At 41.3% G+C, this 56,446-nt stretch overlaps 1 protein-coding gene across 2 annotated transcripts; it reads left to right on the top strand.

The window, feature by feature from the left end:
* The first annotated feature begins 18,896 nt into the window (after positions 1-18,896).
* On the top strand, positions 18,897-34,053 carry LOC306990972 (globoside alpha-1,3-N-acetylgalactosaminyltransferase 1-like). 2 transcript variants are annotated; one of them, XM_079598343.1, is made up of 7 exons: positions 18,897-19,053; positions 24,244-24,279; positions 24,837-24,863; positions 28,850-28,903; positions 29,961-29,990; positions 30,105-30,242; positions 32,956-34,053. In XM_079598343.1, the coding sequence occupies exons 1-7, from the start codon at positions 18,992-18,994 to the stop codon at positions 33,644-33,646; spliced, it is 1,038 nt and encodes a 345-aa protein (XP_079454469.1). In that variant the 5' UTR covers positions 18,897-18,991; the 3' UTR covers positions 33,647-34,053. The 2 variants fall into 2 exon arrangements, with proteins under 2 accessions (XP_079454469.1, XP_079454470.1); XM_079598344.1 differs by lacking the exon at positions 28,850-28,903 and having other exon boundaries at positions 18,960-19,053.
* The last annotated feature ends 22,393 nt before the right edge of the window (positions 34,054-56,446 follow it).

Genomic DNA, 56,446 nt, shown 5'->3' with positions numbered 1-56,446 from the left:
GGGGTAATCTTGGTGATAGTGACTAGACAGGCAGAATGACAGTCCGAACCCCATTGGAGTATTTCACCGGTCTTCCAGTGGAGATGGGGTTGATGTTGTATTAACCACGGGCGTCCCAGGATGATTTCGGCTGTAGACTCCTCCAGCACCATAAAAGAGATCTCCTCAGTGTGTAAGCATCCAATCTGCAGAGTTAACATGGGAGAACTGTAACGGATTCGACCCCTTCCTAGCGGTTTACCTTGGATGGTATGAATAGCGAGATCGTACTCAAGTCGTTTCTTTTTCAGATTCATCTTCTGGAGACATTGGGAGGAGATGAAGTTTCCCGCGGAACCGGAGTCAATGAGGGCTTGTACTGGGAAACAGAATTTAGGGGTTATTAGATGGACTTGAGTTTTGATAAGATGTTCAACGCTAGGAGGATGGTAGATTGAGCTTACCGCAAGGCGCGGAGGTCGAATGGGGCAGCTGTTGAGTAGATGTTTGTCAGAAGCACAATATAGACAGAGATGGGCTTGTATTCTTCGTTGTCGTTCAGAACGGGTTAGTCGAGAAGAATCAATTTCCATAGGAATAGGTGCTGGAGGAGTAAGATGAGAAGGTTGGGACGCCGGGGGCGAAGGATGTGCAGTGGGTATATTGACGTCACAAGCAGTTAGTAGTTGAGAGACTCTGATAGTTTTCTGAATGAGCGCTTCTATGCCCATGACGTCATCGTAAACCACGACCAGCTGACGGATCTTCGGAGTTAATCCTTGACGATATGCAGTAATTAAAGCGGGTTCGTTCCACCCACTAGCAGCAGCGAGGGTTCTGAATCGAAGGGAATATTCAGTCACCGAAGAACGGCCTTGTTTTAGATGGAACAGCTGATCGTGGATAGAGAGGGAAGCCATGGACTGTCCAAACACATCCCTAAAGTGTTGAATAAAATCCTTGCAAACATGAATGGTCGGAGAATTGGAATTCCAAAGAGATTGAGCCCACTGGAGGGCGGAACCGGTGAGTAATGAGATGATGAAAGCCACGCGGGCGGCGTCATTATGGAATTGTTGTTCATTCATAGTGAAATATAACGATACCTGGAGGAGGAACCCACTGCAATCCTCCGCCTCGCCGGAGTAAGGCGCTGGTTTGGCCATGGGACTGGAAGAGGCAGTGAACGAAGCAGCGGGTGAATGCGGAAGTGGATCCGGGGATGGACTGGTTGAAGCAGACGCTGATGCGGTGGGCACTGGGTGAGGAACAGCGTCTCGTGTATCCGATTGCATGTTGTTGGTCTGATCTTCTGTCAGGGTTTGAAACACGGAGAGAGATGACGTAAGTTGTAAACACACTTTTATTGAACAATGCAGTTGCGGACACACAGTGGAATGGTAAGTGAGACAGTCTATGGCAAATATGGAGAGTCTTAGCTGAATGATTGATTCCGTGATGTGTATACAGGTGCGGATCCAGGAGAGGGAGTTGAAGAGAAGGAGCCTTGGGGACTGGACTGAGACGAGACGATGGGATCCGAGGAGGAATGCAGGTAAGCTCGGGTAAGTAGCGGGTTAGCATAGGAGAGTGTTCACGGTGGGTCTGTGGTCAGGAAATGACGAGATCAGACAACGGAGGTGAGGTGAATGCTGGGTTAAAAAGGGAACTGGTGATGAGTCACAGGTGATGGGAATCAGTAATCAGGGGACTGTGAACGGGTGATTGAAGGAGTGGGAGGAGTCAGTGATGATCTGGGAGGTAATGGAGAGTGATGTGAAGGAGGAATCCTGACACTATGCTTCTCAATTTTTTTTCAATAATAATTTTATTTTTAGCCAATAACCCCCTGACCGACCCCAATCATTTGAGATAGAAATAACTGATGTGCCATCATTATGAGATTTATTAAACAAATGAAAAACATTTGCAATAAACATTTGCAATAATAAACAATGTATCATTACCGATAACTGATCGTGCAGTTTAATTACCCCTTGACTGGCCCCAAACATGTTTGATAAAAGAAACAGGCTACAGTGTGTATATATATATTCTCTGTTACATTTTAGCTCAAAAACAATTGTAATAAAAGATAGGATCATAAGATGCGCAATATATCGGGAAACATGATTTTTACCACTTTACCAAAGCCTTTCTTTAAAGTGAATTTCGTTTTGTATAAATTTTATCTTAATTTTAATAAATGTTTAATCAACCAATTGCATGTATTTAATAAATAAAAATTATTTCACTTGCATTATGTTGTTCACTTGCATTATGTTGTTAACTGGAGCGCATCTCATCATAAATGAATGAAACTCAGCGTAGGCCTATGCCTCATACATTATCATTAAATATCTTTGCTGCATCCTTTCTAGAACAGACAAGGGCTTTCTCGCGGCTCGCATCAGCAGAGCATTGTATCGTCCATACACCGCAATACAATCAGCGAATGGTGGGCGGGTGCGGCTTTGAAAATTGAATGTCAAAAAACTTTGGTGCGGATGATGAGTTTTGTGATGCGGTTGCGGATGAAATAATACCCCATCTCTATCGCCTCTCTATCGATAACAACATTGAACACTACACAAATAGTAATTACATTTTTTTAATTTAGGTGATTAATTTTCCATAGTGACATAGGAACCGGCACCTTTTTTAGGTGCCGGATCCAATAAAAAAGGTTCCGGATCCAACATCGGAGGTGCCGGAACATGTTCCGGCTCAAATTAAGCCCTGCCTACAATACAGTAGGCTACATTCCGTAACCGTGATTCCCACAATGCATTGCGACGTGACGAAACGATCCCGAGCACTTATAGAAAGCGTTGTGCTTTTGTAAAATAAAATAAAACAATCAGGCGCGTTTTCATGATCTCCGTGAAATGGAGCGCGAGAACTGAAACTAAATATAGCCAATGTAGACTAAAGCTTGAAATGTCCACTTTAAAACAAACAAATTCGAATCGAAAGCAAATACCGTCATATGTAATGCGTATGAATGGAGCATTTCTCTCTAAAAGCGCATCTGCTTAACAGCGGAGATGGAGATGTTTTTAGCCGACTTAGAAAACAGTTTATTAATAATATTAACGGCTCTTCTCATTCAGCACTGCGGGAAAAATATCAATTCCAGGTTCAAATTTGGCCTTAGATAACCAGTCAAATCAACATGTTTTCCATATTAATTTGTGAAAATATCTGTAAATAATCTGTAATAATAGTGGGTAAATATGTAGCCTACTTACTCTTTCTGATTTCTGAATGTGTTGCTAAGCGCACTCCGAGTTGCAGGCGTAAGTAGTGATGAAGCTCCATTCCTTTTAAAAAAGTTGAAGAATATTATTGTATCGTGCCATCTTCCCAACGCGCAGGTGACTGAATGATGAAACTTAAAGCATTTGCTTGGGGGCGTTTACCTGCTAGCATAGATGGCTTAACACATTATCTTGTGAATAGCGCGCTCCGTGAGTAGGCGTGAACGAATTAAAGTCAATGAGCTCGTAATGAGCTCGACTGGAATCGCTCTCTTTTCATACAGATTACACTAGCTGAGAATATTTGTTTTTTATAAATTACTTCATTTGAAAGATGCGATCTCAAGCTTTATGCCCGTGGGTATGTTTGCCTGTTTGACTGAATTTTCGCGGAGTTACAGATCATTTTCTCACGCGTTTCAAATTGGAGTTCATTGACAGAGAGAGTGCAGAACTCACATCATGTTCATTTTTCTTTATTTGGCAAAAAGCAAAACACATTATTTGTATTGTGAGTATACAGAAAAAAAATAGAAACTGAACAGGATCGATTGATGTATAACACGAAAATGAAAGATCAAAATTAACAGAGCATTTTGAGTTTATTTTGCATTGCTAAAAAAAAACACGAGCAAAATGCGCCGGCGCGTTTTTTTTGGTCCCCAGAGGGTTAATTTGTTAATTACCACAATGAGCCTAATATGCATTAATACATTATTAATTACAGCATAAGTAGTGTGTCAATTACTACAATTACTAGATGAGTTAAAAATGATGTGCCTCAACAAGTCACAACATAATGATTGTTAGCTAATGATTAATTTATCATTAATTACCATAACTAGAGTTTATAAAAGCTGTTTATTAAACACTGGTTTCCAAAAACATTGTAGTAATTGACACACTACTAATGCTGTAATTAATAATGTATTAATGCATATTAGTTTACCTGTATTATCTGGAAATATAAGGCTTTGGCTCATTGTGGTAATTAACAAATTAATTAACATTATTAGTTAATAAAATAAGGTATTATGGAATTAATACACACTTGCACGTTTAATTAATAACAATTCATATATGAACTAATATATTAACCAAACAGACTCTTCATTAGTTGCAAATGAGGCAATCATTAATGAATAGCTTAGATAATCATTAGTAATACATTAATTCAGTATTATCTGTGCATTAGTTAATGCTTATTAGTGCACCCTTATTGTAAAGTGTTACCGCGGTGCCTTATGAAGAGGAATGACAGCGACATTGAACTGGTGAAATCCATGGTGTTGACTTGTTGTGCTCTGCACAATCTTTGTGAAAGGAATGGAGAGGATTACCAGCACGAATGGGATACACCTGTTGCTGCAGAGCCTGTGGTGCCACTGGCACAGGGTGCAGAGGAGGAGGGCAGGGATGTACGTGAGGTATTTGCGTGTCGTTGACATCCTCCAGCGTCAATAAAATGACATCGGAGGAATCGTGTGAGACGGCCATTGAACACATGACAAGACACATGAGGTAATGAAAAAGTAAGTTACTTTCATTTGAAAAATCAAACAAATGCTTCTGTACAATGTGCTGTACAACAACAGAAGAAAATGTGTAAACAAGTGCAAACAACAAGTAAAGAGTGCAAACAAAAAGTAAAGAGTGCAAACAAAAAGTAAAGAGTGCAAACAAAAAGTAAAGAGTGCAAACAAAAAGTAAAGAGTGCAAACAAAAAGTAAACGAGTGCAAACAAAAAGTAAACGAGTGTAAAGTGCTGTGTGCAAAAGCACTAGTGGCTGGATCATGGCACAGGGTCGCGGCGATTACTCAACGCCTGCACCAGCTGACTGACTGTGCCGAGGAAGGCCTGATTGAAGCTTGCAGACTGCTCCATGTGTTGCCGAGTTATTTCAGCCTCATGCCACCTTGCCTCACGGGCATCCTCCAGCATCATTTCGAAGCGCCAGTCACGACGATCCTCTCATCAGCGATCCTCTCATCAGCGGCCTGCATCTCAACCAGGGCCGCAGCAACATCCTGTTGCCCCCTTTTCCTCTTTGCCTGGAATGCAAAAGAGGCAGGAATGTTGGTTGTTTAGCGAGGCATTTTTATCCTTGTGATTTGAGCCAACCAATATAAGGGGGAGACAACTACAGTACTACAATACAATGTCCAGATTATACTGTATTATCACATCGCAAGGATACAAATGCCTCGCTAAAATGGTAGGCTATTACACAATCTAAATAGCGTTTGAAATCATTTTTACAAAATTAAACACTTACCGCCCCCAAAATATAGTCATAAACTAGGATAATATACTATTTAAATGATTTGTGCGAATACCGCGGTTTAATGCATATCAAGTGTTGTATCGCGGGTAAAATGACAAAGTGGGGAGACAAAGGCAAATATTTTCTCTCAATCCATGATATTTTCATTAAAGATTATGAGGGGGTGAATTGTTCGCAACAAGTTTCGTAAAAAACATTTAGAAAGTAAGGCTTTAAGTCAACTTCTACCAAATATTAAGATGTTAAAGTTCAGTTATAGACCTTTAGCACATTCAAAATATATTGAGTTTAAATTAAAACGTGATATAAATATTGCATAACACACGCCATCGCCGAATGTCTAATAACTTCAATAGTTATTAAGCACCGGCTGATTCAAGTTTTTCTTCAAACAAAAGTAATTTTCTGATAAATCATCTTACACGGACGCACTGTGTTTTGTTGTACGCGCAGATTATGAGGGTCGCTTACAGAAATATGTTTTCTTGTCTTTATTTCGTGGCATTTTTTATTTAATAATACATAATTTAATAATATAAATATTTTCTTTAGCTGTAGATTAGGCGGTGCAGGCAACACCTACGATCGATGTGAGATAGACGTACGCACGACATTTCTAGCAGCTGACGACATTCTAGGAATACATAGTTGTTTTTCAAAGTGATAAGAATAATATGTTAAAAATTGGTAAACAATTTAAAAACGGTGTTTCAGAAGATATGCAAACAAAATCAAAAATGTCCAAAATGTTACATGCTAATATTTGGTCTTGTTTCAGAGTCGGTATGCTCGTGTGAGCTTTGATGAGGCCAAGATCACTAACACTATAGTTCAATAACCATGTTTAATATAACCAAGAATCCAACTCTAATGCGACTGAGCTCGTTTCACATATAACTGTTGATATGATAGTTAGGTAATTTATCTAACAATTGAAATGTACGAAAACATTTCAGCATTCTGCCGATGAGGTCAAAAACTGCTCGCCACATGTTTTTCATAAAAAGAAGAAAAAATATTAAGATATAAAACACAACATCTGTTTTCTGGTTCAGGCCTAAAAGACCGATGCCTACCACTTATCAACTGTAATTCATTAGCTTAACTGTTGTTTAGTGACAATGCACATCTTTAAGTGTGATAGTTAGCCGAGTTTGAAGTGTAATAGTTTTATTGGTAACAGCAATATACTCGTCTTTTATGTCGATGTTTCGTAGACATAGCAGAAAGATGTTCTAAGAGAAATATGATTTGTTTAGTCTCTAAACACTCTCATGTAGAAGGACCGTTATTTAATTCTCTTTATGCTATATTTTTTTCATAAATTCCTATACGTTTGACCACTCTCGGCTATTTTTTGCAAACTGTACAAAAACAAAAAGAAACCAGATGTAAACGGCGTACTAATCGACTAGTATATAAAATGTCAATTACAAGCATTCAAAACTGATCACAAGTGGCTTTTCTGTATTTGTTTTAAATGGCTCATGTTGTATTTAATTTTGTGCAATTTTATCTGCAGGTTTCAGCGGATTGGGGATCTTTGTTCAAAAGCATCAAGCTTTTAATGAATATGCATCTCTCAGCGCAATAGTCAGATGTGATTCTGTTGTAATAGTTTAAAGGGCACCTATTATGGAATTTTGAAATTTACCTTTCATGTAGTGTGTAACATAGATCTAAGTGAACAAAAACATCCTGCAAAGTTTGAAATATGAAAGTGCACCGTATATAAAGTTATAGTCTTTCAAAAGTAAGAGTCGACTCTGAGTCATTTTTATGAATCGTTAGAAGACCGAAGCTTTTTCTCTGACTAGATGACGTCAACTTGTCAAGTTATTTGAATACGATACGCCCACTTATTGCGCTCCAGAGGGAAACATCATGGCGACGAGACGCTGTGTTCTGAACTTTTTTAATCTGCCCAAGGAGGAGCATTTGAAGACTAAGGCCACATTTACACATAGCCGGGTATTTAGAGAAACGAATATTTCTCCCCCTCCGTTTTCAATAATAACATCGTGCACACAACCCGCATAAATACGCCGTCGAGCGCCTTTATAACTATGCTAAACCTATGGGCGGCAGTGTAGGGAGAAGGATAAAGCCATGCAAGCCAATCAGAATCCTCAGAATCAACAAGAGAGAACCTAAAACCCCCTTTCTCCCAGTTGACACGACAACATATAACCGGCGTTTTCAGAAATCTCCACTTTGGCCGGAGTTTTTAGAAATAATCGTTTTCTGGGATAAAAAACTGCGTTTTCGTGTAAATGACAGGCCAAAACGCAGAGAAATATCTGCGTTTTCCCATCGTGTAAACGGGGCCTAAGTGGCTACAAGTCATATACAACTATACCACAGAAGTATAGTCCGAGCCTTGTGCTTTGTTTGCGCCATTTTGAAGACGATTGCTTTTTAAATGCAATCAAACTTGGATTCGCTGATATTGAAGGAAGGTTCAGTTCCAAGTGTATTTGCATCAGCTTCCTCCTCCGTATCACAACCTGTAAGTGTTATTAATAATTGTTGCTTTTATGTTTTATGTAGCATGCTTAATAATTATTTTGTTTGTTGTGTAAGCACCGTTTAGCTTCTAGGTCTTCAATGACAATTGTATTGAGATATGTGAAGTGTTTGTCGTTGTTTTCGGAGTTGTCTTAAAGAATAAGTAATACCTCGTAGTAACGTAACTGCATTTTTTTTTTTTTTGTAAAAATGTTATGTTTATGCATTGGGCTAACGCAAACAAAGACTGATTGTGCTTTTACAATATGAACTCTGGGCTATGCTCGCTAACATAACATTAAATTCTTTATCTTATTTTTAATTTTTTACTACAAACTACAAAAGCAGTGGACTATATTAGCATATAGTTCACTATATAGCAGTGGACATTATTATAACTCAATGTAATTGAGAAAAGCATTATTGTACTCCGTTTTAAACAATAAGTATTATCTCTGTAAACACTGCTGGGTCATCTGACCAATCAACGCAGATTAGCGTCGCGCAAAGGAGGGGTTTGGAAAATGAGTCGTTGAACGAATCATTTGGGAGTCGGTGAGCAAATCAGGTAAAAATAAATGCATATTATACGACAACAAAAGTGTTTTTTGTCATTGCATGCATGTAAAACTGTTGTTGGGGACTCCCAGAACAACATTAGGAACATTTTAAATGTCATAATAGGTGCCCTTTAAGTGTAAAAGAGCACGTGCTTCCTTTTCGTGTTAATATACTTTGCGTGATTCCACATCGTAGATAGAGGGAAGGTTGCGCTCAACAAAATATAAATGCAGTCAAACAGAAAGACTATCGCTTAAAATCTTACAGTTTTTCTCAAATGCTAAAACACAAAAGCCAATCCTCTAAACCAAATGACCAGTTGTCTAAACACATTTACTAAATCTAGCCATCATTTTCCAATTTCATAAACACACATTTCACATGAAGACACAATTCACAAAACACAATCCTCCGCTCTCATAAATCTTAACACATTTTTCCTTGCTAAAACACAAGTTGCAAAAGAACTCTGCTCATATTCTCAAATGAAAGCTCATGTGATGCAAAATGCTTGCCACAGTCAGCAATATTTGAACACATTGAACACACCTGGCGTCATTCATTACACACAACGACTCGAAATTGAAGACACTTGTTGCTAATGCTGTGACCACATGTATAAAAGCAAGTTCAGAGTGCACAGTTTGCTGAAGATTCCAAACAAACATAATGGATGAAGGCAGAGTCAGGGGAAGAGGAATTTGAGTCAGAGGAGGGAGAAGAGCTGGCCATGGAAGAAGAGGAGCAGGCCAACAAGGGAGAGGAGAAGGCCAACAAGGGAGAGGAAAAGGTCCAGGAGGGAGAGGAGGAGGCCAACAAGGTAGAGGAAAAGGTCCAGGAGGGAGAGGAGGAGGCCAACAAGGGAGAGGAAAAGGTCCAGGAGGGAGAGGAGAAGGCCAACAAGGGAGAGGAGAAGGTCCAGGAGGGAGAGCAAGACAACCTCGCACCATCATTACGGGCGAGATGCGAGCAACAGTCATTGACCATGTCATTGTCCATGGCATGACAATGGCTGAAGCAGGACTAAGAGTCCGTCCAAACCTGAGTAGGTACACCGTGGCCACCATTATCAGGGCATTTAGACAACACAACAGGTATTGTACTCTATTGCTTTCTTTGTCATAATACAATTTTACAAGCCTGTGAAAAAGTCTATTGGTTTCAAATCAGTTGTTACTGTATTGTAAAACATGTCAATTGACAACACATGTTTCTTTCTTTAGAGTTGAAAGAATGCCACATAGAGGTGGGAGGGTTGCCATATTTACAGCGGCACAAGAAACCCTCATTGTGGATATGGTTCGTGAGAACAACTAATATTACTCTTTGTGCGGCCATGGGTTTGGAGGGGCTTGTCCACCGGCGTGCTGTCCTTGGGTCTTACAACACCCAATATCTCCTTACTTTCCTAGAGGAGCTAAAAGACATCCTCCTGGACCGCCAACAACACCATCCTGGGCCCGCACATTACATTTGTGATAATTTGGGACAATGTACGCTTCCACAGAACAAACCAAATCAGAGAGTGGTTCACCACCAACAGTAACCACTTTTTAAACGTCTGTCTGCCACCCTACTCCCCTTTCCTGAACCCTAGAGGAGTTCTTCTCATCGTGGAGATGGAAGGTTTATGACAGACAACCATACACTAGAGAGAACATCCTAAGGGCAATGGAGCTGGCCTGTGTTGACATCCCAGTGGAGGCCTTCCAAGGATGGATTCGCCATTCCAGGGCGTTTTTCCCGCGGTGCCTGGCAAGAGACAATATAGCCTGCGATGTGGATGAGGTGATGTGGCCCGATGCAGCTCAGCGACATGATGCCGCACAGTGATTGTGGGAAACTTCACACCCTGATCATGTTTTCAAGAGTACTGTTGTGTGCAATAGATTCTGTTTTTGCATTGAGTGTTACAGTAGTGTACATGCAGAATTTACTATAGATTTGTACTCTTCATATGAAACTCACAAATCTAAATGCCTAATCCTCTGCAGAGATCGTCTCAGGTTATGTATGTAACCCTGGTTCCCTGAGAGGGAACGAGACACTGCATCGAGACGCGGTGGGAACGCCTTGCGTGATTGCGTCGTGAAGCACATGTAAAATCAGTCCAATGGAAAAAGGGAGACGTCATAGGCGGGTGACGTCATCGACCAGGAAGCTATTAAGCACTCCCGAGATCATAACACATTAGCTTTGAAAAAGCCTGAAGCAAGATGATCACAGGCATGCTGGGAGTATGGCAAAGCAACGCAGCGTCTCGTTCCCTCTCAGGGAACCAGGGTTGAATTAAGACGAGTAAAATGTAATATTCGCTCAATTCAATTCAATTCAATTCAAATTTATTTGTATAGCGCTTTTCACAATGCATATCGTTTCAAAGCAGCTTTACAGAAAAAGCATTTCATAAATGTACATACAAAAATACAGTTAGTTAATCATAAATTTAGGGCATAACATATCGCCGGTGTTGGGTCGTCTCCGCACAGGCTTCGAGTCGTCTCTTCACAGGCGTTGGGGCATCAGAAATCTCCATGAGAGGCTGGATACATAACTGGAGCTGACGAAGTCTATTTGAACAACAAAAAAGGGCAGATTGGAAATAATTAGCGTAGCTGCTGTTCATAATATGAATGAATTTGATCTGATTTAACTGTAGTATATAAGGTATGACATGCATTATGTGAATGCTTGGCTAAAGAGATGCGTCTTTAATCTAGTTTTAAACTGGGAGAGCGAGTCTGAGCCTCGGACAATATCAGGAATTCCAGAGTTTAGGAGCTAGATGTGAAAACGCCCTCCCTCCTTTAGTGGACTTAGTTATCCTAGGTACGACCAGAAGCCTCGAATTTAGCGATCTTAAAGAGCGCGATGGATTGTAGGGCGATAGAAGATCCCTTAAATACACAGGAGCTAAACCATTTAGGGCTTTATAGGTCAGTAGCAATACTTTGTAATTGATACGGAACTTTATAGGTAACCAGTGTAGAGATGATAAAATTGGTGTTATATGATCATATTTTCTTGACCTAGTAAGAACTCTGGCAGCTGCATTTTGGACTAACTGTAGCTTGTTTACTGAGGATGCAGGACAACCAGCTAATAAAGCATTACAGTAATCTAGTCTCGAGGTCATGAATGCATGAACTAACTTTTCTGCATCAGAAACTGATAACATATTACGTAGCTTAGCAATGTTTCTAAGGTGGAAAAAGGCTGTTCTTGTGACATTTGAAATATGATTTTCAAAAGACAAGTTGTGGTCTAGTATAACACCCAGATCTTTTCCTGTAGAGGATAAAGTAACAGGACGTCCTTCTAGATTAAGGTTGTATTGTAAGAGGTTTTGTGGGCAGTTTTTTGGACCAATAAGTAATACCTCTGTTTTATCTGAATTTAATAGAAGAAAATTACTCGTCCTCCAATATTTTATATCTTTAACACACTCTGTCATTTTAGATAATTTAGTGTTATCATCTGGTCGTGATGAAATATATAATTGAGTGTCATCAGCATAACAGTGGAAACTTATTCCATGTTTTCTTATAATATTACCAAGTGGCAGCATATAAATTGAGAATAGCAGAGGGCCTAATACAGATCCTTGCGGCATTCCATAATTTACTGATGTTATCTTTGATTTTTCCCCATTTAAATGGACAAATTGGTAACGGTCTGATAGGTACGATCTAAACCAGCTTAATGCCTGTCCCTGAACACCAGTGTAATTTTGAAGTCGATCTAAGAGTATTTTATGATCTATAGTGTCGAACGCAGCACTAAGATCGAGTAAAACTAGTATTGAGATACAGCCTTGGTCAGAAGCTAAAAGTAAACCATTTGTAATTTTAACGAGTGCAGTTTCTGTGCTGTGGTGCGGCCTGAATCCTGACTGAAATTTTTCATAGATATTGTTTTCTTGCAAGAAAGAGCACAATTGAGCGGACACAACTTTTTCTAGTATTTTAGACATAAATGGAAGATTTGAAATGGGTCTGTAATTTGCTAGGTTATTTGGATCTAATTGTGGTTTCTTAATAAGAGGTTTTATAACTGCCAGCTTGAACGTTTTTGGAACGTGACCTAAAGATAGAGACGAGTTAATAATATTGAGAAGAGGCTCTTCCACTACAGGTAACACTTCTTTCAGTAGTTTAGTGGGTATTGGATCTAATAAACATGTTGTTGGTTTAGATGCAGTGATAAGTTTATTTAGCTCTTCCTGTCCTATAGTTGTAAAGCGCAAGACAAACTTTACTTGTAGACCACAGAAGCACATCGCGTCTCTGAAAATATGTGGTGATTTTCTAAATGATACAACTTAATCTAAATAAGAGAAATGTAGAGTCCTGGGATTTCTTAAAAACATTGTGACAAACTTTGACAGCATGTTTCATGTCGCATGGACAAAAGTGCTGATTTAATATTTTGTATAAATCTAAAACGCCAAAGCACATAGTTTTTGCTTTAAAACATTTTTGGTCCCACTTTATATTACTTTATATTAGTTACTATGTACTTACATTGAAATTAATAATTTGATACAATGGACTTATTGTGTACATACATGTTTTTACATTGTACTTATATTTTTAAAATACCTGCATGTAATTACAGCTGTAATTAATGTATGTAATTACATTTGTAATTACACTGTTGACCTGTCCCTTATACCTTAACCCACCCTTAAACGTAACCATACCACCACACCTGTCCCTAACCTTACCCGTATCACACCGCAACAGCAGCAAAAGTGTTTTACAATAAAACATGAACACAATAAGTACATTGTACTTAATCCACTTAAAGCCACTTAATATAAAGTGGGACCACATTTTTTATTTTATTTTTGAACATACGTTGTTTTGTAAAAAATGATACCTTATATATATATAAATATATCATACAGATACATATATCATACAGAAGTATTGTAAGAAGATAAATAGAAGATACGATTTTAATAAAACTTTAAAGATTTGATCTAATTAAATTGAAGAACTAATTTAAACTTTTAAGATTATGCTTTTACAGTTTTTACCAACTGCTTACACACAAAATCTTTTCATGTCACACGATTTTTGAAACCTCTCACTCAAAATGCAAACCTACACACCAAATCTCCAAAACCATAAGCTATTTCTCAGCCTTTGACTCAGTTTTCAATTGCATAAAACACTTTTTTCAAAACACTACACACAATTCTCGACCTAAAACACAAAAATCTAATGGGAAGTGACTTGCTTTCCTTTTCCAAACACAACCAATCAAAATGCTACACTTATTCACCAGGCCACACACACACTCCTCACATGAGCATACACTACAGTAATTGCTGATCACACAATCACTGCTTTACTGTAGTATACATTAGGCCTATGAATACAGTAGGTCACAGGTCAGATTACCTCGACCTACCTCTCGTCAAATTCATTGACCGTACGATGTGGGTGTGTGGTTCCTCACTCACTGTGGGAGATATCCAGCCAGATCTTCGCGCCCAACCTGATCCTCACCTCAACAGCCCAGTCAAACTGCCCAGTCATGATCCATTGTCTCCTGAGCTTTTGATGCATCAAGATTCCGAGACGTAACGTATACTCACCTGTGAAACTCTAACCTCTGTGTCATTGTTCTGCTGTCTTCAGAAATCCGGTTCAATTCCATGGTACCTGTGATGACTTGTTATCAACAAATCTGAAGTTAACATGCTTACCTGCAATCTGCCCTGCACTGCGTGATCTTCACAGTGATTACTCACCTTGCACCCTTGTCAACTTAAATAAAGCTGTGTTTGGATTCACTTACCTCTGTCTCTGTGCCTGAATCCTGACATAAATAGATTATATGAATGTATTAAAACTTTCAAGATTTAATTTAAACAATCTTTTCATTTTAAAAGATCATATTTAAACTTTTACGATTATGCTTTGAAATAAATTTAGTACGAACAAAACTTTGGCTCTGGAAAGGAGTTAGCAGACTAGCATTACATGATGCTCAGAGGCTCATCTGCTCTGTCACCCTATATCCTGAAGCTAACATTATTGTCAAGTAACGTATTTCTCTGAAGATGTGCTGGTGATCGGAAGGACATTATGAGCAGCCTATCAATGGGGGTCGGTCTGAGGCATCACAGATTCTAAAATGTCTTCATTGTTGCTCTCTCTCTAAAGTTGGCCTGTGGTGATTTTCTCACAGATACTATTTAAGGAATTATTGAACATTTCACACAATGTGTGAGATGACTTGTGAGACCCAAACATTTCAAAGTTCTTTGCATGCAACCTGATAAATAATCAATTAATTTTTCCATAGACTATCGATATAGAATATTTGTTTTTATTAGTTCATTGAATTTAATTTAAACAATCTTTTTATTTTTAAAATATCTAATTTAAACTTTTTATACTTATACAATAAATTAGAATTAGAAAATCTCTTTTATCATTTCCACAGTGCCCAGAAACCCCGAATGCGGAGGGCTTGGAGGGTGCTGTGACACACACTTCCTATATAACTCTTCTTGACTTCAAACGATCAAAAAACATTCATCAAATATAATAGGAATACCTAAGACAAATAATAGCAACACACACACACACACACACACACACACACACACACACACACACACACACACACAAACTCCCTTTCATGGCAAAACTCCCTTTCATGGCAAAGATTCTAGAGAAAGTGGTAGCAGAGCAGCTTACTACTTTCTTAGAGATAAATGATATTTTTGACAAACATCAGTCATGTTTTCATAAAAAACATTCTACGGAAACTGCACTGGTGAAAGTTTCAAGTGATATTTTGATGTCAGCTGATTCTGGGAAGCATACAGTGTTAGTTTTATTGGACCTTACATCTGCATTTGACACTATTGATCACAATATTATGCTTAATAAACTTCAGGATCTATTAGGGATATCTGGATCAGCTTTGAAATGGTTTTCATCTTACCTTACTGGTAGAAGTTTTAGTGTTTTTATAAATCAGATCATGTCAGATACTGCAGGTTTATCGAGTGGTGTTCCTCGGGGTTCTGTCCTGGGACCGATTCTTTTCCTTCTGTATATTCTCCCTCTAGGACAGATAATCAGCCAGTTTCAGAATGTCTCTCATCACTTGTATGCAGATGACATTCAGTTATACTGTTCTTTTAAGCCTACTGAGTTATATAAACTGTCATCTTTAATCAACTGTCTGAATAGGATCAAGCAGTGGCTAAATGATAACTTTTTAATGCTGAACTCAGCCAAGACTGAAACTTTAATCATTGCCCCTGAGCAGAGCATCCCTCAGATAAAACAGCATATCGGTGCCTTAGGTTCGTCTGTTCAGCCGAGTCTTAGGAGCTTAGGTGTTGTTTTTGATGTGGCCATGTCTCTGGAGAAACACTCGAAACAACTTATTAAAAGTTGTTTCTTTCAATTAAGGAACATTTCTAAGATAAGAGCCTTGGTGTCAAAAGCCGAGTTGGAGATGATCATTCATGCTTTTATCTCGTCTCGTATAGACTATTGTAACAGTCTTTTTATTTGCCTTAATAAGAAGGATCTTTGTCGTCTCCAGACTGTCCAGAATTCTGCTATTAGGCTTTTAACCCACACGAGTAAAAGGGCACATATTACTCCTGTTTTAGCTTCACTTCATTGGCTACCAGTGAAATTTAGAATGCACTTCAAAATTTTGGTTCTAACTTTTAGAGCCCTACAAGGACAGGCACCACCATACATCTCTGACCTGATACAGCTGCGTACGTCCTCACGTAGTCTGAGATCAACAGGCCAGAGACTTTTAGTTGCCCCCCTTACACATTTTAAAACTAGAGGGGACCGTTCATTTCAAGTTGTGGCACCTAGGTTGTGGAACGCTTTGCCTCCTTCCATACGCTGCTTGGATTGTGTGGAAAATGTTAAAACCCAGTTGAAAACTCTTCTTTTTAAAGAGGCTTTTAACTAGACTGTAGGGTTAGGCTGGTCTAATGTGTACGTCTGTTTATTTTGATTATGTGCTGTAATGTATTTATAAGAATTGTGAATTCTTCCCTTTGTTGTGAAGCACTTTGTGATTTTTATCTGTGAAATGTGCTATACAAATAAATTGTACTTACTTTTTTACTTACTTACACACACACACACACACAGTGAGAGACAGGACATAGGCTAACTAACTAGCTATAATTTAACCCCACCTGTCAAACGGACTGCAAAAATGTCCAGCATCAGTGTTTTTTAAAACAAATGACTGTCACAAACTAGAGGTCTGCTACCCGACCCGAGCCCCACGGGTCCCCGAAAAATGTGCGGGTTTCGGGTCGGGTTCGGGTTAATGTTTAATGAACAGCCTCGAGTTCGGGTCGGGTTCGGGTTTAACTAAGAAAAACTAAATGGGCTATATATAGTTTGCGTGCCGTGTGCTTTGCCTGCTTGCTGTGTTGTGGTGACCGGCACGCGAGAGAGAGAAAGTAGGCTATATACGTGCGCAGCCGCAGATGTGCAATATGTGCATACAGACTCTCTCTCTCAAATATAATGATATATATATATATATATATATATATATATATATATATGCGCAAAACAGTTTTGTGATATAAATTATATGATAAAAAAATAAATAAAAAAAAATGTTTGTGTATATATATATATATATATATATATATATATATATATATATATATATATATATAGCCTATATATATATACACACATTTTTTTTTTCATTTACGTAACCACTGGGCTCTTTACTGGTTGAAACGACAAGATCATAATGCTTCCAGATTGCAGCTTTTCCTGCATCATTTGGAACTGTCATAAGTTCTCCCTCAGTAATATTTTGCTTAATCAGACTCACGGCTATTTTAGTCACAATACAGACAGACAGACAGCAGACGACAACAAGCAAACCGTGAGTCTGATTAAGCAAAATATTACTGAGGGAAAACTTATGACAGTTCCAAATGATGCAGGAAAAGCTGCAATCTGGAAGCATTATGATCTTGTCGTTTCAACCAGTAAAGAGCCCAGTGGTTACGTGCAGTGTAGATACTTGCAAAGCTGTCTTGGCGTATGACAGCAAAAAGACAGGTACATCTTCAAGTTTTTTCTCTTACTGCTGTGCTGATAGGGCCGCTGCGCATACATGTATTTGTTTAATATGTCAAGCAATCATTAAATACAACATAGCATATTGCAAAAATGGTATTTGCTGTGAGAAACAGAATGGACCTCGGGTTCGGGCTTAATATGTAAATGTAGCCTAATTGTACGGGCCGGGTTCGGGCTTCAGTTTAAAGCCCGTGCAGACCTCTATCACAAACACAGAAAATATAACCCCCTGTGTACCAGAGATAATGATTGTTTGCCGACACACATACACACACACACACACACACACACACACACACACACACACACACACACACACACACACACACACACACACACACACACACACAGGGGAGCAGCTGTGACACAGACTTTTTTCGTCTCACATTACACAGGAAACCACAATGTCAAGTCAAGTGAAGAGCCTGCTAAACCTGTGAAGCATACTCACTTCTTTCTCCATTTCGGGTCCTGCTGAAAAGAACGTTGAAGCTACTACAGCAATTGTTTTAGAGATGTTTTAAAGTTAAATAAAGAGATTTTTATACTTGCCTTTTGTTGTCCCGCCTGCTGTGTCCTGTGGTGCAGCTCCTCACGGTGGTGTGCAAGTCAGGGGTGACGGCCGGTCATTTAAGTGCCCACCCTGACCTGTGACAGTAACGTGAGTTGTAATTCGTTACTTCCACCTCTAAAGATATGCTTTAATTCAATGTCACAGTCAACACCCATGCTGTCAGCTTTAATAAAAACTTCAATGCTGATCTAACATACTTTAAACCTTGAGATGTCAATCTCAACCAAAATTATGGTCTGGATACACCTTGCTATCTAGGCATTTAGTTTTGAAGTTATATTTTATGACTAAATCATCAAAAGACACTGTGATCCTTCCTCGAACAGATCGTATATAAATGGTGCAGAATTCACACATTTTTATTTTGTTTACTACATCTAATGAGTTAAGAATCCATAATGACTATTTATTTCACATTAAGCTATATATGCTTAAGTAGTAAAATAGAGTTTTAATGGTCCTGTCCCTGTAAAGACTTTGAGGATTATAATGTTAGCATCGACTAATGGCTTTGAGATTGTCAGAGAGTGTTTGCTATTATGAGCATTAGTGTTGAGCATTATTTACCAGTGTGTCAATTTGACTTTGAAATCACTAAGGCAACACACTCCTCCTTCCTTGTTCTAAATCTCTCTGGGTGTATTCCTCCCGCTTAACCTCCAGTTTAGTCTATAACTTCATGTCATTGGGGACACAAGTAATCCAATAATGGCACACCATCAGAATATTGTTTTCATGACTTTTGTAGTCTTTGGGATTGTACTGAGTGGGTATGTAATTACTCTGTATCACTATTCGTTGGTTTGACTTTCTATTTGGTTTGTGAATTGATGTGATAATACCTCAGTATTAATGTAAACTCTTAATTAAGTGTCTAGAGTCATTTTTGTTGGTAACTTCGCCACTGCTTGACATGTGACCAGGAGGATTATATATGTTTGTTTTAAGAAATGCATAACATAAATACTAACATGATGGACTTAAAAATGCAAATTCAAAATGTTTGAGCAACACAAATACATTAGTATCACTATAATTTGTAGATTATACATATTTTTTTATCTTACACATTTATATATATTTTTTAAATAGATTGCAACTGGGCTAAACAGAGGTAACTGTTCACATATTATAGATAACAAACAATTTTCCAAAAATCTGCAAACAGATTTAAGGGCATTCCCAGAGACAATGAAAGAATGTTCCGATACTGTAGTTGCATTTAGGACATTGCAGAGATACTGTAGTATTTATTTTGCTATATTTATTTGGAGACATATAAGCTCTATACACAATATTAAATTACATTTCTTTGAATCTGTTGTAGACTGAAATATTCAAGGGTCTGATAATATCTTCCCAGACATTTTCGTCAATGTCACATTATAAGTTCTTACATGGCTTCTGCAACAAAATCAGATTGTCTGCTTTGTGATGGCTAATCATAGAGTAAAATTCAGAGCTATTCAGGGTAAGACTAGCATGTGTAATCTGAACGAAATGTCTTATCTGCGCTGCAAGTATTTAAAGAAATCCTTTTTGGGCTAGTAACTCATCAATTGATATAAAAACACAATATAAATATCCTGTATATTCCCACATCAGTCTAGCTAACAAACTGAAAGAGCCCATACTAGTATGGTGAAACTGGGTTTACATGCAAACCATTGTGTTTAAGGAGCCTTTATCAATAGGCTACATCAGGCTATTTCCCGCAAGTGACGTCAAAACATAATAATTTGCGTATCTGACTCAGAGGATTCAATTTGATATGTTTGTTGGGATGTTAACCCTCAGTACGCATTCTGTTCTAATCATGATTTTTTTTTTTTTTTCAAATACGTTTTTATTACATGAAATAACTTCGATCATACAAATCAAAAGAGATTGTTGGGGGGTACTTAGTGAAACGTTGCCTATTTAATTGCACATTTCTTTTAGAAAGTGATAGATTTATATACTTCGGAACTCATGCAAACCAAAAATAAGTAGATCCCCATCATGTAATCCCTATCATTACCTATCATTTTGTCATGGGTGGTTGAAGCAGACGAGAAAGTAGGATCCATTTGCAGGATCCCTTTATTACACAAACTACACAAACGTAAAATCAGACTCAGGAAACAGAACAACCAGCAAACAAACATTAAGCATTGACAAAAACTGAACTAGATACACAGGCTTAAATATATATTTTCTGAATTATGTTCATTGTTAGATCATCAGATGATTCAACAATAGGGAGAGGAAGAGGTAGAGGACAGAGAGGCAGTGGATCAGTGGGATCTAGGCGAGGAGGTGGACGACAAGGAAGAGGAGGAGAGCGAGAGCGAGAGTCAGGGAGTCAGAGAGAGTTTGTTTTTGAAAAAGGAGAGCTATATAAAATTAGCCACATTAGCGACATTAACTTTTGTTTTCTGTAATCTACGGTCACGTTTCCTTTAACATTCTATTTTTGACTTTTTTGGCGATGATGTTTTCTTCTCCTGTGGCTTGGCATATGTATGGTCCATAATAACAATGCAATCCAGACTTTTAAACTTGCCGGAGCAGTTTCAAGCGCCTCTCACTGCTCTGCACCTGCGCTTCTGCTGGTTTCAGTGACGTCACATGACTGGCTGGCTCTGAACGAAAACGCGCTGTGGAAACGCGTTGGCTTAGTACTTTTTGTCCCTCTCTGCTATTATAGTTTTGCAAGATGGCGGAACTACATGGAAGCCTCCGTGGACCTACCCGTCCCATGTATATAAAGATAATAAATTCTTCATTTATAAGGATAAGTCAGATAATTGGCCGAGGTATTTGTACACCATTGAGGGCATATTTATGAATACAAATATTGATTTAAATAAGAAAATACCTAAAAAGATACTTATTGTCCCTTTAAAGGGTAACTAAACTCTAAACCAACTTTTTGTAGTTAATGATCTGTAAGAATGGGGTCTTTATTAGTGTTGTTCATTGATTCGAGTAACTTTTTTGACATTTGGGTATAAAGTGTTTTAATTCTAGTTAATAGGTAGTAATTAGCATAATTGTTAGTGTAGTAGGCTATTGTTAGAAGCATAGTTAGTTAGTAGCATAGTATTGTATCAGTTAGGATAGCTTCAAGTTAGCATAGATTTATCTGTATTTAGTACAGTGGTCAGGATGGTGTGTAGTGTTGCTGGTTGCGACAGCACTGCTGGACTGCATAACTTTCCACCAGACTTGGAAATTAGGCGCTAGTGTTTGCATGCACTTGTGTGCCAAACGCTGCTCTTCCTGCATGGACTCCACCACCGCTGGCGCGTTTTGCTGGATATTTTTTTCACATAGCGGCAAAATATACTTAACGTAGGTTAATAGTAATAATAATCCACTCAGATACTGGCCCCACTCTCTCTTGCGCGGCTGCTTCGCTAGCATCGTCGAAAGCCGATCGCGATGCGGGAGTTAATGGAATGTTAATGAGTTAATGCGATGCGACACCGCAGTTTGAGCCAGCGGCAATATGGCTCTGGCTCTGTGTTCGCAAACAATTCCTCGACTTCAGGTGAAGGTGGGGGAGAAAAGTCCTCGACTTCAAATGACCGTTCTGTTGCAAAGCTACTTGCGTCACTCCAGTCACTCTCCATCTTAACGAGTCTGACAGCAGCTGTCAATCACTCTGTCACTGCGGTATGTAATAACTTTTTTACATATGGTGTTTGGGTCTGAAATTAATGGCCCAGTTGAGAGGCAATTTTCATGTTATAGATTGGAAGTGTGTGAGAAAGTTTACTTTATCATTTGTGATTTTTATTTTTATTTTTTATTTTTGCATTACTACTACAATAATTCGCTCTAAATACAGATCATATGTTGTTAGGGAGCTCATGTAGAGCGCTGAGCACTTCACCAATTAGATGTTTTCTAGCATGCTGAAACATTAGAAAGACTGCAAAACTCCCAGGGCCCTATCTTGCACCCAGCGCAATTGACTTTATACACCGACACACGTATCAATCCTTTTTTGCACGCGACGCACAGCGGACTTTTCCCTCCACAGACGCACGTCGGTAAATTAGGGAATGAACTTGCACTCCCGGGGGGGCGGTGCAGCAAAGATGAGGCGTGTTCCGGCGCAAACGTTCCCTGCTGCTATTTTGTAGTAGCAGAAAACAATTCCGCCACTGACCAGAAAAAATCTAGTCTAACAGCCCTACGCTGACATCTTGGGATTTCAGTCTGAGCAGTAGTGATCTTGGGACCAGACCTGTGCAGTAGTGAGCAGGAAGTAAAGCCGTGAAATCAACAGCCCGCCCTCACTCTCGCAGAATGCCTTCTCCCTGCACAATGCACAATGTCTGCTCCGTTCCTCCTTTCTGCTCCAATTTTGATGTCTGTTGATTGCAGTACGACAAGAGGCTTGTTCAAATAAAGTAAATACAATCTCCTCAGTCCTCCGAAGATCCCGTTTGAGTTCCTCCGAGAAAGTTTGTTGGTGCTCCAGTGACTACTTCGCTCAGAGAATCAATCACAGCTGTCAATCATGACGTTACACCACCGTTTTTACAGCATCACGTAACTAACTAAAAACTTATTTTAAAAACAGACGCTTGAACTTACATAAGCGTGATAAAAACGACAGCAAATGACAGAAACCACCTTTGGAAAAAAGATATTTGAAGTGTAATTTAATTGTTTAGTTGGTCTCACGTCCCGTTGAATAACGGGGAGGCGGGGTTTATGACCTATATTAGGACCAGTCACCCGGGGGGCAATCGAGACGCTTTGGCTTCACTTTTCAGGGCTTGTGCGGCACGCTTGGTCCATACTTTAGACAGACTGCCAGTCTCTGTTCAGGATCGATTGGTTTGGTCTTCTTTTTAATATGTGGCTCCAGTATCGCTAGCAAAGCATTAAACTAAGCCACTGACATTCTGAGGTAAAATGTAAAGGGTTAGTTCACCCAAAAATTTATATGCTGTCAGTAATTACTCACCCTCATGTTGTTCCAACCCCGTAAGACTTGCACAATCTGCGCAATCTCAAGATTGGATGGACCCAATATTTCCTCTTTCTTTTTCTCTTTTTAGAGGAGAGAGGGCAACAAAATCGTCCTCACTGCTTGAAGAATCCATTTTGTATATTTTATTTTTTACATTGTAAATTTTGACACATTTTTAGGCTGACTAATACGGAAAAACGCATACAAAAATTTCGGGCTCAGTGTGCAAGGACCTTTACCGGAACTTATCTGAGAGGCTGTTCCTTGAGAGGCGGGAACGAGACATTGCGTATCCTCACTATTTTTCATATTTTATCAATTTGGGTTTGTCCATTAGTTGATAAGAGTTACATTAAAATAAGTAATGCTGAAGGTGTTGAAATCTTTATCCATCTTTAAGAAAACACTAAAAAAGGAACTTTTACGCTTATATCTATAACCTTTCCAGTAGCTTACCTAGACTACAGTTTGATCCTAAAAGCATTGTCCTGATTCACTTTTTGTGTGTCTTATGTTGTATTGTGTATTTTCGTATGATATTATTGTTGTGTGATTGGTGTTTAGTTTAAGTATTTGTTGTAATGTATTATTCTAATACGTCCTCAGGCTCTTTATTATAAGCTTTGGAGTTTGGATAGCTTCTCTGGGAAACCCCTGATTCACACATGACCATATGTGCCATCTGGTCTGTGCCATTTGTCTTGATTTTATGTGTGGGTGAACTAATAAATGGACACAACAGTAGCTCCTGAAAATGAACCCCACAGTCTTTCTGTTGGTCCGCTGGGTATTTATAGGGACAGATTCAACCCTTTTAAACTTTTCTATACAATAATGTATGTTTACTACAGTATAGATCACTGCAAAACCTAATCAAACTACTGTGACAGTATTATGTGTATCTGTGTATTAAATCGGATAATTCAGTTGAAAAAATATAATCTGCTTCACTTTATCATTCATGATCTGTTATTGTGTTTCCTCACAGACTTATTTATTTGGTCTACACCTCCACCTCACACAGGTAAGTGTTTTTCAACTGTGTGTGATAACTGCTCCCATCAGAACATTGTGAGCAAATGGCTCTAAAACATAACCAGTTATTCTAGAAATGAACGGGATAGCCTACTCTGCATCATATTGGTTACATTACTCATTATTTAATTAATTTCTATAAATCCTACGTACACCAAGCAGTTCGTACACCATTCACAATATAATAAAACGATCACTGACACGGATCAGTAGCCTAGTTAGCATGCCAGATTTGTTTGTGCTGTATTTATTGATTGTCAACATATAGCCTACTTAAACTTTAAACATATGTTTACAAGTACTTAGAATGGCAGTCAATCATTTTAATCAAAATAAATGTTCTTTTGGACGTTACGCTTGCCGTTTTTATTCTTTTCCCAATAATCCTCATGAGAGACCACTTACATTTTAGCCTCACAGTAAGAAAAGGCTGAAAAAATAATAATAATAACAATGTAAGAGTAATCCCTTATTCCTGAATTATAGGGTAATGTATTGTGACCATGCAGTATTTCAGCATTATAACCTATATATAATCTGTTTCAGATATAAACAGCCAAGATTCTGCCATAAGTAAGTAGGCGACTACCATTCTTAATACACTCACTGAAACACATGCTCAAATCATACACTTACACATACAAAAGCGCATTCAGAAGCATGTGTTTATATGCACGTGGGGTAACACTTTGCAATACAGGTGCACTGATATACATTAATTCATGCTTAACTAATGCACAGATAATCATGTGTTAATGAACTAAACCATTAATTAATGATTATCAGCAACTAATAAAGATTCCATATGGTTAATAGTAATACATGAAAGTAAGTAATATATGAAATGTTATTAATTAAATATGTCATAGTGTATTCATTTCTTAATAACATATTGTATTAACTAATAGAGCAAATTAATGCGTTAATTACCACAATTGGTCAAAGCAATGTACTTCAACTTCCAGTTGTCTGCTTTAATGAATCATTAACTAATTATTTGCAAATGTACCATTATGTTATGACTTTACTTGTTGAGGCACATGACTATTAACTAATTGTTAAGTAATTTGCCATTTATGGGTTTTGACAGTTGCACATGCAGTGCATGTAATGTCAAAGAATGTGTTTGAAGGATGGGTAAGTTGGGCTGCACACAAATATCAGCACACCAGAATCTGAACTCCTGGCCTCTGTTTAAACTGGACGAGACCAGCTGTCTGCACTGGACATGACAGACCATTGCTGCTACTAACACTTGTTTACGGATGTGAGAGGACGCTAGCACTCTTTATTTGCTGCTTCTCCGTCTGCTATTGCTTCTTGTGTTCCTGTTTGCCGCAAGTTTGTTTACTTCCACCACGGACCATCCATTCCATCCATCTGTGCACCTGCACGCTATGTCGCACCTCTCCCACACCATCAGAACGCTTCCCCCACTGGATCACATAGAGCTGAGCGTACCATCAGGCTGCACAGAAAACCTGGACTGGACTACAGTGCTATTCGCACTTCACATCTATTCTCTAATAATTTGCAAATCCACTCACTGTCCCCCCTTAACTGCATTTACAACCTCAGATCTTTCCAGCCTGCCCCCCTCTCACCATACCAACTTTGCCCTCCTCAACACCCGATCGCTTAACAATAAAGCCCCTGCCCTCCAACTAATCCTCGACAACACGCTGTATTTCCTTCTGAAAAATGTCCTTTTTCGCTGATAAAATCAACATCATTTATCAATCTCTATCCCCTGCATCCGACCTCCCAGTTTCTACTCCAGCACCTATCACGGCCATTTATTGGCCTCTTCTCCCCATCCCTCCTGACCTCCCTCCCCCTCCTCCACACTGCCTCCGCTCCCAGACTCGGTCACCCTTCCTGAAATATCTAAACTCATCAGCTCTTCCAAACCCACTACCTGCTCACTTGACCCCCCCCCCCCCCTCTCCACTCCTGAAGTCCTGCCTCCCCGTCCTTTGCCCCTACATCACTAACCTCTTCAACTCCTCACTGTCCCTTGGAACTGTCCCCTCTGCTTTCAAAACTGCTGCTGTCACCCCAATCCTTAAAAAAACCTGGTCTAGATCACTCTTCCTTCAAAAACTACTGCCCAATATCCAACCTCCCCTTTCTGTCTAAAACCCTGGAATGTATAGTCGCCTCACAATTACAAACCCATCTTCATGCCAATTACCAATTTGAACCTCTCCGATCTGGTTTTTAATCCCCCTCAACAGCACAGAAACCGCTCTCTTCAAGACCTCCTCACCTCCGCTGACACCGGTTCCCTTAACATCCTTATCCCTCTCGACCTGAGTGCAGCCTTCGATACTGTGAGCCATAACATCCTGCTCACCAGACTCAAATACCTTGTTATCGAAGGTGCTGCACTCAGCTGGCTCCTTTCCTACCTTTCCAACAGATCCCACTTCATCTCTCTTCATAACCACACTTCTCCCACATTCACCCAAGGTGTTCCCCAGGGCTCCGTACTCGGCCCCCTCCTCTTCATCACCTACATCCTCCCCCTTGGTCAGATACTCCGCCACTTCAACTTGAACTTCCACTGTTATGCCGATGACACCCAGATCTACCTAAGCTCCAAATCCCCCCACAATCCTCCCCTCTCCCACATCAACTCCTGTCTGTCAGCTATTAAAACCTGGATGCAACACAACTTCCTTAAACTCAACAGCAATAAAACAGAATTCCTCCTCATAGGCTCCAAATCCACACTCAGCAAAACCAATAACCCCACTCTCACCATCGGCGGCACCATTGTCTCCCTATCTCCCCAGGACCGCAACGTCGGCGTGATCTTTGATTCAACCCTCTCCCTTGAGCGCCACATCCGTCATGTCATTAAAACTTCCTTCTTTCTTAAAAAAAGACTTGCAATGCATGACAGTTAAAATCTTTTTTATTTATTTATACCAAATATTTACACACTTGTTAACTACATCGTTAAATATATGTAAAGGAACTCCTAATGTGGTTTTAATACTTGATAAAAAATCATGTTAGTTGATAATCAGTAAGTTATCACGGGCTATGGGCACCGCCATTATTTGTTTACAAATCGGACTCGAAGCCTGCTGTATTTACAACATGCAACATCATCCATGTCTCCCGAAATATGTGACACTAAGTGCGTGTCAAACTGGGAGCTGAACAGAGTAAGCTTTAGAGTTATCTACACAATGTGTGTTTGACTCTAATTAAATATTACATAATGTGCAATAGCAAACTGTATTTAGTTTTTACTAGTATTTTTGTTATTGTGTAATGTATGAAAGCTGTTAAGGTGTGGATCTTTAACTAGGTGACAACCGCTACAGATTGTTCAGGCAGAACAATAAAACACTTGGTCCATGTCCACAATAAAGTTATTTACTGTTGTCTTTCGATTCATACATCAGTATGGGTGTGGTTCTATAAATTAACAATAATAACAGTAATGAAAATAGATACAATGAGGCAGAAACAGTAGGCTAATATTAACTGAACAATATAAAAGTAATGCAATAGCATAAAAATAAGGACATATTTATACAAGTCCAGCAGCTGTAAATTTCCTCAGATTTGTACACATATTCACGTTAAATAAACTATCAGATAAAATAGAATTAAATATACTATTTATTCACATACTATTCAAAAAGTAACATTCAAAGTCTAATTCAGCGTGTTTTATGCTGAAATGAATGTACGATCGAGCTTACGTGTTAAATCCGCTAGAAATTGGACCAGATCAGCTCGGAGATCAATACAAAACTGCCGCAGAATTTAGCAACATAGTTATATGTCTGGGCATGAACACTTTTTATTGACATTCAGTTCTCCCGATCTAAACCAATGAAATTGCAGCAATGATAGTCAGGTGATTCAGAGATAATACGTGTATTCTAAAGTGCAACAAATTAAATGTCCAGCAGAGGGCACCAGCGTCAGTAAAGCTTAGCCTTTTGTACAGTAATGTAATTTAAAGTTTATGAAACCTAAAATAAACATTAAAATACACTAATCGCTTGTGATAAATGAGCGCTGAGCGCGTTCGTCTCTGCGCGAGTCAAATCGCGAAAGCAGATTTGAATTTTGAATTTAGCAGTTGGTCACGTAACTCACGTAACGTTCTAATCACACCGGTGTGATCGTACGCTCAAAGGATTAAGACATTTTATCTTTAAAAAATGTGTAGTCTGAGTAGTTTTTGAGAAGCTTTGTACTTTTACTTAAGTGCTTTTTTGACACCAGTACTTTTACTTGTAATTGAGTATTATTTTAGCAGTGTAACAGTACTAATTTTCAGTACTCTTTCCACCACTGGATTTGGACCATAGAGGTTTAATGAGGTAGGTTACATGTTAGTTGTAATGTGTTAGTAGCTAAATCACACGTGTTCTTCTATCTGATAGATGCATGCATTATTGCAATTGCTAATGATGTATACTGTGCAGTAAGCCTGCACACAAATGCATCCACATGCTAATACAAACACACAAACACAACAGAAGTTCTACAGAACACAATAATTCACTGCTGTATCTCTGATTTCTTAGAATAGCAAAAGAAGACCAGGAACATTCTCTGTTGCACTTGCAATCACCATATGGGTGAGTATCACTTCCTTCAACAGTTTTGCTCTAATTTATTGTGACTTGTGTGTTGGAAACAGGATTTTATTCAAAGTCCAGGAAATGATATTAAAGCTGCAGTGTGTGGATGATGGAGGTGGAGATTTAGCTTAGCACTTGGTATGGCGGATCCCGAAAGTTTAAAGCGACAATCACCAGTGACAACTGGAGATTCACCAGTTGTAAAACCCAAAGACTTCGGACTTCAGAGTGGCTACAGAAAAAATATATTTTCCACGTTTTGATGTGATATAAGCAATCGTTAGATTTAATCAGCATGATATAGCTACTGCAATGCTTTCCCCCACCCCCCGAATTTGGTCAGAACAAAAGTGAATGTTACTTACTTGTTCAGATGACATTTTCCGATGAAAATTCTAATGTTGACACTTTCAAAAAGTATACTCTGAGATTGCTGATGACAGTAGTACAGTATCCACAGCGACGCGGCAGCGACAGGTTCTCCTCAATACATTGTGTTCATCCGCGCTGTTTCATGACGATTTACTACTCACGCACAGTTAATAATTTCGCGAATAACTGCAATTGCAGATTTCGAACAGAGATGGCGACAAAGAGGAAAAACGACGGACTGCAGCTTTAAACATTACACTCACACATTTCTGTCTTGCATGTAATGGCAGTCACTGAACTTTATTTTGCAGAAGTTTTGTTCATGTGGTGGCTTCCTTTAACTACCGTTTTAAAACCGCAACATCAAAACAAGATTACAAAGGAAATGCCCACAGTCAAAAGTACAAAATGAGGGATATGGGAGTTGGAATTTGCACTGCACTACCTATTTCCACCACTAGCTGTCATTCTTACAGACTGCACCCAACAATAATAAAGTCAATTAAGAGCTTCAGATGTTAAGATCCATGTTCAGCCCACTGTAAGACACATCATCAACAACAGACATTTGAAAAGTCAAAACACAATCTAAAATAATGAGGAATAACAAGCTTTGCGTGTAGGAGCTAATTACAAGACATCACAACTGTTCACAACTGATTTTTTTTTTTTTTTTGTACAGGCTTTCATACAAACAGCCCAGTGTAGTGGGGTAAGAACATAAACAGTTCTTTTTTTATACATATATTTTTCTTTTATACTAATATGCATTTGGATTTGTATTTCCTGCATAGGCTATGTGTGTGAATTTCTTTCTTTGAAACAGCCCAGATGGTAAAGGTGTTCCAGTGGCACCATGGTTGGCCCCAGTTGTATGGGAAGGAACTTTTGATCCCACATTGATTGATTCAATCTACAAACAACAAAACATCACCATAGCAACTACAGTCTTCGCTCTTGGAAAGTGAGTTCATCACTTGTTCATCTCTCCTATCCCTAAATAATGTCCCTCTCAGCAATGCTGTTCGGTAACCAGACGTTTTTTCTGTAATCTGGCCAAACTTATACCTTTTTAAAGGCAAAGTGCCACACGGGCTAATTAACAAAGTACTGGCTTTGACTAATGCTATGACTAATGCCGAGTTCACACTACACGATTTTCAAAGTAGTCGGGTCACTGTTCGTTTCACTGTTCTTTTCGGTGCACACTGCACAATGGATCGGCCACAGGAGGTTTCACACTAGCCTGGCTCCGCCCTCCTATGTACTTCCGCTCAATTTTAATTTTCCTTCAGTACTAGGTCTGGGATTGTGGTATATTCTTGGGTTTTCTCCGATACATTTTTTGCAGGTCCAATCAGTGAACAGAGGGAGTGGCTGAGAACGATGACGTTGAGGTCGTGCGCTAGTTTGAGTCGTCATACGCTGTGACCAAACGTTAGCGATTGTAATAACAATTCATATATGAACTAATATATTAACCAGACACTCTTCATTAGTTGCTAATGAGGCAATCATTAATGAATAGCTTAGATAATCATTAGTAATACATTAATTCAGCATTGTCTGTGCATTAGTTAAGCATGAATTAATGCTTATTAGTGCACCCTTTTTGTAAAGTGTTACTGATATAATTGTAAATATCTATTAAAATACTGATATGTAGTCTATAACTCCTCCCCGAACATCCCGCTGTCCTGTATCTTGCTCTCTCATTGGCTGTAGGTCATCGCCGATGTAGTTTTCAGTCAGAACACATTCACGCAGCAGGAGTTTAAAGGTGCTGTATGGAGTTTTCAGCGGCATCTAGCGGTGATGTTTCAGATTGCAACCAATACGTTTACAAGCGAGTGCTCGTGCGCGTGCTATCTTTTGTTTTTTATTATTATGTGTGGTTTGTGTTGTAGTCTGTGTTGTGCTAGTCGTTTCCTAGTATTAGCAGACTCCATGTCATAAAGTTGCAGTGTCGTCGCTGTTGAGTGCAAAGTCAGTAGACGAGGCGAGAGGCGAGACGCTCGCGAGCGCATAGAGGTCTCAGTCACGGCACTGGATTTCGCGGCAAATCCGACCCGGAGACTTCACATAGAAATAGGAATACTTGCTTTCAGAGGTAATAGCAAAACCCGCCAAGTGGATCATTTTATTGTGAGATTACAACCCCTTCACACACAGGTAATAAAAAATGGATTCATTTTAGTAGAAAAACTCCATACAGCACCTTTAAATCACAGACAGGTCCAGATATTTACCATGCCAAATATCTCACGGGCGTCGGCGACTCGTCAGCGATTCTCTTAGATCGCGTCTAATTCACACTGCATGATTGTCACTCACGTGAACGAGCACCGATTTACCTATGATTTCGGGCATTTGTCGACGATCTCACAAAACCTGTCGGCAAACGAAAATCAGGCCTAAAATCGTTCATTGTGAACCCGGCATAAGACACTCTTCTCAGCTCCTCAAATTCATAAAACATTAGCCTTTATATAAAATGATGTTTTATCAACAAAGTTCGGGAGGGGCACGGTGTTTCCTGTTTCTTGTTTTTCTGTTGACATATGTTCTGTCACCTGTTCTTCACCCAGTGCTCATTGATTGTTCTCACCTGTGTTTTGTTAACCTGATTATTCCTTGTGTATTTAGCCCTCTTGTTTCCAGTGTTCAGTTGCAGGTCTTTTTATTACATGGATGTTTTGTCTTTGTATTCTTTTATTATTATTGTTATTAGCTGCAATTGAACCCTGTAAGGGTATTCCAGAAAGCAGTTTATGCAGCTTTTCTGGGTAAGTATATGGATAAAAAAATAAATGGATAACCTTAACTTTCAGATCTAAAAACTGAGGTAACTCAGGGTGTGTAACTACATGTAGCTATATAGCAACTTTTTGTCTTTATGCTTCAGAGGTATTCAGCACATGAGTGCTTTATTGATGAGGCTCTGGGCATGACATTATATTATATTATTATACATAAAGCAATGTTTGTTTTATTTTACTCATTTTATTATGTCACACAACATGGACCTGTATTCAAAGGGCTTTTTATGTGTTTGTTTGTTTGCTTGTTTTCAACAGTATGATTTAAACAATGTATTTCTGTAATAAAAATACATAGGTGAATGTATTTTCCAAAATGCAAAGCAAATGTCTAAACATAAAAATTAACTTATACAGCCATGATATCTTTGCAAGCACAGACTGTTCAATAAATTCATTTAAATATTTATATTACTACAATGATAATTAAGTTTTAAAAATTATTCTTATTATATGAGAATAGGTAAGTCTACCACAACTATAGTAACACAGAGTAGCAATATTGTTGCAGTCAACTTTCTTTCTTTTTTTCAGTTGATGAAAGATAAAAAACATAGACAGCCAATCAGAATAACCCTGGCTTTAAGCATTCAAAGTAAGGGACAATGCACACACAATAAACAGAACTTTGTGTTGTCTGTTGGTGTGGACGTTAATATATTATAATTATTTTTGTAGTTAACATTCTTATTGTGAACAGGCCTTAAATTGCCATTAAACAAATGAAAAAGAAAGAGGAATAGCTCACTGATGATTATCGTCCGTATGGTGACTCTTTAAATCAGTGCTTACTCCCAGATGGGTTTTTTGCCAGTTTATTACTTTACATTTTTGTCACTCTCCCTCTCTGTTTTTCAGGTACACACTGTTTCTTAAAGATTTCCTGGAGTCTGCAGAGCAGAATTACTTTGTTGGATTTCGTGTGCATTATTATGTGTTCACTGATCATCCAGAACATGTTCCTGCAGTGAAACTGAGTGAAGAACATTATTTGACAGTGTTGACAGTCCCTAGTTCTAACAGATGGCAGGATATCAGTTTGAGCAGGATGGCAAGACTGGAGAAACTGATTGAGAGTCGACTTTTCAATGAAGCCGACTATGTTTTCAGCCTTGATGTGGACTCAAAGTTTTATGGTCGCTGGGGGGTGGAGACTTTGGGTCGTCTGGTTGGTGCGATACATCCTGGTTATTATCAAACACCTCGTGAACAATTCCCATATGAACGCCGACCAGAGTCTCAAGCTTTCATTCCTTCTGCTGAGGGTGATTATTATTATGGCGGGGCTGTGATCGGTGGCTTAGTGAAAGACGTACATGAGGTTGCTAAAACCTGCCGGGAGCAGCTGGACATTGATGCATCTAAATCCGTTGAGGCAGCGTGGCAGGAGGAGTCTCATTTGAACAAGTACTTCCTTTATAACAAACCCAGCAAACTGCTTTCACCCGAGTATCTGTGGCAGGACTTTAAACCTCACACAAACGAGGTCAAAATCATTCGCTACTCTCAAGTTATTAAAAACTACGCTGCTGTTCGACCAAACAAATAGCTGCTGTTAACTGAAACGTACAAAAAACAAAACCTGCCAAATATTTTTCCTTCAGCTACAACATTTGGAATTGAAATATATATGATCAGACTTATTTTTTTCCTACACTAAAGTGCCATAAAGAGCAGCCTACTAATCTCAAATGCTGGTTAAAGAGAGTTATAATAATAAAAAAAAAGCTAAAACCTTATCTAACATTGGGAGTTATGTAATTCTTATTGTGAATAACAAATTACTAGTATTTGTACTTTGCAGGAGATTACTTCATATTTATTTTTATTTTTATCACTCTGGGTTTGGGTTTCGTCATAGACTACGTCGTATGGTCATATGTGTTCTGTCTCTGATGTATGTGGAAGGAATGTCACTGTGATCCATTAAAGAGTATACAGTTCACATTAAAAAAATTCTGTCATTTTTTTTCACTCTTATGTTGTCAGTGAGAGGAAAGTGTATTCACGTTCTGTTTTCACTGAGGAAAACTATAGTGTGATGAGGGGTGAACGCCGTGAAAACTCGTATCTCGTCTCGTATCGCTCCTGCATCACATTATATAATAATAATAATAATAATACATTTAATTTGTAATTTGCCTTTCTCAAACTCAAAACGCTATAGCATGTAGAGAACAAAATAAATAAAAGGAGGAAAAAATTAAAATATCAGAAATCCACTGTTATAAATTATAAATTAAAAGCTTGACTAAAAAGATGTTTCTTAAAACAATCCACAGAAGCAGCATTAAATGCAGATAATGATTACCCTTCCCCCATGGTTTTTAATTCACAATGAGAGAGAGAGAGAGAGAGAGAGAGAGAGAGAGAGAGAGCGAGCCTTTGACTTTTAAGCTTTTTTTATTTACAGACACTTATAAAAATCAATAAATATTACAATACACAAAGAAAGCATTAAAATAAACTACCTACATATACATAAATAGGTTATTTGCTCACATTAAAATTTATTTTAATTCATAACATTATATCATAACCTCACTCTTCACTTGGTTGACATAAAATACCTTTAGTACCCCACAAAGAAAAAAAAGTATCAGTATCATTTACAAATTCATAAAACTTGTACTCCAAAAATTAACCTACTTTTTACCAAAGCCTTAAACATATAAAGGATCAATTCATCCATTAAGGAGTGTTTTATTCTTCCTTGTCAGCCAAATTGCCATTTTAGCTTTACCAAACATGAAATTAATCAAAACTGTTTGTGTCCTGTTTGAGACACTATATTTGGGTCCAAAAACAAGACCATTTGTAAAGTGAAAACCAAATCTATGACTCAATTCTCCTAATACACCAAACATGTCTTTTAGCCTTTAACAACCAATAAAAATATGAAAAAACAGTTTCTGAAATTCCACAAAAAGAACTCTCTTCCTCAGGATTCAAATGTGCCTTATATCGATTTGTTACTATTGTTGCACTTTTCAAAAAGGAGGTGGTGCTCTTTCTTCGTGCAACACATTTATTTCTGTTTGAAAGTATGAAAAAGACAGGTTAGATCGGGAACACTCTCTGTAGCGTGTACACTCAAACTCACTCATTACATACTGAGCGCTCTTTCACTCTACTAGCGTAAGTTTTCTTAACAGTATCAAAAATAATGTCTCAAAGTGCAAGCATTTATACATATTCATGACACTGACTGGACATACCATCACACTATTCTTAAAGTTACCTTTTCTAAACCCATTAACACTAGAACACAATTAAATCTAAACATGTTCAATACTCACTCTTACACTGTGCAGAGGCATTATTTATAATTATTAATATAATTATTTACATTATTTATTAATGTAAATAACATTAAAGTATCACATTACACTCTGTTAACATAAATACAGGCGAGTAATGTACTAACTCTATACTCAAACATTGAAAATTACCATTCAGTATATAGCTACATTACTCCAGCATTTATAATTGTATAACCTTTTCTTATTGCTCTTTTTATCATTTTATGAATTACTTTAATCACAGTTTTAACCCAATACCGGTTTCTATAGTTTAACATTACATCTTCATGAAATGGATAATAAAATCATTAACACGCTGAGTCTGATTTCTTATTAATAATACATCATGAAATGCTCTTTTTACCGTTAATGGCTGATGGAATGACTCTCACTAAAGTTAACACGTGAGTGGAGTAATTATAGGCATGTCACATGTCACTGGAGGTGTCACTCTGCTCTAGCTGTTGCCGATGCTGTCGTTCTGGCTTGGAAAGCTCTGCGAGTCCTTCTGCGGCTGACGAATCTCTGCTGGTGGCTGATCAAGGAAATCACAGGGCAGCCGAAGATTTCTGTGAACCACTGTCTCTTCCTTTCGCATTTTCTGGACTAATCTCATAAACGGGACTGCCATCGGCTTTTCTCTCCTTCACCTTGTACACTTGGCCCTCCCAGTATGACTGGATCTTTCCAGGACCGCCTCTGAGAGTGAGGTTTCTGAGGAGAACTCTGTCGCCAGGTTGGAGGTCTCTCCCCTGGACTTTTCTGTCGTAGAGGGCTTTTCCCCGAACGGCTCCCTTGACAGCTGTTTTTGCCGCAATCTTATATGCCTCCTGCATTCTCGTCTTCCAATGACTCACGTAGTCATCATAGGTGTCATGGGCCTCATCTTTTTCCAGATTGAATAACAGATCAATAGGCAGGCGAGGAGAACGTCCAAAGGTAAGGTAATAGGGCACGTAACCCGTTGCCTCATTCTTTGTGCAGTTGTACGCGTGGACAACTTTAGGGAGGTACTCCTTCCAATCCTCCTCCTCGTCCTCCAGGGTGCGCAGCATGGACAACAGGGTACGGTTAAACCTTTCCACCTGCCCTTTACCCTGGGGGTGGTATGGTGTTGTGTGCGAGCCCTGGATGCCAGAGAGTTTCTTCAAGCTGGCCATCAATCTGTTCTCAAACTCTTTGCCCATATCATAAGGATGAGAATCAATAGAACCGTTCTCGAATCAGGTCAAGAGTCCTCTCGACCCCCAAGTGACCCATGTCCTGGTGTAGTTCTTTGAAGACCAGCGGATGATAAGCTTTGGGGAGCAGCAGTTGTTCTCGACGGGAAGTTTTACGGCGCAGAACATCATCTTGACCCATATGAACCTTTAGCCACTGTTTCAGCAGTATGGCCACTGCAGGGTTCTCTGCTTTCACTTCAGCTCTACTTGGCCTCCTGCTCTGTGACTTGTACCAGAGGACTCTCGACAGGATTTCATCCTCTTCCTGTGCTTTTCGGATTTGATCTGTGGTGAGAGGTTGGCTGGTTTCACTGTCCTTCACCATGCTCAAAGCACTGACCTGAATCAACCCCACACCCCGGCAAGGGTTCCTCCTTTCTGTTATGACCATCTCCATGGATGCACTGATTACATCTTGACTGGCCTCAGCCGTACAGCAACGCATGTAGTCCTCAATATCCAAGGGCATCCGTGACAACCCATCTGCATCGGAGTTGTTCTTGCCTGGGCGGTACCGGATGGTGAAGTTATAATCGGCCAACTCCACCACCCATCTGTGTCCTGTTACGTTGAGTTTTGCGGTGGTGAGCACATACGTCAGTGGATTGTAATCTGTATATATCACGAACGATGGGGCATGGTAAAGATAATCCCGGAAACGTTCACAAATGGCCCACTTCAATGCTAAAAACTCTAGTTTTCCAGAATGCAGATGGTACCTCTTTTCTGATGGACTCAGGGTGCGGGAGCCATAGGCGATCACTCTCATCTTTCCCTGCTGTCTCTGATATAACACTGCACCCAGACCAACTTGGGATGCATCACAATGCAATACGAACGTCTGGGTGAAATCCGGATATCCAAGGACAGGGGGCTTCGTGAGTGCATCTTTTAGCTGGTTCAACACTTCCTGGTGAGAGTTGGTCCACTGTACAGGTGTCTGCGATGGTAAGTGATTTTCGTTTGTTTTTCTTGTTTTTCGTTCCTGTTTTACGGGGCTTCTTCACGGTCGGGTCTGGAATGCACTTTTCGGGGTTAGGGACAGTGAGTAAGTTATACAACGGGTGGGCCACCCGGGAGAAATTGGGGATGAAGGGTCTGTAGTAGGAGAGGAAACCAAGGATCTGGCGTACATCACCCACTGTGGTCGGGGTCTTTTCTTTTAACGCCTGCACCGGAGCCATCTCTGCAGGGTCCATTGTGTAACCTTCTCCTGTCACCAACTTGCCAAGAAACCTCACACTCAATCTAAACAGCTCGCATTTCTTTGGGGTCAGCTTCACACCATGTTCCTTATAACGCTGGAGAACAAGACGGATGTGCTCCACGTGCTCCTTGAAGCTACAACTGTGTACCAGGTTGTCATCCAGATACGGGAGGCAACTTGTGCCTCTCAGCCCAGTCAAACAATGCTCCATGCTCCTCTGAAACTCTGCAGGTGCCGAGCTCAGGCCAAAGGGTATGCGCACCCATTCATAGAGTCCCCAGGGTGTGATGAAAGCTGTGAGAGGGCGGCTCTCCTCATCCAGATAACCCTGGTGGTACGCTTTACCCTGATCTAAGACTGAGAACCACAAGCTCCCACCTAGAGCATCCAACATGTCTTGAATCCTCGGTATCGGATGGCGGTCGGGGACTGACTTGCGGTTAAGTTCTCTGAAGTCAACACAGAGACGAAGACTACCGTCCTTCTTACGGACACACACCACTGGCGATGAATAAGGGGATCGAGAAGGTGTGATCCACCCTCTTCTCAACAAATCCTGTAGGTACTCCTTAACTTTATTGTGAAGAGGCTTTGGAACGGACATGTAGGTCTTTTGTACAGGGCTCGTATCGTGGAGGGTAATATGCATCTTAAGTGATGGTATACAACCCACATCGTCACTGTCAAAGGAAAACGCCTCACATTCCTCCCGCAACATCCTCCTTACCACCTCCTGCTGTCCTTCTGAGAGATGGCAGAGATCCACAGGAGGGTCCCATGAGGTTGGTCTACTCGCTTGAGTGTTATCTGGTTGTGGTGTGCTACTTGCTTCACTGGGCTTTGTCACTGTGCTGTCCTTCATTTCAGCTCTTGTCTCATTCTCATTAATTTGTATAGGCGCTGTGTATACGGTCTTGACCGGTTCCAGATATCCAATCACACTGTGACAGTCCAGACAGATAGTGCGATCAGTGTTGCTTTCTTTCGCTTTTCGTCTTTTCCTCAATTCTGTTAATGATGGCCTCAATGACGTTATAGCCGATGATGGGGTCACTGGCAACTGCTGGGTCGCTTGACACGAGCATTGGTACTTGTAATTCATTCATCTCGGTGGGGTCACTGCCTAATCTGAAACTGACTTCAATCCAGCCGATATATGGAATGGGCGTGTCATTGGCAGCAAAGACTGTCAGTGTCTCATCCCCCAACAACTCTGAGATGGGTTTGACAATGGTGTGGGGAAGGTGGTTCAGTCGCCAGGGGTCATTCACTATGCTGGACTGTGCTCTCGTGTCCCACAGGGCTCTAACTGGGCGATTGTCCATGACACAGTCCACTATACATCGGCTTCCTACAAGGCTTATTAACTGTGGCTGGTATCGAGGTGGTATAGTTAACTACACTTACAGCTGATGAGGTGCCAGATACTCTCCTTCCAAGGTCTGTTATAGGTTGAATGACTGGGCTGGGTGGTGGCTGCTCATTTTGGGGCTCTGTTTCTTGGACTACTGCTGGCCGCGAGAGAAGTGGCCTTCCTTTCCACATTTGAAACAGTGCGAACAGCTCTCACCTGTTCCCTCATCTCTGCATTTCTTGCAGCCTTTCGCTCTCTGCTTTTGTTCAGGAGGACGGGGGCTTGCTTCCATTACAGCCAGAAACATTTGCTTCATCTCTTTGCGAAGTTGTTCCATCATCTGATGTGTATTCATGCTGTCAGGCTTAGTCTCGTTCCCCTTTACTGTTGTGATCGCTGCTGCTGAGTTGGACTCCTTAAGTTTATAGGGGCTCTGGGCAGGTGTGGATTTTACCTGAGTATCTGCTTGAAGCTCCTCCACTTTGGGCATCTTACCAGCAGTGGATCTTTTCCGTTTTTCTTGTCTCTCACTTTCGACTTTGGCCGCCTCGTCCACTTTCTGTATAAGTTCTTCATCTGATATACTCAAATCACTGAGGTAGGGCAGGATTTGGAATTTCACAGAATCACTTAACAGTCCAGTTTCTATCGAGCGGAGGAACTTGCGTTGAATGATGGTTCTGCTGTACTGTTCATCTGTGTCCTCATTCGCTGATTTCCATAACAGCTTCTCTTTCAGCTCAATTGCACGGAAAACAAAGTTCAGGGCAGTTTCTTTGGGCTCTTGAGAGATGTTAAGCAGCTGGTGGTAAAGTTCAGTGGAGCTATCTAACCGATAGTGACCTTTCAGGATGGTGAGAAGTGAACTGAGGGTCAGACCACGCTTGATCTCTAGCATGTCTCTCAAAGGCAGCCCTGGACTGACAGCCCTGATTACAGCTTCGACTACTTTAGTTTGTGTGTGCCCTTTTTCTATTCCCAGCTCAATCTGGCGGACTAAACTGAGATACGACAATTTATCCCTCTAACCACTCTCTCCAATTTGACCACAGATTTTAAACTCTCTTCGCATTGGTACCTCAGACAATGGGCGAGTTGGCTCTAGTCGGCTCTTGAGTGGGGAATCTGTTTTCTTTACATGAAAGCTGTGTGGTGAAAAAAACTTTTTTTTGTTCTTCTTTTGGAGCTTGCTTCTCTGACGGGTACACTTACTCTGGTTGACGACACTCCTTACTTTGTCTTTCAATGAATGTTAATAAATCAACACAGTACTGTTTAACTTCATCACTCTCTTGTTTCTCCTCAAGCTCACCCAATACACATTCAGCCATCTTGATAAGCGCCCTCCGTGTCCTGCTTCGGGACTCTCCACTGTCCAGGCCATCACATTTCATGTACCTGCAGACATCCCAGAGAGACTCTTCCCCAAGCTGCCACAGAGCTGCACTCACTTGATCACGCAGAATCTGACTGGCGTCCATCTTATTGAAAGCTCGACTCGTTGGGAAGGAGGGGGGTTTAATGATGCTGGTCACTTTGTTGCCTCCTCCTGGTTGGCTCTCCAAAATATGTTGCACTTTTCAAAAAGGAGGCGGTGCTCTTTCTTCGTGCAACACATTTATTTCTGTTTGAAAGTATGAAAAAGACAGGTTAGATCGGGAACACTCTCTGTAGAGTGTACACTCAAACTCACTCATTACATACTGAGCGCTCTTTCACTCTACTAGCGTAAGTTTTCTTAAAAGTATCAAAAATAATGTCTCAAAGTGCAAGCATTTATACATATTCATGACACTGACTGGACATACCATCACACTATTCTTAAAGTTACCTTTTCTAAACCCATTAACACTAGAACACAATAAATCTAAACATGTTCAATACTCACTCTTACACTGTGCAGAGGCAAGCATAGTAAATAACATTAAAGTATCACATTACACTCTGTTAACATAAATACAGGCGAGTAATGTACTAACTCTATACTCAAACATTGAAAATTAGCATTCAGTATATAGCTACATTACTCCAGCATTTATAATTGTATAACCTTTTCTTATTGCTCTTTTTATCATTTTATGAATTACTTTTAATCACAGTTTTAACCCAATACCGGTTTCTATAGTTTAACATTACATCTTCAGCAAATGGATAATAAAATCATTAACACACTGAGTCTGATTTCTTATTAATAATACATCATGAAATGCTCTTTTTACCGTTAATGGCTGATGGAATGACTCTCACTAAAGTTAACACGTGAGTGGGGTGATTATAGGCCTATTCAAACGTGTGCGTTTTAGCTTCATTTCACTTAACACTACACACAACTATTTCAGATTCTTAAACATCGACCTAGTACATCAGCTATCTCTTGTCTCACATTTTTGTGTGAATCATGGTATTTTTAAACACCAACTACTAATTTTTACTCATGCAGAAAGCTACGATCTTCTATCAGGGTTGTTAATACGATCGTCCGTCATTTTAGGTGCAAAACTCTGAACCACCGTAACATTGAACATCTCAATATATTCTCGCAAGAACTACAGTTTTATAAGCACATAATACTGTTGTGATTTACCAAAGAATGAATTTGTCAGCTTACCTGTTTGAAAGTATGAAAAAGACAGGTTAGATCGGGAACACTCTCTGTAGCGTGTACACTCAAACTCACTCATTACATACTGAGCGCTCTTTCACTCTACTAGCGTCAGCGACCAATCCTCAGCCTAGCCCTAGTGTAACGCTTAGGGTGCCCTCTATTGGTGAAGCTGAGTTTCACAACAACAACACTTTCTAAAGATACATTGCAACAGTATTACCATCAAATGCCATCGTAATTCTTATTATCAGAACTCTATTACCGAAATCAAAATTTAAAGGGGCAATATTTATGTGTCTCTTAAAGGGGCAATAAACACTCAGGGCTACACTATTATCTAATGTGAAATTCGCCATTGCAAATCTCCATTCCGTTTTTCAATTGGTTTCTTATATAAGGACCTCCAACTACCTTTTCACGAGTTCACACTTACATATAATTTGAAGGGGGAAAGTTTAATGCGTATTTGGCATGCTGTCCGGAGGGAGGGCTCCGAGTTTGTAGTTCGGCCCAAACCCAGAGTACTCCCCCCGTATGTAAGTGTTTAGGACTAGAAGCGTGGAGAAGGGGTGGTGGAGGGATGCTGCAAAAACTGTCAATGGAATGAAGTGAGACAGCTGAGTATACAGTATATACCTCTTACCATTGATTGCTGAGTGCTCTCCACTTGTGTTAATTATCTGAACGTGCTTCTCCCGAACCTTGTTAATAAAACATGATTTTGGGAAGTACCAAACTCAACAAAATCAGTCCACTTAGTTTCTGGAAGTTCTTTTAACGCTCTTAAATTGAGATATTTTACACAAACACAATAAAGAGCTTTCTTAGAAGTACTGTTAAAAAGACCAAGTTCAGGCGTCCTAAAAGAGAGCAGACTTCCCTCAAACTCCTGCCACTCTCCTACATCCACAGCCACACTGATCTTGGGGAATACATTCTCAGATTTTTCAACTTTTAGTGGCAGAACAGGAAAAGAGACTTTAATTTCAGCCAACAGTTTTTGCACAGTTCGAACAGAATGGATACCAGTCTTTATGGCCAGTTCTTCTGCAGTAATCCACTGGTCATTTGACCTAAGATGGCAGATCTTATGGACTCCTGCTCTTACCAAGCTTGTGCGCACAGACTGTGATTCCAATATTGCACTGGGTAGGTGAGCATTAAAAATTAAGGGTTCTTCAAGAGAAGACTCTGTGTTTCACAAATCTCCCTTTTAACATTAAAAATCTGCCATGCATTGAATACTGAGGCATAAAAAGATGGGAGCCCACTAAGATCCATCTCCTTTAAATTCATTAAAAAGAGATGTTTGTCCAAATTCAACCGTCCCACTCTATTCAATAAGGCACAAGTCACTCTTATCCAGTTCTGAGACTGATGATAAAGTAGTCTCTGAGCAGTTTGCAGTCTAAAATCAGCCACTTTAGACTTAATATCCATAATACCTTGACCTCCTTCATTTAATTGCAGGTACAAAACTGACTCTCGTAACCAATGTTGTCCAGACCAGAAAAAATTACAAACAATTTTTGGACTCCTCCAATAAAATCGTCTGGTGGATTCAATACAATTAATCTATGCCATAGGATAGAGGTGGCAAGATTGTTAACCAGCACTCTTCCCCTATAGGACAGTTGAGGCAAAATCCAATTCCATTTTGATAATCTGGCACAAATTTTTCTGGCGTGGCTTAGGGCTATAAATTGCGCTCGCAGGCTCAACTCTCTGATTTTTAACAGTGAAGCAACCAGAGTGCATGCATGGCAGGCTACGCAGTACTCGTTCCTCTCTCTAGAGAGAACCGAGGTTACGTTAGTAACCGAGTACGTTCTCTTACGAGAGATACTCTCATACTGCATAGTAAGGCTATGCTTAGGGGAACCTAATGTAAAACGCCGTGCATGCTGGGATCCAACACCATAGACCCAGAGCGATCAGCTGGGGTTCATACAGTGCATAATCACAGGGGACTCACAGGGAATCCTGAAAGAAGAGGGTTTTTAGCCACTATCTTCCAAAAATGGCGGCTTAGAGCAGCCCTGCTATTTACAATAGCCATATATCACAAGACTGAAAATTTTCAGTCTAACAACTTTTGGCCATACTAGACCGACAGTAACCTGGCTTGTAGAGCGGGAACCTCTAGGTTATAAAACCTTATAAATGTAGACGGGGAGGCCCAGCCTGCCGCCATACAGATATCTTGCAAGGCAATCCCACTTGACCAGGCCCACGAAGAAGCCATGCTTCTCGTGGAGTGCGCTCTGACACCCAAAGGGCCCTTGGTTGTGTAAGCTAGAGCTATAGCGTCCACAATCCATCTGGATAGGCTTTGTTTCGAAGCGGCTAGTCTCTTAGAACGCCCACTGAACGAAACAAAGAGCTGCTCCGTCTGTCTGAAGGCAGACGAGAGAGACACATAAGCTCTTAATGCCCTGACCGGGCAGAGAAAACTTTCGTCCTCATTTTCCCCAGTGACCGGTAGGGCAGACAGGGAAATGACCTGTGTATAAACGGTGTATTTAGGGATTTTGGAACATAACCATGCTTAGGTTTAAGTATAACCCTAGAGTCATTAGGCCCAAACTCCATGCACGTAGCACTCACTGAGAGCACATGTAAGTCCCCAATGTGCTTCACTGAAGCGAGAGCCAGAAGAAAAACCGTCTTGAACGACAGGTGTTTGAGATCAATCTCCTGTAAAGGCTCAAAAGGATGACCTTTCATGGCTTCCAGCACCTTAGAAAGGTCCCATATAGGGACTGTGGGAGGTCTGGGGGGATTCAGTCTCTTAGCTCCTCTAAAGAACCGAATGACTAAATCGTTCCTTCCTATAGACTGGCCAAGCGCTGTTTCAGAGAACGCTGCTATGGCCGCCACATATACTTTGAGCGTGGAAGGGGACCTCCCCTTATCCAGCAGCTCTTGTAGGAAGGAGAGAACCTCTGCCACTCAGCAATCCGGGGGTGACACGCCACGAGCTGTGCACCAACCAGAAAATACCGACCATTTAGAGGCATAGAGACGTCGCGTAGTCGGAGCTCTGGCCTGCGTGATCGTGTTTAACACTCCCTGTGGGAGGTCAGCGGATACCCGTTGGCCCACACATGAAGGCACCATAGCTCTGGGTGAGGATGCCAAATCAAACCATTGGCTTGAGAAAGGAGATCCTTCCTCAGAGGCACTGGCCATGGGGCGGTGCTTGCTAACTGCATCACAACTGGAAACCAAGGCTGGCTCGTCCAGAGTGGCGCTACCAGCAGCACTGAGCATCCTTCCTCCCTGATCCGTTCCACCACCTGGGTTAGGAGGGAGACAGGGGGAAAAGCATAGAGAGGACGATGAGGCCACGAGTGGGTCAGAGCGTCCTCGCTCTTCGAGAAAAATTCTGGACAGTGAGCGTTTTCCTGAGACGCAAACAGGTCTACATCCGCTCTGCCGAATTTCTTCCACAGCAGCCGTACTGTCTGTGGGTGCAAAGACCATTCTCCTGTCGGAACGTGGTTCCTGGACAGTCTGTCTGGTCCAACATTCAGGAGCCCCGGCACGTGCACTGCTTTCAGCGAGAGCAGGTTGCTGCGTGCCCATATCAAGAGGCGTCTGGTTAGCCTGTACAGAATCAGGGACCTGAGGCCGCCCTGGCGATTTATGTAGGATACCACTGATATGTTGTCTGAACGTACCAGGACGTGGCACCCCGTTATCAGGGGACGAAAGCGCGTGAGCGCTTTGCTCACTGCTAACATCCCGAGGCAGTTTATATGAAGGAGCCTCTTACGCTCTGAACATAGGCCAAATAGTGGTCTGCCCTCGAGCAGCGCTCCCCATCCTGCGTTGGATGCGTCCGTGGACACCACCCTCAGTCTCGAGGAAGTCCCCAGGATTACACCTGAATGCAACGCTGAAGCTGCAACGCACGCTTGATCGACCCTGAGGCGAAGCCGACCGGCGGCCCACGCACTGTGAGGCACTCTCCCTTTGAGCCAGAGCTGCAGCGGGCGCATGCGCAGCAGGCCCAGCTGGAGAACTGATGATGCTGAGGCCATCAGACCTAGCATCTTTTGGAATCTCTTGAGAGGGACTACAGCGCCGCAGCGGAAAGAGCTGACTGTGCGCTGAATATTCAGTGTGCGCTGTGGCGACAGCTGTGCTGTCATCGACAGCGAGTTCAGTTCTATTCCCAGAAAAGAAATAATCTGTCTGGGGAATAGCGAACTCTTTTCCCAGTTCACTGTGAGACCGAGATTCTCGAGGTGATCCAGTAACATAGCTCTGTGCGCCATGATCTCTGAGTGAGATTGGGCTAGAATGAGCCAGTCGTCCAAATAGTTCAGCACTCGAACGCCCCGGAGTTTGAGGGGTACGAGCGCTGCGTCCATGCACTTCGTAAATGTACGGGGTGCCAGGGACAAGCCGAAAGGCAGGACTGTGTACTGATATGCCTGACCCTCGAAGGAGAATCTCAAAAATCGCCTGTGACGTGACGCAATCTGTATTTGAAAATACGCGTCCTTTAGATCTATTGACACAAACTAGTCCCCTTGGCGAACATGCGCAAGGATTTTTCTGGTCGTGAGCATTTTGAACTGGTGCTTCATAAGCGCTTTGTTCAGTTGCCGCAGATCTAGTATGGGTCTTAGACCCCCGTCTTTCTTGGGTACCAGGAAGTATCTGCTGTAAAGCCCCCCTTCGCTTTGAGCTTGAGATAAGGGTTCTATAGCCCCTTTGCTCAGTAGTTTCTGAATTTCGGCTCGAAGTAGATGTGCTACTTTCGATTCTACCGGGGTCTCGACGAGCGCCGTGTGGCGGCGAGGGCGTCGGCGAAACTGCAGCGAATAGCCTTCTTTTATGATGTTTAGCACCCATTTTGAAACCCCGGGAAGCTTCGCCCACGCGTCTGCACGGGTTGCTAGGGGCTGAGTGCGAAGCGCGCTTTGATCGGCTCGCGATACAGCGGATTCGGTGAGCTGTGACGAAAATGTCGTGCTCGTAACATCTGAGGCAGGGGCCGCGCTGATGACAGCGGGCAGAATGTCCGCGCTCGACCCCTATACGGTGGTTAACCGGGAGGGGGTGGGCTGGACGAGTTCCGTAGGAACTGTAATGCTTGTGTGTGGACATGGGCGCGGGGGAGCGGGGGAGCGGGCACGTTTACCACCTTTATAGCATCGCTCGCCTGAGCAGAGCGCCTGCACGCTGGTTTCGTTTTTACAGAAAACATGAGGCATGCAGGATGTAGCATTAGTGGGCACTGGGTCGTGGGCACGTTTGCTACATTTAATGCGCAATTGATCTGAGTCGATTTCATTTGCGCGAGCCCCGTGTGTGGGGCTGTGTTTGTGTGTAGGGATGGGCACAGAATAGTGGGCATTCTTACTACACATGAAACACCATCGGCCGTGGCCGGGACACCAGAAAATACACTCTTTAAGGGATTTATTTGGGTAGCCGTGAAAACGGCTTTTGTGTACAGGCAAGCGGGTAATGGAACAGGCTTGTTGGCTGCTATATACAGTGGACCATTCACTTTTCTTGGGACTGGACGAGTGGCAAACTTCGGTGGAAGTCCGGCCGCTGCGGGACTTGAACACCGTCGTTTTCCTAGGATGATTTCGGGGCCTCTGGCTTCAACGCGATCTTCGCCCGCTTGGCCAGCGGAGGGCGGGCATAAGTACGCTGCAATAGGCTCTTCGATTGGCGGCAGGGAGAGGTACCCTCTGTTCTTGGCGTCGTCGACAGAGGAGAACGCCAGAGAAACGGAAGACCTTGTCCTGGTCGAAAACGGGGAGCTCCAAGCCCTAGCGACCTCTTCGTGAAGCTCAGGAAGAAAAGGCGCCGGCTTGGATGCAGGTGAAGTGCGCTCCCCGGGCAGGAAGTAGCCGTCCAGATGGTTGTGGGTGGGCTGCTCAGGCGAAACCCAGTCAAGGCCAAGGCACGCCGTGGCCTGAGTGAGCACGCGAACTAGCTCCGCCTCGATGCTAGCTCTCTTTCCCGTCGAAGCACGGGCAGGAGGCGCGAGATCCTCAGAGCTCGCCCAATCCTCACTGCCTGATGCCAGGATAGAGCAGGAATCCCCATCTCGCAGCATCGCGTCGACTTCGTCCGCGTCGACGACAGAAGTGGCGGCAGACTGCGGCCGCTGTTCGTCGGGGATCGACGATGATGAAGCCGGTGACGTAGCTCGCGGGCGCACCGGCGAGCTTTTACGGCTGGGAGAAGGTTCCCTGGATTCGCTGAGCACGGCGCTTTTTACGGCGCGGCACTACAGCAGTGAACTTCATTTTACACATGGGGTACTTTTTTATCCCTGTGTGCACCAAACCCATCTTAAGTGTTTGCTGCCAAAAAAGCTATTTTTTTGGTTCCTCTGTCCATAGAACGTTTGAAAAGTACCTGACACTACTGGCACTTCAAACGGGACGGGTTCTATGGTCAGATGAAACAAAAAAATAGCTTTTTTGGCAGCAAACACTTAAGATGGGTTTGGTGCACACAGGGATAAAAAAGTACCCCATGTGTAAAATGAAATACTCTGCTGTATCTTTACTGCTGTGGGCCAAATTTTCTGCCAGAGGTCCTGGACATCTTGTTCAGATACATGGCATCATGGATTGGATCAAATACCAACAGATAAAAAATCGAAACCTAACAGCCGGGGCTAGAAATCTTATAACGGGCCATGTTTGGATCTTCCAACAGGACAGTGATCCAAAAACAAATATCAAAATCAAAACAAAAATGGGTCACTGAGCACAAAACCAAGATCTGCAATGGCCATCCCAGTCCCTGGCCTGAACCCTATAGAAAATGAGTGGGCTGAACTGAAGAGAAGAAGCACCAACATGGATCTGGGAATCTGCAGGATCTGGAGAGATTCTGTATGGAGGAATGGTCTCTGATCTCTTGTCAGGTGTTCTCCAAACTCATCAGGCATTAAGAAAACTCAGAGCTGTTATCTTGGCAAAAGGAGGTTGCAAAAAGTATTTAATAAAAGGGTGCCAATAATTGTGGCCAACGTGTTTTGGAGAAAAACATTTCATAATGTGATTTAGCCCCACTTTCAATTCTCTTGCTTCAATGAAAGGTTAGAATTTGGGCAATTTTTTTAATGAAAGATCAAAAGGATAAACAATGCAGATTTATTTTTTACAGCCAGTTTTGATCATATTTACCAGGGGTGCCAACAATTTTGGCCATGACTGTATATATATATATATATATATATATATATTGTGACGGCCCGAGTGGTGGCCGCACACGAGCGGTAATATGGATGTACCCAAAACATGCACACACGACACACACACACATGTATACATTGACACGAAGGACATTCATTTCAGGATAAGCTTTATTAACTTATTTTATTCATTTTCATTTGTTTTGTATGATAGCATAATAATCACGTGAAACACAACATCATATTCATTCATTCATCATTTATTATTAGGTTTGCATAAGTTTACATTTACATTGTTACTGATTTGAAGTGCACACAAATTAGTTACGTTGTATCTGTTATTTATATTTGTTTCTGTTTTGAGTTTAAGTTTACCGGTGATCAACCTCAGATCTGGTCCGCTGCAGCCGCATCCTGGTGTGACGAAAAGCTAGAGTCCGGCAGGAACACCATATTTAAGTTTATTGGTTCCGCCCGGATGTACCATTCGCTGGGAGTTGCCCGGGGGGAGGAAGGAACATTGATGTATTTATCAATTGATTTATTTAGTTGTACATTTATGATATTTTGATTATATTTTGGCTTTCTTTATCTTTATTTACAATGTATCTGTTTGATTTGATTGATTTTATGTAGGGTTATATGTTGTATGTAAAGTTAAATTGTTTCCCCTCGTAATTTGTAATGGGCCCATCCTTTCCTTTATAAACTGTTGTTTTGTTCATTTGAGGAGGTCAGTTTTAGTTTGTTTGTTTGATTGGTTTTTGTCTAACTGTTTGATCTCATTTTCTGTTTGTTTATTTTTGTTGTAAGTGTGTAAAGTTATTTTTTTCTTGGGTTCAAATAAAGACCCATTTTTTGTGTAAAGCTTGTGTTCCTTGTTCTTGGCTTCTCGGTCCCTCACATATGGTGGCAGCGGTGGGATATTTCAGTCAGTCAAGGACACAAAGCTGTTTTTTTTCTTTTCTGCCCCTCGAGGCTGTTTTTTTTCCCCTTGTTAATGAGTCGTACCTCAAAGAGAGGTGGGCCTAAGGCTCCGCCCTTGCAGCCAGAAGAAGAGAGGGGTGAGGACCAGGACATGGTGGAAGGAGCTGAAGGAGGCGAGGCAATGGGAGACAGAGACGTTTCGGTGACTGAGTTGGCAAATCTGCTTCGAACGCATATGGCCAGGACGAAAGGCCGGGAGACTGCAAGACAGCAGGAGCAGGTGGATCAGGAGCGAAGGTTTAAGGCTCTCCAGCACCAGTTTGGTCTTTTGCAAATAGAGGTCCAAGCACGCACTTCTCCCAACCTTCACTTACCTGATGTTGACCGGGAGTCTCAGGGAAGGCCCGATGTGGATCATTTGGATTCTGATGGAAACTCAGAGGCTTCAGTTCATCAGCAGAGTTCTAATCAGGCTGGGGACAATTTGGGCCCACCATTATCTCAGATACCTCGATTGGAGAAGCTGAGTGACACTGATGAAGTAGAACACTTCCTTGTTACTTTTGAAAGGATTGCGGTTGCTTGTAGGTGGACTAAAACTGATTGGGTTTGGCATTTAATCCCTTTGCTGACTGGTAAAGCAAGAGCAGCTTATGTCCATATGGATGTCAACGAGTCTACTGACTATGATAAAGTGAAAGATGCTATATTAAAGAAATATGATGTCAATGCTGAAACCTATCGGCAAAAGTTCCGTTCCTTATCAGTAGATCCAGCAGAGAGTCCAATAGAGCTTTATAACCGTCTCAAAGAACTCTTTGGAAAATGGATCCAACCTAAGAGGAAACGAGTGGAGGAGGTGAGTGAAATCATCATTCTGGAGCAATATCTTAGAATGCTGTCCCCTGAACTCCAGGTGTGGATTCGAGAGAGAGATCCTAAAACTGCAGCGGAAGCAGCATCTTTGGCGGATGTGTTTGTTGCAGCCAGAGGAAAGAGTAAGCCGTGGGCTTGGAAACCTGTCAATGACCGCCGTTCTCTCGACGTGCCTCACTTTCAGCAGAGGAAGTCGGAGGGGTCTGGTAAGCCCTACATGAGGAATCCGACTTCAGCCAAATTGAATTTTGCTCCTAAACGACCTCCCATATGTTACCTGTGTGGTCAAGAAGGGCACACTAAGCCAAATTGTCCGAGGATCTCGGCTCAGCTTACCCAGCTATGTTTCGTGCCAAGGAGGAAGGTAACCAAACCCTTACGCTCTTTGAGAACTACAAATGTGGAGATAAATGGTGAGAAATTGACTGCTTTGATTGACACCGGCAGTGATCAGACTTTGGTAAGAAGAAAGTTCATATCACCCTCTTTGATCAGTACAGTCAACAAATTGCCTATTTGCTGTGTACATGGAGATGAGAGACTGTTACCAACCGCCAATGTTTATGTCAAAATAGAAGAGCAGACTTACCTGGTGGAAGTGGGGGTTGCTGATGACTTGTCTTTCCCTGTGATTCTGGGTCAAGACATACCAGTGCTGCTGGATTTGTTGCACCCGGCTCGACAGTGTAACGTGGTGGTGACCAGAGCAAAGGCGAACCAGTCAGAGGGGAGTGAACACACACTAAGTACTTTACCTTTCTTCAATGCAGAGATTGAAAGCGGGGTGTCGAAGAGGAGAAAGACTAGAAGAGAAAAAAGGCAAGAAAAGGTAAAATATGCTGCTCATACGGAGAGTGAGGATTTAGCCTGTGACTTACCTGTGAACTTCCAGATGCCAACCAATATCGTTCGGATACAGCAGGAAGATGCTAGTCTCACGGAGTGCTTTGCCAGAGCTGCAGAAGTAAGAGAGAAGCCTCTAGATGACAGTACAGCCAGATATGTGATAACAAAGGGAATACTCTATCGGGAGATCGGAGTCCAGAAACAACTTGTGGTTCCACAGTGTGTTCGAGAGATGGTGTTACATCTGAGTCACTCGATTCCTTGGGCTGGCCACCTGGGGAAAAACAAGACTACTGCGAGAATCAAGAAGTGGTTTTTCTGGCCTGGTTTGAAGGTAGATGTGGCCCAATTTTGTAAAAGCTGTCCTGTTTGTCAGAAGGTGTCCCTCAGACGTCCGTCAAAAGCACCACTACAACCACTTCCTATTATTGGTACTCCGTTTGAGAGGCTTGGAATGGATGTCGTTGGACCCGTGGAGAGGAGTCGCTCAGGGAACCGTTTCATGCTGGTGATCACTGACTACTCCACCAGATACCCAGAGGTATTTCCATTAAAATCTGTGAAGGCGAAGCCTGTAGCTACTTCCTTGGTCCAGTTATTTTCCAGGGTCGGATTTCCTGCAGAAATTCTAACCGACCAGGGCACTAATTTTATGTCTACCTTGTTGAAGCAGGTTTACCAGCTCTTAGGAATTAAGAGTCTGCGTACTACTCCTTATCATCCCCAAACGGATGGGTTGACTGAGCGATTCAACCAGACTTTGAAGCAGATGTTGAGGAAGTTTGTCAGTGAGACTGGTCAAGACTGGGATCAATGGTTGCCCTATCTGCTATTCGCTTATCGAGAAGTCCCTCAGGCTTCCACAGGCTTTTCTCCTTTCGAACTGTTGTATGGCCGTGATGTCAGAGGCCCATTGGCTCTGCTCCAGGAGATGTGGGAAGGGAGTCCTGAAAAAGAGCCCACCAGTGTTGTTTCCTATGTTCTACAGATGAGGGAACGTTTGCAAAAGATGACCGGTTTGGCTCAGAATCATTTGGCGGAAGCCAGGGAAAAGCAGAAGACGTGGTATGACCCTCTGGCTCGAGAAAGGGATCTGGAGGTCGGTAAAAAGGTACTTGTCATGTTGCCCAGTCGAGAGAGTAAACTACTAGCAAAATGGCAGGGTCCTTACGAAATCAAGAAACGCCTGGGTCCTACGACTTATGAAATCGGTATGCCGGGTCAAGGTCAATCTAGTCGGGTTTTGCATGTCAACCTGTTGAAAGAGTGGGTTCCTCGTCCTGAAAAGTCACAGTCACTGATGATTCGCTGTGTTGAAGGGGAAGAATCTGATGAGCAGTATCTGCCACAGCCAGTTCCTGGAGACATCGGGCTAGATCATCTAACAGCTTCCCAGCAGTCCCAAGTACAAGTTCTCTTCACTTCGAAGGTATTTTCTGAATATCCCGGGTTTACCAGCTTGATCGAGCATGGTGTAATACTGAAACCTGATGCTGTCGTGAAGCGCCAGAGCTATAGGATACCTGAGAGATTGCAGGTGACCTTGCAGGAGGAGGTAGACCTTATGCTCCGCCTGGGTATTATTGAGCCTTCGAACAGTGAGTGGTGTCACCCCATAGTCCTTGTGCCAAAAAAAGACGGGAGTATAAGGTTCTGTATAGATTTCCGATATCTCAACTCAGTATCACAGTTTGATTCCTACCCTACCCCTCGTATAAGTGACCTAATTGATCGTTTGGGCCAATCCAAATATCTCACAACAATGGACCTTTCTAAAGGCTATTGGCAAATTCCACTGACTCCATCGTCGCGGCCCTTGACTGCATTCAGAACACCAAGGGGCCTTTTCCATTTTAAGGTGTTACCTTTTGGCCTTCATGGGGCCGTGGCAACGTTTCAGAGGTTAATTGACCAAGTATTACGTGGCTTACCTTTTGCTGCTGCATACCTTGACGATATTGTCATTTACAGTAACACCTGGGAGGAACATGTGCAACATCTTACAGAAGTCTTGCAGCGTCTTCAGAATGCCGGCCTAACTGTCAACCCCACTAAATGTGCTATAGCTAAACAAGAGACCGAATACCTGGGTTACGTCATCGGCCAGGGTGTTGTGCGACCGCAGGTGAAGAAAGTTCAAGCTTTGGAGAAGTGTGCGGTACCCCCGACACGTAAGGACCTGCGATCATTTTTGGGGATGGCTGGATTTTACCATCGCTTTGTTCCTAACTTTTCCAGCAGGGCTGCTCCATTAACAGACATGGTGGGGGCACGTTGCCCGAACCAATTGCAGTGGACTGAGGAGAGATTGAAAGCCTTCCGAGACATCCAGGGAGCTTTGACAACCAGCGCTGTGCTACACAATCCTGATTTTAGTCGTCCTTTCATTGTACAGACTGATGCCTCTGAGAGGGGACTAGGAGCCGTCCTATTGCAAGGACCACCAGAGAGCCGACAGCCAGTGGCTTACATTAGTCGTAAACTGTTTCCGAGAGAAGTACGCTATTCAACGGTGGAAAAGGAGTGTTTGGCCATAAAGTGGGCGTTGGATTCCCTACGATACTATCTACTAGGCCGTGAGTTTACCCTAGAGACTGATCATAAAGCGTTGCAGTGGTTGGAGAAAATGAAGGATTCTAATGGGAGGATTACAAGATGGTATCTCGCCATGCAGCCCTTCAGATTCAAGATACAACATGTTTCTGGTAAAGTCAACGTTACTGCTGACTACCTCTCCCGCTCTACTGGCGAGATTCCCGAAGGGGGGGGAAATGTGACGGCCCGAGTGGTGGCCGCACACGAGCGGTAATATGGATGTACCCAAAACATGCACACACGACACACACACACATGTATACATTGACACGAAGGACATTCATTTCAGGATAAGCTTTATTAACTTATTTTATTCATTTTCATTTGTTTTGTATGATAGCATAATAATCACGTGAAACACAACATCATATTCATTCATTCATCATTTATTATTAGGTTTGCATAAGTTTACATTTACATTGTTACTGATTTGAAGTGCACACAAATTAGTTACGTTGTATCTGTTATTTATATTTGTTTCTGTTTTGAGTTTAAGTTTACCGGTGATCAACCTCAGATCTGGTCCGCTGCAGCCGCATCCTGGTGTGACGAAAAGCTAGAGTCCGGCAGGAACACCATATTTAAGTTTATTGGTTCCGCCCGGATGTACCATTCGCTGGGAGTTGCCCGGGGGGAGGAAGGAACATTGATGTATTTATCAATTGATTTATTTAGTTGTACATTTATGATATTTTGATTATATTTTGGCTTTCTTTATCTTTATTTACAATGTATCTGTTTGATTTGATTGATTTTATGTAGGGTTATATGTTGTATGTAAAGTTAAATTGTTTCCCCTCGTAATTTGTAATGGGCCCATCCTTTCCTTTATAAACTGTTGTTTTGTTCATTTGAGGAGGTCAGTTTTAGTTTGTTTGTTTGATTGGTTTTTGTCTAACTGTTTGATCTCATTTTCTGTTTGTTTATTTTTGTTGTAAGTGTGTAAAGTTATTTTTTTCTTGGGTTCAAATAAAGACCCATTTTTTGTGTAAAGCTTGTGTTCCTTGTTCTTGGCTTCTCGGTCCCTCACATATATATATATATATATATATATATATATATATATATATATACTCCAGATAATCGAGTCGGAGTATTATAATTGTAGCCACACATATGTGCTGACAACTGCCAAACTTAACGCTACAGGCCATAGGTGGTTGGCTGCGTTAACTACCTATGACTTTGATGTAGAGTACAAACCAGGAAGAAGCAATGTGGATGCTGTCCTTTTGTCAAGGAATGCTCAGGATACTCAGAATGAATGGGAAAAGATTCCCCTATCTGGAGTGAAAGCTCTTTGTCAGCAGGTTTGTGTTAGTATGAATGACACCTCCAGATTTGTAGACCAGCTTGGGGCATCTCCTAAAGCCATCCCCGATGTTTTTGCTTTTCCCACTCAAGTTGGTGTTAGTCCACTTGACCAGTTAAGTAGAGGTGACTTGACAAAAGCACAAAGATGTGATCCAGCCATTGGGGTTGTGTTGAAACATATGGAGGCAAAGAAGTCCATGTCTGATCTGAAAACACAAGATCCCGTCCTCATGATATTTCAGCGTGAGAGTCCTAAGATCCAGATGAAAAAAGGACTCCTATTCAGAATCATCCAAATATCTGGAAAAGAGGTGTGTCAGTTAATTCTACCCGAGCAGTACCGCCCTATGGTTCTAAAAGCTATGCATGATGACCTAGGACATTTTGGAGTTGAGAGAACCATGGCTCTCATAAAGGACCGATTTTACTGGCCCAGGATGGCATTTGAGATTACACAGTACATCAAGAATTGTGGAAGATGTGTTGCTCGTAAGACTGTGCCACAGAGAGCTGCGCCATTGCAGCAGATCACGAGCACAGGCCCGCTTGATTTGGTGTGTATAGACTTTCTGTCTATAGAGCCGGATTCTAAAGGAATCTCAAACATACTAATAGTGACAGATCATTTCACCAGATATGCACAAGCCTTCATAACCAAAGATCAAAAGGCTTTAACAGTGGCAAAGGTCCTGTTTGAAAAGTTCTTTGTGCATTAACGGATTTCCTAATCGCATCCATTCTGACCAAGGGCGTGATTTTGAGAGTCAGGTCATTAAAGAGTTGTTGGGAATGTTGGGTATCCATAAGTCTAGAACTTCACCATACCACCCTCAAGGTGACCCCCAACCAGAGAGATTTAACCGCATGTTACTGTCCATGCTTGGAACTCTCGACCCAGACAAAAAGTCAAGATGGAGCCA

The sequence above is a fragment of the Phoxinus phoxinus genome, assembly GCF_949152265.1.
Source record: "Phoxinus phoxinus genome assembly, chromosome: 2".
Classification (NCBI taxonomy): Eukaryota; Metazoa; Chordata; class Actinopteri; order Cypriniformes; family Leuciscidae; genus Phoxinus; species Phoxinus phoxinus.
This window is presented reverse-complemented; position numbering and strand designations above follow the sequence as displayed.

Excerpts from the sequence above, each read along its gene's own strand:
- LOC306990972 (XM_079598343.1), top strand. The coding sequence starts at position 18,992 with ATGGCACACCATCAGAATATTGTTTTCATGACTTTTGTAGTCTTTGGG. Across the intron at positions 24,864-28,849 it reads CAGCCAAGATTCTGCCATAA|AATAGCAAAAGAAGACCAGG; the intron begins GTAAGTAGGCGA and ends CTGATTTCTTAG. Across the intron at positions 28,904-29,960 it reads CACTTGCAATCACCATATGG|GCTTTCATACAAACAGCCCA; the intron begins GTGAGTATCACT and ends TTTTTTGTACAG.